This window comes from Amblyomma americanum, chromosome 2 (genome assembly GCF_052857255.1).
Source record: "Amblyomma americanum isolate KBUSLIRL-KWMA chromosome 2, ASM5285725v1, whole genome shotgun sequence".
NCBI classification, from domain to species: Eukaryota; Metazoa; Arthropoda; class Arachnida; order Ixodida; family Ixodidae; genus Amblyomma; species Amblyomma americanum.
Genome location: NC_135498.1, coordinates 106,326,265 through 106,386,214, shown reverse-complemented (window position 1 = coordinate 106,386,214; position 59,950 = coordinate 106,326,265). Strand labels below are relative to the sequence as shown.

The following is a 59,950-nucleotide window of genomic DNA, read 5'->3' as shown; positions in this document are numbered from 1 at the left end:
CAACTGGTTGCCAGCGGTGGGATCCCGACAACGGAGGCCAGCAGCGAAGATATGCGGTCAACTGTATGCTGAGCAGCTCAACGACCATCCGGGAGCAGTGCATCGAGCCCTGTGTGATGACTGGTTGCCTGCAGCGGAACGACTGCGCTGAATTCTTGGCTGCGAGGTTTGGTGAGTGCGGGACTTTCTTCTTCTGAGTTTTGCCAGGCTTTTGTTAGTGTCAGAAACAGAGCTGGTAATTGTGTTGTCGTTGCTGCCGGGTTAGTTTGCGGCAAGACAATAGTAGGCAGTAGAGAAAGCAGCATTCGGAGCAGCCATGGATTTGAAGTCGTTGCGCAAACCGAAATTGCTGGAGCTTGCAAGAGAGTTGGGTCTGGATGTCTCAGACAAACTCAGAAAACCAGAACTGCTAAGGGCTATTCTTGAGTTGGAGGCTGAGGATGACGAGCTGTCAGAATGCCTTGAGACGATTGAGGAGAGGGAACAAAAAGAAAAAGAGAAAAACGAGCGCGAACGTAAAGAACAAAAAGAGAAAGAGGAGCGCGAACGTAAAGAGCAAAAAGATAAAGAGAAAGAAGAGCGCGACCGTCAACACGCTTTGGAAATGAAGCGTCTCGAGGTAGAGATGGAACGCGCTCGTAATGGAAGTCAGGCACACGGTGCAGGAGAACGGGTATCGTTCAAAATGACTGACCTGATGCGGCCGTTTAAGCTTGGAGAGGACATTGGTTTGTTCCTGGTTAACTTTGAGCGAACGTGCGAGAAGCAGGGGTTCTCTCGGGAAACGTGGCCACAGCGCTTGCTCACTTTGTTACCCGGCGAGGCGGCCGACGTAGTCGCTCGCTTGAAGAGAGAGGAGGCAGAGGATTTCGACCAAGTGAAATCGAGTCTGCTAAAAAAGTACAGGCTGTCAGCGGAGGCGTTCCGTCGGAAGTTTCGGGAAAATGAAAAAGGCAGAAATGAGTCATATACAGAGTTTGCCTACAGGCTTATGTCAAACATGCAGGAGTGGCTCAAAGAAGAGAAAGCGTTTGGTGACCACGAGAAAATTCTGCAGTGTTTCGGGCTGGAACAGTTTTATAGTCGGTTACCTGAGAACGTGCGGTACTGGGTCTTGGATAGGCCAGACGTTAGTACAGTGGCTAAAGCCGCCGAGCTAGCCGAGGAGTTTGTGACGCGTCGGGCTCGCGGAGCTAAGGACGGTCAAAAGGGTGAATTTGGCTCCAAGTCTGAGAGGCCGAAGTTCACACCCATGAGAGCAAGGGGGGACACGCGTAGTGCGGATGCGAGTGAAAGCAGTCCGACCGAACGTAAGGAGACGGCGGCAGCCGAAGCCGAACGCAGAAAGCGGTTCGAGGCGAGGCAAGCGCGCGTGTGTTATACGTGCCTGAAGCCGGGTCACTTTTCGGCGCAGTGTCCAGAAACAAAAAGAGAAGTCGTGTGTTTGTCATTATGTAGCACTGACGAGAACATGAAGCTTCTCGAGCCTTACATGCGAGACTTCCTCGTGAACGGGAAAGAGTGCCGAGTGCTTCGTGATTCCGCAGCTACAATGGATGTAGTTCACCCCTCTTACGTAGAACCCGATATGTTCACGGGCGAGTGCGCATGGATCAAGCAAGCCTTGGAAGCTCATAGCGTGTGTCTGCCCGTAGCAAAAGTGCTTATTGAAGGACCTTTCGGAGCACTTGAGACGGAGGCCGTAGTGTCATCTAGGCTGCCCCCCCAGTACCCGTATCTTTTTTCGAACAGGTCCGATCACCTCCTGCGCGAGAAGGGGCTTTTGTTTGGTGAGGCTAGCGTTCAGGCCTTAACCAGACCGGGAGTTCGGGAGCTCGCTGCAAAGGCGGTAGTTGCGGGGCCGACGTTGTCGAACAATGCAAAAGGGTCGGAGGCGCAGCAAGCTGATATTCCGAGCACGTCAGAACTGGATAAAATTGAGCCTGTAGCGTTGAAGGCACCAGGTACTGGAGATGAAATGCACGACACGGGAAAGTTAGAAGAGCTTCCGGTCGAGCTTCCGGGACTAGGCTCAGTTACGAACAGGGAAGACACTGATCAGGTCATTAGTGACTTACTCAGTAAAGCACCGCTGTCGCCTGAGCAGAAAACCGAACTACACCAACTCTTACAAGAGTTTCAAGGTCAGTTCTCTGAGAGGCCTGGTAGGACTTCTGTCCTTACTCATGACATAGAACTTACCTCCCCAGAGCCAGTACGATCCAAGGCGTACCGGGTGTCACCCCGCCAGCGCGATATTATGGAGGCTGAGGTAAAGAAAATGCTACAGCTCGGTGTTATTGAGGCGGGTGAGAGTGATTATACCTCCCCTTTGATTTTAGTTGAGGTACCGGGCAAGGAACCTCGTCCTTGCGTCGACTACCGCAGGCTTAATTCCATTACTAAGGATCAAATTTATCCGATCCCTAACATCGAGGAGCGCCTTGAGAAAGTTAGTAGCGCTCAGTTTATTTCCACCCTAGATCTTGTCAGGGGTTATTGGCAGGTTCCACTTACAGAAGAGGCTAGTAGGTATGCGGCGTTCATTTCACCAATGGGAACATTCCGTCCTAAAGTTTTGAGTTTTGGTTTGAAGAACGCGCCATACTGCTTTTCAAGCCTCATGGACAAAGTGTTGCGAGGACAGGAAGAATTCGCTTTACCGTATTTAGACGACGTAGCGATATTCTCCGCATCCTGGTCTGAGCATATGGCACACTTGCGGGCAGTGCTAACCCGCCTGCGCGAAGCGGGCTTGACAGTCAAAGCTCCCAAGTGCCAATTAGCACAGGCCGAGGTTGTATACCTCGGTCACGTGATTGGACAGGGTCGTCGCCGCCCCTCTGAAATAAAGGTGGCCGCTGTGCGAGACTTCCCGCAACCGCGCACGAAGACCGATATTCAGTCGTTCTTAGGTGTCGCCGGCTACTATCAGAGGTACATCCCCAGGTACTCCGATATCGCGGCTCCCCTGACGGATGCTCTAAGAAAAACAGAGCCCCAAACAGTCGTCTGGGGCGAGACAAAGGAAAGAGCTTTTAGCGCCTTAAAGAGCGCCCTAACAAGCCAGCCTGTGCTACGATCGCCAGACTACACAAAAGGGTTCGTTGTTCAGTGCGATGCTAGTGAGCGAGGCATGGGCGTTGTACTGTGCCAAAGGGACAATGGAGAAGTGGAACACCCCGTCCTGTATGCTAGTCGTAAGCTGACCTGTCGTGAGCAGGCGTACAGCGCCACCGAGAAAGAGTGTGCGTGTCTCGTGTGGGCCGTTCAGAAATTGTCATGCTACCTAGCCGGCTCGAGGTTTATCATTGAGACGGATCACTGCCCTCTCCAATGGCTGCAGACCATATCTCCCAAAAATGGCCGCCTCCTGCGCTGGAGCCTCGCTTTGCAACAATATTCCTTTGAGGTGCGTTACAAAAAGGGGAGTCTCAACGGTAACGCCGATGGCTTAAGTCGAAGCCCCTAACGTAGGAATCCGCCTCAAAGTTGTTGGTTACTGATGTTTTCTTCCTGAGGCAGGATTTTTAACATATTGCTTTTGTTTAGTGTTTCAAAGTGATTATGTGCTTTCTAGTGCAATTTTCCAATTTGTGGACGCGTTCTGAGTGCTGCTTGACTACTGTAAGGAACTAGGCAGTAGTATAAAAGGGGAAAGAGCCTGGCAGAGCTTAGTGAGGGTTGTCTCGTGCTTGCTGACTGAGCGGTTGCGTTTCGGCGTAGTTCTAACGCTTGCTGGGAACGAGCACAAAAATGGCAACTCTCCCGAAGTGACTTTGCAGTGTCCTATGTGATCCTGAACCCGAGAACGAGGCCTTCTCTGTGCGCTGCGCTCAAGCAACGTCGAGGGACGATCGGTTTCGATTACGAGCATCATCGAGCGACATCCCTCTGGACAGCGGATGCAGTCCCCTGACCATCGGGATCTCCTTCTCCCGGCGGGGCGGTCTGTTACGTCTCGCCTACAACGCGCGGTATAGCCGGCGCGGATGCAACGGACGCCGCGGCTTCGTTCATCGCGGCCGCAACGCCTCCCGCCAAGCGTGTCCAGGCAGGTTTCAGTGCCACGTGTCGTCGTGCGTGCGTGTGTGTGTGTGTGCATGTTTTGCCCACGCTTGTCAAAGCGCGGCAGCCGGAGAGAGGAGCTCCCCAACTGGGAGGCGAGGAGGTCTGACCGGCGCCGGCCTGGCGGACGCGCCCGTCACGTCTGGACATGTCGAAGCGACGCCGTATCGGATGACTCTTCCCAACTCGTTCCCTCTTGCCCTCGACTCCGATGGTATAAAACGCCGCTGCCCCGGACGCCGAGGAGAGACTTCGATTTCTTCCTTCGAGTAACGTGGTCGCCCTGACCGGCTGCTCTTATGCGATGCCAGAATAAACAAGTTGTTCTGTTGCCAGTCGACTCATTTTTTTGCGGGACCTTCGGATGTTTCCAGCTTTGCCCCAGGCCGCCAGGCCAACGCTACCCTTGGGGCTTGCAACCCAAATGCAACAACACACTGCTCGGTCGTTCTAGAAGAGTTTTGCCACCGACGCAGGAAAACCGAATGATGAACATTCACCATTAATGCTACAATGTGCTTCCTGAACAGCGGGAGCACGGCCGAGCGCAGCCTCGCGCATATCCGCGCAATCTAACGCTCCCGCGGCCCGTTAGCACGCAAAGCAACGCTCTGCCGTATCAGCACGAGCCGGGATTGAGATAGTACAACGGGTCCCTTAATAATCAGCTAAGTGTGCCCTGAGGCAAAAGGTGTTGTGCTAAGTTAGCAGAAACTCCGGCCCTATCAAGGAAGCGCAAACGTAAACGTCTGTGTGCATTAGGAAAGTGCATCCCATTATACTGTCACACTCGCCCGCGCATAGGCGCACATTCACGCACATTTTCACTTGGTCATTCGGCGCTCCGTTGAGGTAGCAGAGTGCAGGTATTGCCCCACAATGTCGTTTTTCAGGCTACAACGCGAAAATAATTCGCTACACCCTCTTTCTAAAAACGGAAATGGGATGTTCTCCTCTTCCATCATACTCTTTCGTTAGCTGACACACGTTTCCGGCCAATAAACAACACTGAAACAACAAAACAAGCGCACGTGAGCTGCTGAACGCTGCCTTGCGCATGCTTGCTCGAGAGCCCCTTTCCAACCAAAGGTACCGGCGGAGCTTCTCGGTTTGCACGACAGGCGGCGCTCGCTTTTCCGCAAATGGTCAATTACTATGAATTTGTTGAGAGCTCAGCGAAGTTTTCTTTGCGAAGTTAGAATTGATGATGGAGTGTCATTTGTGTTTAATGCCACATTCAGAAGATGGTTTCATCATATGCCACACAGTTAACAATACAACACATGCAACACACATGTAATCCAACACATGTAGCAATACAGGCAACTTTAGGCCACTATAACATTGCTAAGCTCCTGCACATTTGTGCAAAGTATTCTAGTTAAATCAGGATATCGCGTAAAATCGTTGTTTGGGCAAGATGTTATATGTGAAATGGGAGCTTTATAAAATTGTTATCCTAAGTTCTTAAGGTGACGAAGACTTAATATTTATGGCCATGAAGTAACGGCAAAGTAACGTGCGGTACTTTTTTTCGGTAACGGTGACGATAACGCGTTACCTTTTTGTTGGTAACGTAGGGCGGTAACGCGTTCCTTTTCTTTAACGTAACGAGTAACGTATTTAGTTACTTTTTTTTCGGTAATGCCTACAACACTGATATTAAGGCGAAAGCCTTTAATTGCTCATGCTCGCGACCATGTCCGCCCGTGCGTCCTTCCGTTATACTCTTCTGCAACCCGATATGAAAACAAAACAAAACAAAAAACCTTGACGCACGATGGGATTTGAACCAAAACCGTTCCGTTCCGCAGCTGAGCGTGCTAACGACTAAGCTACTTCCTGCCAACGCATACGTAGTTCTTGTCTAGGACGCTGGGCAGTGTTTGCGGAAAGGCGTCCAATCAGACGGATGCCTCCCAAACGCCCTCCAGTGTCTCCAGCATTTAAGATTCAAAAACAATTGTGTACTTAATCAACATTTTAAGCACACATCAGTGACAAATACAGCAATACCGCGCTAAAGGCTTTCGCCTGACCGCACTATATGTCAACAAAGTGCCCTTCCTGAATTTTTGTGAACGCCGACAGTGCAGTACATCAACTGTTCACGGTGGTCAGTGTGGTGCATCCTAAACTCCTTTGTATTTCTCAGAAGGACTGCTTTCTGTTAGGGCCGAAGTCGCCTGCGCGGCGTCAGCACACAGAGCGATCTTCTTCAGTCGATGGGAAATATCACCGAGAAAAGGGATTACTTCAACTTTATTTCCTATTCTGGTTTTTGTTTCTTTACATCCTGCGATTTCATGGCTCTCATGATTAATATTTCTACTACAAATTGAATAAAGTCCTCCGCGTATGCAGCACATAAACGCGGGAAGTCAGCCTGCACTGTGAAGCTTGCGTGGATGCAGTGTTGACATGATTTTTTGAGAATTTTAGACATGCACGTATCCACTGCTCTCTCGATAAGTTAGGAGTACGCTGACAGGTATGGAAGCAATTGTATGATGCTTTTAGGCTCGGCGTCTAAGATTCGGGGCGCGGAAATGGTTTTAACTTCAATGAAACTTTTAATGCGTTTTATGGAAGTTTTCTAACGTATACTCTGTCCTGACACTTAAACTTTGCTCGCATGTGGTTATCGGGCCAGCTGCAATTCTGTCTGGCCAAGAGGAGTGGATCAGCGCGCCGCCTTTGTTTCTGCCATACATCGAGACCTCACAAGACACAGGAAGCTATCTGGCTTTGACCTCAATCATCTAACGCCATCTTCCTCAGTTCTCGCTCATCCTCACCTCATCCTCTCGTCGTCTTCACCAACACTGAATACTGGGTCACTCCATGTTCCCCATCCTTACCCAACCCTTAAATAGTGGGAGGCCGCCATAGTCAACGCAGGCCTGAGGGCGAAAAATGTCTTCTAAACAAGCTAAACAAGGCCAGCTTCGATCTATGTAATCCTGAAAAGGTACTCGAACTACGGGGTTCATACTCAATTCGGACTATGAACATTTGCGGAAACGACGATACCGTTGCTTTTATGCTTTCGTCTGCCACTGCTCTTGCCCATAACTCCCACTTGTTGAGAGCTATGGGCTCCGTGCGCTGCAGTTTGGCGCGCGCGAGTGGCGCCACCTGGTTAACAGCGGTGGCGAAAGGCGGACGCAGCCAACACAGCTCTCTGGTTCAGTTTGCAGAGAGCGAGGCGAGCGGTGAGGTGTTTCGTCCGAAGGCGAAAACAAACTTGGATAATTATGGGTGCTCTACCTACTGCTGTGTTTACCCAATGTCAGAACAGCTATAAAACACTGCAGTCAAGGTACCGAATGTATTTAAACGCTTTTCTTGGACATCGTGCATGCTAGGTCATGCACAGAGGGTATGCTGGAAAATGAGTGCACTGTGGAATTAAATTCATGAGAGTGAACTGGGAAAGGGTTTACATTGACTGGGGTGTTTCGAACGTGACATCATTGGTAGGAGCTGCTTTATGTCTTTATGTAGAGCGAAGGAATGCGCTCAGTCAGTCACAGGAAATGGTCTACGGTGAAGTTCTTGGAGCTAGCATCTGAAGTTTAAGTCTTCGTTTGTTATGCTCATCTGTGGTTCAGCGTGCCAATTTTGTTTCTAGTTTTTTTTTTCGTGCATGTTGTGTCCGTGACTCCCGTACGTAACACATGTGTGTATGCAGTGGGAGCGACGTCGTACTTCTGAGAGTGCTTATGTCGTTTTTCACATTATTTCACCTAAGCTTTTGTGTATTTATTTGCATCATTTTATTTCCTTCAGTGGTTTAAAATTTTGTATCCTTATTTGTTGCATTTATGAGATCTCGAATCCTGTTCTAGACGAATAAAAAGAAAAATAGAGAGTGGTTCAAATTTCTATATATATATATTTCTTGGATTTCACAACATCATCTAAACCCTTAATTTCGGGAATTAATCTTTTGATTTTAATTAGGTTTATCGTCCCAATGCAACGAAGACTATAAGGGGCGCCATAGTAGGACGTTCCAGATAATTGCAACCACTTGGAGTTCTTTAACGTGCATTGACATCGCGCAGTACGCGGGCCTCTATAATTTTCCCTTCACCGAAATGCGACCGCCGCAACCAGGATCGAACACGAGTCATTTGGGTCAGCAGCTAAGCACCATAACCACTGAGCTACCGCGGCGGCCTTTCTATAGTTAAGTATTTACCAAAAGAGAAATACGACCAAAATAATTCATGTAATTGGTGTCTTCATGAAATTCCTGAAATGAAAGTCCTGTGGAAGATACTTAGCAAGAAACCCATCGTCTTTTTGTATGCTTAGAGCTATGCTTCTCTGAGAGGAATACACAAAGCAAAGAAATGTCGATCCTGCAGGATGTAGAGCACTATCATCTGATATATATGTGTAGTAGTAAGTGATTATTTATTTAAAAAAAATAACAAAAGGAAGGTAAAAGATGTTTGCTCCCCCCGGCATCTGCCATCACTAATCGGTGGCACCTGAGCTGGGGTAGCAGGCAGTTTGAAGAAGTGAAACGAAAGAGGTGAGGGTATAGTAGGAAAGAGATAGGGGTGAGGGCATATATACACTATTTACAAATTATAATTCAATTGTTCAGGCTGCGCGCGTGCGCCAACGAACATTATATGTGTAGTAAGTTTGCGTTTTTCGCATTTCTAGCCGACGATTCACATAGTCGATGTCACAGTGGATGTAAATTACATAGCTGATTTTATTATTTGGGTCAAAGCCTTGTTTCTCAAACTGTAAAGGTACTTAATTAATCTAAATAAGCTCAACTGCGCTGCCAGATATTGCAGTGCCGTCGGGACTGCAACACAATCATGGTTGCTCGGAATCGGTGATCAGCCCAACCTGAAAGCAATTGATACGAAATGCAGCAGTGGTGGCATCAAGGCTTTCAATGCGTTGACTTTGAATGGCATCGCGGTCAGTGCGCGTCTGCTATGCGGCCGGGCTGGCGCGAACACATCGGGCATGTAGGAAGGCGCAGGGCCACCACGGCCAGTCTCGAGGGGGGCGCGCGCGCTCTCCCTTCGAGAGACCGGCCGTGACTGAGCGTCCGGTTAACGCGGCGAGTGCCACGAGGCGGCGCTGGCGATGTGGTCGCTGCTGGCGCCACCATACCAACGCACGGAGCCCATAGGCTCCGACGTGAGACGGCGACTCGGACGACGGCCGGAAGATGAATGTTTTCTCTCTATCCCTTCATCCTTCTTCGAAAATTGTGGGGTTAACGTTCGATGCGAAACATGGTCTATGAGAGGCGACGTAGAGGAGGGCTCCGAATTTATTTACAGCTAATTGCTTATATGCATTGCACTCGTTATTAACAAATTTCATTAATATAATGATGATGATTATTATTATGATGCTATGATGATGATTATTATTAGTTTTCACCGGAGCATTGATCGCGTATCAAGCTGAAGGTTTGGAATACCATTCCGTGGTCATTTTCGGAAGCCCTCCTGTTCTAGCAGGAATGGACACGATGATAAAGAAAAACATACCGGCGGCAGCGAAATGTTTTTTGCGAGTGCTCAAGCGTTTTGGGCACAGCTGTCCTCGACAGTACAGTTTAATGCGATTTGAAGGTGATTTCTGCAGTGCTAACCTGCTCGGATAAATTCTCTTACACGATTGATTTTCGGAAGAAGGCTGCAACAAATGGATGAGCTTAGCTAGCTGAAGGATTCCTCTATCCTGCACCATCATGCCTATCGCAGTGCAAGTGACCGCCACGCCGAAAAAAAGAGAAGAAATTTCGCACTGTTTCAGCTGAAACGAACGTGATAACCTTGAAACAACGCTAGACTGTATGAGCACCCGGCGTCAAAAGTTTACAGGGGACACGTGTAGCCGAAAAATGCTTTTTCCCTGTAGTTAGGCCAGAAAGCCTGAAAATGCAGGCGCTCTGCACACTTCCCGCACAGGTTTCAGGTTTTCACAAAAATTACGTTTATCGCAACTCGCTTGCCCCGTGAGCTTTTGACGCAGGGTGTACATACGCGTTGCCGAATTACTGTGGATTGCCTTGCTTTACGTTGTCCGGATGTCCATTTTCAAAGAAACTTGCAAAACTGACGCAGTATGAGAGCATGCTTCATTTTGTTTGCTTGCTTCATTGTGCGGGACCCACTTTGGATGGTAGGGCGTCTTTGTGTAGAAAATATGCGTCGTAGTTTCATGACGCTTGGCGGAATAGCAACGCTCTACATATCAGTTCAAGCGAAACGTTCTTAGTGGTGGGGTGAGAAGTATGTAAACAGTACTTGAACGCGGAAAGGGGTCGCGTTACGTCCGATAGCGTCCAGGAAGTCAAGCCGCGAGACAGCGCGTATTTCAAGATTTTGGAACATCACCAACTGTTGCGTTCCAGGGCGCAAGAGAGACAGTTGTCACTCAATGCTAGCTAGTGTATCAGCTGTGCATGCCAACATCAGAAGTGTTCTCAATAAACACTCTCTTTTATTATGCAATCTATATCTCCTGCGCGCGTATCATAACATTACCTGGAACTTGAATTTTATCACAAGTTCTGATAGAGAATATTTCATAAGCCGCAAGTTTTCACAATATATCGCCACGACTTACCCGTACAAGGCTTAGGTGCAACACCAGCTCGAAGACGAAAGGTCTGTGCGCTGTTGGGAGGTGGCATTCTTGTAGCCACTCTAAAATAAACATTCTATTGAAATGCGTTGGAGCTGGCGCGGAGACTGTGGCGCGTAGACGGCATAGATCATATTCGATTGGAAAGCCAATTGGACTAATTTTATGTTCACCCTCCATTATTTCATTCCCTTAAGCGGTCCCTCTCCACTCCCTTTCAGCCTTAACACTGCCTCTCTTAAACCAGCAGAAAAGAATATTATAGTCGATTATAAAATGAGCAATTTCTGGCTCGATAATTACCAATAAGCTGTAAATATTGAAATATACAAGTCCTTCTGTACAACCTGATTAGGATGTATGCGCGGCCAAAGTTCGCGAACTCAACCGACAAACAACTTCTACCCGGCTCCCGCCACGGAGGCAAGCACTTTAGAAACTTGCCTCATGCTTCGAGCAGCTCGCGGCCGTCATCTACGTAGCCAAGACCACAACCCAAGCCGCCCGCCAGACACACGCATGTTCACATGCGCGCCTTAGCATCGAGCTCTGCTAGCACTCAATAAGGAAACCAACCATGGCGTTTAATTTATGCCTAAGGGCGAATTCCCGCAGCAAACAAAAAAAAAAGACCTTGATTCTCAGTGGCACCAATGTTTCTAGGCCCGAAAACTTCGAAGAAACCCGCATCCTCGGAACCGAAACAAATTGCCAAAAAAGGCTCCTTCTCCTTTACCCTTCCCTTACGGCGCGGTTCAGGTGTCCAACGATATATGAGACAGATACTGCGCCATTTCCTTTCCCCCCCAAAACCAATTATTATTATTATTAATCCTGGCATATCCAAACCACCCCGAACAACATCAACCGCACAAAAGGAAACCTGCCCCAAGTATATGCCCAGGTACTTCGCTCTTCAACTCAACAAAAAAAAGTCACCATTGACCGCCTCCCCACAGTGCGACAACGTGACTAACAGCCTTAACCCCCCCCCCCCCCCCCCAAGCCTTTCGCATCACAGCTTTCGTTCCTTTGAACGAACCCTTCCTCCCCTCGATACTTAAAGACGCTGGCTATTGCCCTCAGTAACCCCTGATGAAGGAGCCGAGTCGGCTTCGAATCGTTGGGTGAAAATTGCATGCATGCATGAGTTTGAATGCTTGAGTCTTTGGTTGGAGACGTGAAGTTTATTATGAAGCCCCTTAGTACTGTTGTGCCAGAGCTTTTCAGCAAAAGTTCCTTCCACTGGAATCCATCTGAAGGTAAGGGCCGGGCTAATCGGCGCGACGGAAGCTCACCTAGCTGTCCTTCGCCCCGGCGGCAACTCGTTTGGGCGCGACCGGATTGCCCGGGGCCAGCGTAAATTACCGTGATGCTGTCAGGTGAGTCACCCACCCGGCGAAGCGGGTCTCGTGGGTAAAAAGAAAAAATGAGGCCAGATGGAGAGCCGAGAGATGCAGCGATCATGTCTCAGTGGTTCGAGTGAAACCATCTCGAGAAGCCGTTATTCTGTCGGCCCCCTCGTCGAACTTCTGTTCTGTCATGCAAGTATTGTATGTAAAAGATTCTTTCGTTTGCTCCGCAGTCGACATTTTTCGGCTGACCTTCCCTGGTGGGGACGCCGCGCCGATTGACGGGAAAACTCGGGCACTGTACCGTGACGACCACATGTCACAACAGTATAGGTGCACCCGGAGAGACGTAGACCTGTTTCGCCGAGGACTTAAAGGGACATGGACCCCTAACTTTTGGGCGCGCGTTTTTTCCTTTGTAATGATGCGTAAGGCATCATTATACTTGCATTACCATGTGGTGTTCTCCTACGAGCGCTAAATTATTTATAATGAATTTTATTCGAGTGCTGTTTGGTTTCAACAGATGAACAGTGACTGTGACGACAGAGTGTGGTTATAAGTGACGAGGGGCATGAAAAAACTGCAATATAATCGCTGCTTCTGAATTCATTGTCATTTCGGCTGTTGAGGAAGGCTGGCTTCAGCACTGTAGTAAATTAAAACGATAAAACAGCGATTATATCAATTTTTCTATGTTTCAGGTGACATATAACCAATTTTTGACGTCACAGCCATCGTTAGGCTGTTGAAACCGAAACCAAAACATCATGACAAAAAATGTGATTATAAATTATTCAGCGGTCGAGGCGAATATCACATGGCGAGTCACGCATAATAATGTCTTCCGCATCACTGTAGAGAAGAAAGCTTGCAACAAAAATTTTGGTGCCTATCCTCCTTTACCTATATTTTGCGTGACCATAAACACTAGTAGCACGTGTTCAAGGTTAGAGGACCAACCTATAGTTTTTACGGAGATCTAATGGTGTCTTCGACTGGACGCTCCTGCGATCTGGTTAGGCTCTGGCAGAGTGGGAGCCGCTCTCGCTCTGAGCGCATAGCGAGACTAGTCAAGCCGAATGGTCAGTGAGCTTTTAGGGCGGAAGCGCAGGAGGCAGGAGGGGGACGTAACTTCAGGAACCACTACGCGGCACCGCTACTGATGTCAGCAGTAGCCGCACGTAAGGTCCCTTGATTACCTTTAGCCGCACGTCGCCGCACACAGTTTGCATCGCGGTCACCGCTTAGCCTGCATCGATCGCTACACCGGCTTTTCGTCCCACGGTACGCTCATTTTTCGAACATCGCCTTCTGGATAGCACTGCCGTCCTCGTCTGAGCTGCTGCTGGAATCGCTGTTGTCTTGCGACAGCAACACATACCGCGTTCCTAGCGTATATGCTTATCCGGCGTTTCTTGAACATTAGAGAGTTATAGCATATCGTTACCGTGTTTACGTTACCGTCTACCGTGTTACCGGACGCCGGACATTCCGGTTAGCGCGGCGCACTCCAGAAGATGTTTTAGCCTACCGTCTCTCCCGTAACGAGTTACCGTAAGGCTAGAACGACTGATAATGACGGCAGATGCCCATCTTTTATTGCAAACAAAAATACGGATGCATTGCAATCATTTCTATGAAGTGGTACGCTACATGCACATTAATAATGTTTTTCTCTGCATATATAGACGTACCGACTGCACTTCAGCTAACAGCCGACTCAGCGGCTTTTCAAATGTGCCCGTGAAGCTAGACACCTTTGTTTGCCCTGGCCGGTTGACAATTTCACTACATAGACCTCAGTAAGCTTGCATACGCAGCGCACGTTGCGTTGCGAGTGCTGTAAAAAAGAGCAACTCGACACCTGTTTGCCGTGCCGCATCGTCGCTTCTTTGTGTGTTTGGATGTAAACTGTGGCGCCATCTAGTGACAGTGAGTTAAAGCTCGCCAACTCCGGGCTGGAGAAACTTTTTTATTTTCTGCAATTACTGATGAATATAGCAATGGAATTACCAGTCTTTTTTTCTAGGAAAAATCATGAAAATAAAGAAAAATGTTAAATCAGGCACAAAACTGAAGAGCTGCAGTGTAGTCGTTGCTATTTGGCTATGTGCACGACATATAGTTAGGCTTAACTGCTCAAAAAGCGGAAAATTATTTCAATAATATGGCCTATTTGTTACTCAAACCTCGACGTATGGGTGAGAGTCTGCAAATTAAAAGCGAATGCCTTCACTTATAGCGAGAAATGGCGCCGATGAACCCGGCGGTGGTGCTGTATTGGGTCCGAAGCAGCCGTGCAGGGCGCCGCCATGTTTGTTTAAGAGCGAACGCTAACCTCAACGCTGGAGAGTTATAGCATATCGTTACCGTGTTTACGTTACCGTTTACCGGGCCCGGCAAGCGACGTCTGCGCATGCGCCGCCACTTACCGGTCCGCAAACATTTTACGGAATCCCTTTTAGCGTTGCGGAGAGTTAGCGTTCGCTTGTAAACAAACATGACGGCGCCCTGCACGGCCGCTTCGGACCAAATACAGCCCCGCCGCCGCGTTCTTCGGCGCCATTGCTCACTATACATGAAGGCATTCGCTTTTAATTTGCTAACTCTCACTCATATGTTGAGGTTTGAGTAACAACTAGGCCATGTTTCTGAGATTATTTGCCAATTTTTGAGCAGTTAAGCCTGACTATATGTCGTGTACATAGCCAAATAGCAACGACTACACTGCAGCTCTTCAGTTTCGTGCCCGATTTAACATTTTTCTATATTTTCATGATTTTTTTCCTCGAAAAAGAAAAGACTGGTTATTCTCTATGCATATTCATCAGTAATTTTAGAAAATAAAAAAAAGTTTCTCCAGCCCGGTGTTGGCGCACTTTAACTCACTGTCACTAGATGGCGCCAGAGTGTTCACATCCAAACACATAAAGAAGCGACGTTGCGGCACGGCGAACAGGTGTCGTGCTTTTTTTTACAGCGCTCGCAACGTAACGTGCGCTGTGTATGCAAGCTTACTGAGGTCTACGTAGTGAAATTGTCTACTGGCCAGGGTAGGCAAAGTGTCTAGCTTCACGGGCACATTTGAAAAGCCGCTGAGTCGGCTGTTAGCTGAAGTGTAGTCGGTACGTCTTTATATGCAGATAAAAGGATTATTAAAGTGTAGCATTTCACTTCATAGAAATGATTGCAATGCATCCGTTTTTTAATCATTAAAAGCTGGGCATCTGCCATCATCATCACTCGTTTTAGCCCTACAGTAACTTGTTACAGGCGAGACGGTACGCTAAAACGTCTTCTGGCATGCGCCGCGCTAACCGGAAAATCCGGCGTCCGGTAACACGGTAAACGGTAACGTAAACACAGTAACGATATGCTATAACTCTCGATTAAGAGATTCCGTGAAGTGCTAGCGGACCGGTAAGTGGCGGCGCATGAGCAGATGTCGCTAGCCGGTCCCGGTAAACGGTAACGTAAACACGGTAACGATATGCTATAACTCTATATTTTGCCTCACACAGCGCGACACCCGCAAAACGCAACGCAGCAAGCGTGACTGCGTCAAAAGCCTACGCTTGCTTCGGCCTACGCGTAGGGAACGCCGAGGCCTCGCACCGTTTCCGTGAAATGGCGGAAGTGGCTCTGTCACGTGGACTCATCTCGGAGTCGCTCCGACTATTTTCTAGGAACGCGTCGGAGCACTCTGAGCTGGAGGCGAGCGCTCGTAAAGAACCAGCCGAATGTAGTCAGAGCGGCCGGTTTCGACCAGCCGAATGTGCGGTCGCCTCTCAGAGCTCTCTAGAGTGATCTAAAGCGACCAGTCGAAGACACCGTAATAGTATCTGCTAATATAGTGCCGAGGACCTGAGTATGAGATGCCGAACTTCACCGAACGAAAGAATTCCATCTCCATTGAAGGAACTCGATGCCACATATTACAACGCGAGTCCCTAAGGAATCGCTGTGCGACGAGTTACAAGTAGCGCAAGTTACGTCGAGCTGCTTATGCATGAACAAGAATTCCTGACGAGTTCGTTTAATCCTTAGCGTCTTTGGTCCGGAAAAAATCCCCGTGATTTTCAGAGATGTCGTAGAGCGCAAATTTAAAGTATAATAGAGAGTTATAGCATATCGTTACCGTGTTTACGTTACCGTTTACCGGGCCCGGCTAGCGACACCTGCGCATGCGCTGCCACTTACCGGTCCGCTAGCACTTCACGGAATCTCTTTTAGCGCTGAGAAGAGTTAGCGTTCGCTCGTAAACAAACATGGCGGCGCCCTGCACTGCCGCTTCGGACCAAATACAGCACCGCCGCCGCGTTCTTCGGCGCCATTTCTCGCTATAAATGAAGGCATCCACTTTTAATTTGCAGACTCTCACCCAGACGTCGAGGTTTGAGTAACAACTAGGTCATATTTTTGAGATAATTTGCCGATTTTTGAGCAGTTGGGCCTAACTATATGTCGTGTACGTTGCCAAATAGCAATAATTATACTGCAGCTCTTCAGTTTTGTGCCCGATTTAATATTTTTCTTTATTTTCATGATTTTTTCCTAGAAAAAAAAAAGACTGGTAGCTTCATTGCTGTATTCATTAGTAATTGCAGAAAATAAAGTTTCTCCAGCCCGTAGTTGGCGCGTTTTAACTCACTGTCACCAGATGGCGCCACAGTGTTCACATACAAACACACAAAGAAGCGACGATGCGGCACGGCAAACAGGTGTCGAGTTGCTCTTTTTTACAGCACTCGCAACGCAACGTGCGCTGCGTATGCAAGCTTACTGAGGTCTATGTAGTGAAATTGTCAACCGGCCAGGGCAAACAAAGGTGTCTAGCTTCAGGGGCACATTTGAAAAGCCGCTGAGTCGGCTGTTAGCTGAAGTGCAGTCGGTACGTCTTTATATGCAGAAAAAAAAAAAGATTATTAATGTGCATGTAGCGTACCACTTCATAGAAATGATTGCAATGCATCCGTATTTTTGCTTGCAATAAAAGATGGGCATCTGGCATCATCATCAGTCGTTTTAGCTTTACGGTAACTCGTTACGGGAGAGACGGTAGGCTAAAACGTCTTCTGGCGTGCGCCGCGCTAACCGGAATGTCCGGCGTCCGGTAACAGGGTAAACGGTAACGTGAACACGCTAACGATATGCTATAACTCTCTAATGTAGAACTCTTCCGCACATGTGTCTGCTGATGCGTGTGCATCAAGGACCGGGTACTGCAACTCACACACACACAGAAGCGCATGTTATTGGGCGCCGCATGGGTGTTGGCTAGTCAAATGAAAGCAAAAGGGTCCCCATCCAAACGCTACGTGTAACCGTGAGCCATGTTCATGCATGACACATTTTTTGACTGTGGCGAAGGGAAAGGCTCGCCGTCTGTCACTACACAGTTCCGTCGTATTGGTGTGCAACTGCGTTTCCAGTTATGAAGACTTAGCGAACTTGGTTTTTCCAATATACATTACATATATCTATATACTCAGAAGCGTAACGCAGTAGACACCGGTAAAAGCTGCACGCAATTTCGGCCCTAAAACACAACACCCTCCAGCGTTCGTCCCCTTCCCGAAATATTCTGCTATCCTTTACACTTTGGACGTCCTCGCAGCTCGCTGCTAACGATCGGAGCAGAGTGGAAGGAGGCGGAGAAAGAGGCAGACAGGGGGATAAAATGATGGGAAAGCCGCGGGAGCAACAGGACCAATAACAAAGTATCTGAGAGATCCCCCAAAGCCTAGTGGCGTCCCGAAAGGACATGTGTAACCAAAATCTCAGCATTTATACAGTCGGATACAATTCGAGAACGACGCGTCTTTTCCTCCTTCAGCCAGTGGTGTCAGCCGATTCTCATGACCCTGCTAGAGTGGCTGTGCAGAGAGGGGACTGTCCCCGAGCTATGAAGGGAGGCGACTGTCACCTCTCACCTGCCACTCCCTTCAACAATGGTTTGTCAGTGTTTTTACAACACGGGAACTATCGCCCTTAGAGAGATGAACGCAATGTACAACTGGCTGACCACTTCTAACCCCCCCACCCCCCACCCCCTCACCACCCTTGTTCAAGGAGGTGTGAACAGCTTTATTAAAAATTCAGAGAGGTGATTTCTTCGAAGTCCTAGGTGAAGTCCTTAGTCTAGGATCCAAGTGGCGTTGGCGATCAGATGTGCACTCGTGATAAGTTCTTGCTATTTTTCGAGAGCCGTGCTGATCAGACGAGCCTTGTGTGGGCTCAGCAAGGCATGGAGCACTGTCCAGTGGGTGCGGGCTTGCCCAGAGGAGCTTTTCCATTGAGGGCTCCCTGACCATGGCCATATTCCTCGCTGGGCTGTTGTGTGTATTGTTCCTACATATGCTCCCACATACACGAACACTAGTTGTGTGCACCCCGCTTTAGCGTGATGGAAGCGGCAGCGGAACCAGTGGGCAGCAACCCAGAGAGCGGGCGCCTCAACATCCTGATCGCCCGATGGAAAGGTGGGTTGCTCTCCACATGCGGGAGAGGTAGCGAGTGCCGGCTGGGGTGGGGGGGGGGGGGGGGGGATCGTGTGCCAAAGGTGCAGTTTGGGGTAAGAATCTGTCTGCACCATTCGCCACTCATTACGTTTGCGACGAGGGGGGGGGGGTGCAACGGTTATCGCCTTATAGACGTAACACGTTCTTTCTGGAGAGGTATTCGGAAAAGTTTGCGCAAAACGTGCCGGCTGGCCTGGGTTTTTCATATATTGCATCGTGGCACGTCGAAAGAGCAGCCGGGATAACGCGTTAGCGCGCTTCCGTGGAGAGATGCATGACCTCAGAGGCCCAAACGGTGCGTATTTACGATGTCAGGAGGAGGGGGGGGGGGAAGAGAGCGTGAGATGAGATGGGTGCGAGCGTGCGCTCAGAGCAGGGGTCTACGCGACCATGCAAGAAGGCTCTTGCAGGCTCGTTGCGTGACCGTCACGGTCGCTGTTTCTCTCTGCTCTCAGTCATGGTATGAGGGAATACGGAACAAGTGTACTGTCGAAATTGATAATCCAATATAGCTGCCCCTTAGGGAATCGTGCAGCCGCCTCGGTGTCGGTCTGTGTATCTCAGCTCTGCTTTGAATGTTTTTGTTCGCGATGCTTGTGCAGCTCAGGAAGCAGTTTGAGCTTGGCTGCATCATGTCCCCCTGGAGGGAGAGAGTTGCAAATTCGTCGACTTTTGCAGAACGCGAAGAAATGGTAAAGGCTGGCCACACGATACGCTGCGTGGTGACAGCGTTGACATTGTCGTCGTGCGCTGTGCAAGAGCTGTGCATTCAGGCATCAGATGTGGTGCAAGAACCGTGCACATGCTGATCATTGTGCCAATGCTGTATTCTGTTCTGCCTTTTAGAGCGCAGCAAAGGCGACCGTTCCTGCGTTCCGCGTCGCCGTCGGCGTTCAGGTGGCGTGTTACGCCAACAATCCAGGTGTCAACACGCCACCTTTCAGGTGGATCGCTGCCCACCTGTCATGTGGCATGTTGGCAGGTAGGAGCAGAGCGAAACGCCACTCGCCACGAACAGATCGGAGGAATGGACAACTGGAGCGTGGCTTCTACGACAAGCTCCCAGAGGCGGCTAGGAGCGTAACACGCCACGTGCCAGCGGTGGCAGGTGGCATGTGAAGAGCTGCGTTCCAATTTCGCGTCACCGACTATCTTAATCGTCTGTCAATTTTTTACCTAGTGCAGTACAGTCCCTGACGCACGTACACAGTATTTGCAGTGGAAGCAGCAAATTCTGACGGCAGATTGTGAAAGGAAAAAATGGGAGAGGTCATACGGTTTGGTTTATAGGGGTTTAATGTCCCAAAGCGACTCAGGCTATGAGAGACGCCGTAGTGAAGGGCTCCGGAAATTTCGACCTCCTGGGATTCTTTAACGTGCACTGACATCGCACAGTACACGGGCCTCTGGAATTTCGCCTCCATCGAAATTCGACCGCCGCGGCCAGGATCGAACCCGCGTCTTTCCGGCTAGCAGCCGAGCGCCGTAATCACTCTGCCACCGCGGCGGCTAATGGAGAGGTCATTTAAGCTCCACCTTAATAGTATGGCGCGATAGCGTTAATGGGTTCATGCCGATATATGCGGAATCGGTCATTCTCGAATTTACATTCTTAGATCGCTGGCAGCCCTCAGGCCACTAGTGGCGCATCGCTGGCCTGAGGAGCGCCACCAGTGTACAAATGCAAAGTCGAGAATGACCGGTTTCGCACAGATGGGCAAGCGTCGCGCCACTGCCCTGCGATGGCAGATGCTGCCACGAGTGGGGCCTGTGCGACCCAGGTTGCTCTTCCCGAGCGACCTCTGGTGACCAGTGATTAATTTGACCGCCACCTGCCACGGTGGTCAGTTTGATCAGAATGTTATGGGAAGGTTTTCTATGACGCCAGAAGGTCACGTGACCGAGGTGGCCCACCAGGTTGCTTTTTCGGGGATTTTTCGCTCGCATCGCCGACGAGGCTGACGACGACGACACCGGATTTCCTGTAAAGCGGGAGCCTTAACGATTCCGCGTTGAAACATTTACAGTGGGCGGTCCCCAGCATTCAGGAGCTTGCTGCTGGGTCTACATGTTAGTCTAGGTTGGGCGACATCTATACGCTCGAGCCAAAATACACCCGGCGCCAAAATTACGGCGCGGGGGTCTCGAAAGAATAAGTTTGCTCATTTCATCGTCGGTTCGCTGCAATCCATACTCTGGCTTGGGAAAAGCGAAGTGTTTCTCCCCGGGGGAACGGCTGAATGCTCAAGCTATTGACCAGTCTTTTGAGTCGCCGCCAGTGGTTTCAAAGAGAAAACTAGTTGCGTGAAAACATGACAAAAGCGCGGGTGCCGATCAGACATGGGAGTGGGCAGAGAGTAGAAAACAGGATTTAATTAACACATCGCTGGCGTGTGCTTCCAAAAGCAAAAAAAATTGCTCGGATGCGTGATTGGTCACGCTAGGCAAGAAGCGATGCAACCAGCCACTTCGTGATACAAGCCGCAACGTACTCCTCTTTTTCCTTTGTACAGTCACGTTGACGACCGCAACTCGCTCCTTTGGACGGCAGAGAAACGCCAACACCGAGAAGCTCTGAGAAGCTGCAGCAGCACAGAGAGGCGACCGGAGTGGAACGTGTTTCCTCTCAAAAGCCACCAGCGTGGCTTTAACCAAATTATGGGAGAAAGCCAGATCAAGTAAGTACGTTCACAGCTATGGACATCTCGTCTACCAGATAATTGTGAATGCCAGTCAATGCCAGCGAGGTTAAAATCCCCAAAAGGGATTTGCTATTGGGAGGTAGTCAGGAATCCATAAGCTTCGTAGCTTAACCAGTACGTCCACCGAAGCATTATGGCTCTGCAAACACTCCCAGTGAAGACTGCTTGGTGATCTAATTTGGTCATAAACCACAGTGCTTCGACGCCGTTTACACTTGGAAGAATAGAAAATGATATGTTATCCTTGATAACTATGGCAACTCCCCCACCTCTGTCTTCGCGATCCTTCTTACTATTTTATTGTTAGGAGGAGTAACATCAGCATCTAGTATATCCATATGAAGCCACGTTTCAGTGACCACTGTTCGGTGAGGATCATAATCAAGGATTATAGTTATCTTATTCGGCAAGTTTGTTTAGCATGCTTCGGTCGTTAACGTTTATGATTTTGAAAAAATTTTACCGAGGTTTCAGATGTCAATCACTATTCTCAGAAGGGTGTTGCATATATGTGACTCTGATTAGTTGTTTCGTTCCAGGCGTATAGGATTTTGTTAACCCTCATCTTATCGAATACCAGTTTTACCTTGGCTCCATTTTTCATTTCGTCTACAGTGGAATTCCAGAGGTTTTTCAGAATTTCTTGCATTCATTTAGAGTAATCCTCTGAAATGCTTATTTCACCATCCTTAAGCTATGAGCAGTTCTTCATTATCTTCATGTTTTCTCAGAAATCTCCTATTCTAATGACAACTCGGTGATGTTTATCCGGAGCCACTTTTCCTAGACGGTGAATTCTTTCCGTAGTACTTAGATTTTTTCAAAGTATTGCCCAAAAAACATCATTTACTTTTCTCAGCAATGTATCTTCGCTTAAATTCTCTTCTCGTATTCTTACAATCAAGCTGTTACGTCGGGACTGATTTATCAAACCATCAAGTCGCCTAGCTAGTACAGTGATTTCCGCCTGACAGTCGCTCACAGTAGTTTCAGATATATATATTCCATTTATTTCCATCAAAGATGGGGGAGGCGAGGCAAAAAGCTGCGATAGCAGCTTGACAAGTCCTCGTCCCCTACAAAGCAGCAGCAGTACACGCCGACAACCCGACATATCTTTCATCGAAGAAAAACATAATAATACATAATAAAGTACAGAATGCACTACTCGTACATGAAAAACATAATAATACATAATAAAGTATGGGATGTACTGCTCGTACAAAAAGTGAATACAAGTTTCTAAGTGGGAGGAAGATTAGATACTAATATCTAAGAAAAATGTAATGGTAAAAATGAGCGCACAAATGTAATACAGCAACATAAAGGCGACATTGTTTGATAGTTCATAACAAAGAAAGCATTCACAAATGTATGCATTCATGACAACTGAATTAGGCAAAGCTTAAGTATAAGTAAAAAATATATAGGACACACAAAGGTAACATTACAGGAATAAATATTTCAGTTCATGTGGCTTAAGATCAAGAATATGAATGTTATCCTTTAGGTATGTGTTTAGTATATTAGGAATTCGATATTTTAGTGTCTGAAATCCATAATTAGTCCGGAAGGAATGCACTTTCCAAAACTCGAGATGGCGTGTGGGGTAGCGTGATGGACCTTTTATGGCTAATTCGGCAAACCTTATTAAACTATTGCATTTAGCTTTCTTTTCCCTGATAAGCCCAAGGCACAGGTGATAATTGTACATGTTTTCAAAACGTATTATGCCAAGGTTTTGCATTACAGAGTATATATCACAATCGTATTGAGAGCGTGTAATAATTCTAAGAACCCTTCGCTGTAATATACTCAACTTGTTTATGTTAGTTAGGGTAGTAGTACCCCAGACCAGACTACAATATTGTAAATGAGAGACAAACAAGGAATTATATAGGAGTAACAAAATATTTTTAGGGAGGAAATCTCTATGTCTGTACAAAATGCCGTTAATCGAGGCGAGCTTACTTGAGATGTAATCGACGTGTCTGTCCCAGGACATATGTTCCGTGAAGATCACTCCCAACGTTTTAAATTCACTCACTATTTCTATCTCCGTATTATTTAAACTAAGCGTTAAATTAGGTGGAATCTGTCGTGTCTTAGGACGGAAAACAATCGCTTTTGTTTTAGGAATGCTGATTACCAAGCCATTTTCCTCTGCCCAAGCAGCTACCTTAGCGAGTACAGAGTTGGCTATCATAAACAATTCAGTGCTGTCATCGGAAGAAAACAATATGCTAGTATCATCGGCGTAAATTACAAACTTAGCTCGATCATCAAGACTGTCAATATCATTTAAGTATAGAATAAACAAAAGGGGGCCAAGAATACTCCCTTGAGGAACTCCAGTGTGAGTTTGTATTAAATGTGAAGGGTGACCATTGACCTCAACAAATTGACAACGATGAGAGAGGTATGATTTAATTAATTCCCATGCATTTCCGCGAATGCCATAAGATTCCAACTTTTCGAGGAGTAAGGTTCTGTTCAGGTAATCAAAAGCTTTAGTGAAATCAATGAACACACCCAACACAAGTTTTTTTGCTTCGATATTATGTAAAATATACTCCTTTTGATCAAGTAGAGCTAATTGGGTAGACCGATGTTTCCGAAACCCGTACTGTGCGCTCGACAATGCGTCTAATGTATCTAAAAAGGAAACGAGGCGAACCAGAAGAAGTTTTTCTAATCCTTTAGAGAACGCTGGCAGAATTGATATGGGACGGTAATTGCCGAGGTCATTGTGATCTCCTTTTTTATAAATTGGTTTCACTTTCGCTACTTGAAGCTGTTTCGGGAAGGTACCTGTCGTAAAACTCAGATTGAAAATGTGAGTTAGTACAGGTGCTATACAATCAATAACGTATTTTAATGGCTCGATTTGCATACCTTGAGTGTCACAGCTGCGTGAATTCTTGAGATTCAAGAATATAGAAGAAATTTCTTCGTCTGAAGTAGGTTTAAGAAATAAGCTGTAAGGGCAAGGAGGATTATTAGAGAGCTTTGTATGTCTAGATAGCTGAGGGGTTGGGAGGCTAGCGAAGTGATCATTAAATGCGTCGGCTAGGGAAGCCCCATTAACTATTATTCCATTTATCAAAAGTTCTTCCACTGGGCTAGTTCTTTGTGAGCGGCACAGAACTTCATTTAGTTTCCTCCATGTTGATTTGCTATTATTTTTAACTGCACTAAAAGACTTTTCTAGGTAATGTGCTTTAGCTTTCTTAATATCTTTATTTAGCTTATTCCGATACTTCTTGAATTCTCTCAGGAGGATGATATCTTTGGTCTGAATGAACCTGTGGAACATGTCGTTCTTTATTTTTATTCTTGCCATTAGATCGCCATTAATCCATGACTTTCTTATTTTTCTGGATAAATTAATAGTAACAAAAGGAAAACAAGATATATAAATGTCAGTGAACTTTTGAATGAAACAATCATAAGCAGAATTTACATCCGAGCTGTTAAAAACATCCGACCAGTCAACTCTCATGACATCCCTGCGAAATGCTTCCAGCTGGTTGGGCAAAATCCGTTGGAACGTAACTTTACGCTGTGCTAATTTTTCTTTATTTGGAGATTTGACACATAGAATAATCGGCAGGTGGTCGCTAATATCGTAAGCTAAGACACCAGATTTAAGCTCATTCGACTGGTAATTAGTTAGAAAAATATCAATTAGTGTAGATGACTGTAACGTGACTCTTGTTGGCAAACTGATCGTATTTCTAATATAGTACATTTCTAGCATTAGCTTAAAGTGTTTAACAGGACTAGACGAGTCAAGCAAGTTTATGTTAAAATCTCCTCCGCAAACGAGACTTAGGTCGTTGTCATTTGTGTATGAAAAAAGGGACTCCAGGAAGTTGAAGAATGTGTCAAGGTTGCCTGCAGGTGGGCGATATATCGTAACAAAAAGTTTACGGTGCGAGAGAACAGACAAAACTTCAAATTCGCTTGAAGAACGTGTATATACAGGTAGTCTTTCATACTTTATATCCTTTCTTATTAACATCATAACACCACCTCCTCGGCCGTACTCTCGATTGAGAGTACAAGAGTCATACTCGGGCAAGCAAAAAGGGTAATCTGCAGTGTCATACCATGTTTCTGTTAACATGAGTACATCAAACTGAACATTTATTTGACTCAAGAGGGATTCTAGAGAAGTGCTCTTATTTCTGGCGGACTGCAAATTTGCATGAAACACCTTGAAAGACGATTTAAAATCAGAACCAATGAACTTGATTGCCTCATTGGGCAAAATGTAACTGTGACGAGCCATAGTGCATAAGCGAAGAAACTAGAATACATCGCTAATGGGCCTTTTACTCTGTGGCAGATTCTATCATATGCAGGTCATTCTGAGACTTGATACGCAAAGCGCTGTCCCCCTCTTTCCGCCGGACGTAGATTTTTGCATTACGGTGCCAAACAAACTTGAAGTTGTGGTCTTTTGCCCATTTTTTTGTTGCCATGAGTAGTTCCCTGCACTGTTTGGTTATGTTTTCTTGAAGATAGACAGCAGTTTCAGCATCACGAAGAACCTTTCGCTTTTCAAACCAGACGTCTCTTGTTTCTTGCCTAGCAAAGCGGACTATGATGCCAGGAATCTTATCGGGTTTCGTCGGGAGGCGGTGAATAGCAAGTAGGTCATCTTTATCAAGTGCTGGTACCTTTAGCGTGTTCGCCACATCGTTTACTTTTTGCAATAAATTTTCTTGGTCCGTTTGTTCGATCCCATGGAATTCGAGATTTAGCTTTCGGTTGCGCCATTCTAGGTCATTTAGTTGTTCTTTCACCAAGTCCAGCCCTGTGTGATCTTGAAGCTCAAGTTTGTGCACTTTCTTTTTCAGCCCTTTAATTTCTTCTTCGTGGCGTGCCGTGTTAGCAAGGACTTTGTCATACTTCTCAGACATTAGTTGAATGGCCTGGTCAATGTTGTCAACAGTGTCCTTTAGACTTAGAAGGACTGAAAGTTTCGCCTGAATGTCTGCAAGTGCGATGGCAAATTTAGCCGTTTCCACACTACACTTGCCAGCTGTATTCGATGAAACATCCGATTTAGGCTTTTCTTTCTGCCCACCTCGAGTCTTACCGACACGGCACGTTTGGCAACGCCATGCTTTCTTAGTTGTTTCTCTCATAGAAGTAAACTGAGATTCGGGCATACCAGAGCATTTTCCTATATGATATCTGAAATTACATTCACTACAACTCAGATATATATCGCCGGCATCTATTTCAGATGCACAAACTAGACACTCTGAGACACCGTCACTGTCACTCATGTTCACTAGACACTCATTGGACACTCACTTGGCAGCAGCAAGGACAGTGGGTTACAAGCGAAATTGCAGAAATAATTTCCAAAGACTAACCTGCGAATTGAAACCAGAGGTTCAGAAGGAATGTCGACGTGTCCCCGCTGCTGCCAAAATGAGCGCCGCAGGATTTTCGTCTTGCTTTTATAGGCAGTCCGGCCACTCCAGCGCTGTAGTAAGTGACGTCACCAAGATAAGCGTCGTATGCCGCGGTGATTTCCTTGTAGTGGTGTTCACGTAGACGACTTGCTTGAACCGCACGTTCCCTGAAGATCGGTGCTATGGCGTGGTCCGATGTATCGTTGCCGCGGCACGAACAGGGAACTGCGAATTGAAACCAGAGGTTCAGAAGGAATGTCGACGTGTCCCCGCTGCTGCCAAAATGAGCGCCGCAGGATTTTCGTCTTGCTTTTATAGGCAGTCCGGCCACTCCAGCGCTGTAGTAAGTGACGTCACCAAGATAAGCGTCGTATGCCGCGGTGATTTCCTTGTAGTGGTGTTCACGTAGACGACTTGCTTGAACCGCACGTTCCCTGAAGATCGGTGCTATGGCGTGGTCCGATGTATCGTTGCCGCGGCACGAACAGGGAACTGCGAATTGAAACCAGAGGTTCAGAAGGAATGTCGACGTGTCCCCGCTGCTGCCAAAATGAGCGCCGCAGGATTTTCGTCTTGCTTTTATAGGCAGTCCGGCCACTCCAGCGCTGTAGTAAGTGACGTCACCAAGATAAGCGTCGTATGCCGCGGTGATTTCCTTGTAGTGGTGTTCACGTAGACGACTTGCTTGAACCGCACGTTCCCTGAAGATCGGTGCTATGGCGTGGTCCGATGTATCGTTGCCGCGGCACGAACAGGGAACTGCGAATTGAAACCAGAGGTTCAGAAGGAATGTCGACGTGTCCCCGCTGCTGCCAAAATGAGCGCCGCAGGATTTTCGTCTTGCTTTTATAGGCAGTCCGGCCACTCCAGCGCTGTAGTAAGTGACGTCACCAAGATAAGCGTCGTATGCCGCGGTGATTTCCTTGTAGTGGTGTTCACGTAGACGACTTGCTTGAACCGCACGTTCCCTGAAGATCGGTGCTATGGCGTGGTCCGATGTATCGTTGCCGCGGCACGAACAGGGAACTGCGAATTGAAACCAGAGGTTCAGAAGGAATGTCGACGTGTCCCCGCTGCTGCCAAAATGAGCGCCGCAGGATTTTCGTCTTGCTTTTATAGGCAGTCCGGCCACTCCAGCGCTGTAGTAAGTGACGTCACCAAGATAAGCGTCGTATGCCGCGGTGATTTCCTTGTAGTGGTGTTCACGTAGACGACTTGCTTGAACCGCACGTTCCCTGAAGATCGGTGCTATGGCGTGGTCCGATGTATCGTTGCCGCGGCACGAACAGGGAACTGCGAATTGAAACCAGAGGTTCAGAAGGAATGTCGACGTGTCCCCGCTGCTGCCTTTATCTGTGTCCCCGCTGCTGCCTTTATCTGTGTCCCCGCTGCTGCCTTTATCTGGGATTCAACCTGAACCATGAGCTTCGTTTCAATAGCTTAAAGTATAGTTTGCATAGTCATCATATCGGCCTCATATCATGCTTATTTTTCTGGAATATATTGCAACTTTAGCCAAAATGTATTTCTGCGTTTGGCAAATTTTGTTTAGGACAGATTCTGAATTAGGCCCAGTGTTTTCCTAAACGTCTCCTGAAAGCATCAGTAACAGAAATGCCACTGAAAAACAGTCGCTGATACAACTGAGCAGTACATGTGGACAGGGCAACACAACTAAACAGAGGTGATCGCTACGAAAATCATATCTTTATGTACTAACCAGCCTATACAGAGGCACATAAGGCGACGTCGTTACGGCAGGGTTGCCGGGTCCACTGAAGATCGGCGGTCGAAGGAGCAGATTTACAGCGGGCAGGCTTCATGACGTGTGGCTTTGACGTGGCTTCATTGTGCACATTGAAGTTGCACAGAGGATGTTATCCACGAGGCACTGATGTGTCTTTTTTGATGCAAGTTGAAGGGCATCGAAGGTGAATCCAGGAAGCTGCCACTGCGATGCGTCGCTCCAAGAATGGGAATCGAAGTTTTGCAGCCCAGCGTCGTCTTTAACTGGTGGTGTGCCCGAGACAAGAAGCAGAATCGATGCGCAAACCTACAAATACAGAGGCCATAAGGTGACATCCTCACGGCAGGGTTGCCTTTGTACACTACTGCTAGAGATGCGGCAATGTAGAGTGCATGGCAAGGGTGTAAAGTTGGGCGGGTCGGTATAGATCCATGAGAAAAGGAGCGCGAAAACAAGACAATGGACGAAGACAGCGCTCGTGCTGTGTGTTCTGTCTTCGTCCGTCGTCTTGTTTTCGCGCTGCTTTTCTCATAGTGCATGGCCTTTCTGGAAACGCACATGGAAGGAAGGAAGGAAGGCCTCAGACGTTGCTGGCACATACCCACTACGGGGGAGTGGCCAAGACACAGGCGGTTAATTACTGGATACAGAAAATTTTTGACGGGAAAAGCAGTGGAAATAGTATGTAGTCTGATAGATTGGAAGAGGGAAGGAAAGGGGTCCAGTTAACTTGGAGATCGAAGACGGGACAATTGCTTAATGTGCATAATAGTACACAATGCCTGTAATGTTGCAATGTCTTACTGACAGAGATCAGGAAAAAGAAATTAGAATGGGAGTCGCTGCGTTTCTTGAAGAAAATTTTGCACAGCAGAGCGCACACTCCTGTCGCTTCGTCCAAGCAAAGAAGCGCCAATGGAAAGAACAACCGCGGAAGACACAGGCAAGCCCAGTTGATGAAATGGAATTTGCAAAAGACGCTTCCTCAAATGAGAAAAGCGGCGGCAGAACAGCAGGAAGTGATCTATTGTCTCAGGTTCGGCACAAAAAGGGCACAGTGGGGAAGCTGCCGGGCCAGATCTGTGAAGGTAGAAATTTAGAAGGGGAACCCGGCAACGCAAGCGCGTGAAAGAGACCTCTAGTCTGCGTGAGCGCCAGTCTTTGCTACTCCAAGGATGCAGAAGATGCTGATATTCGGGAGACGATGTAAGAGCCGAGGCAGCAAATTCCTGAAATATTGTGTAGCTGCGAAACCTCACCGCAGCTGTATATGCACACGATGGTAGGACAGCAACAATTGGGCCGCTGAGAGAGGCTCTTGATAAGGAATCTGCAACCTCATTTAAGTGAAAGCCCATGTGACCTGGTACCCAAAGCAACCTTACCGAATTTAGATGCAGCGGAATCAGGAACTTAAAAGAGGCGTAATGGCCGAGAGTCAGTGGGCGAGGATAAGGAAGAGCAAATGGACAGAGAGTCTGTCATAACCACGACCTGGGAAACGGTAGATTCTAATTTTCGTAAGGCTAAGATTACTGCTAATAATTCAGCCAGAAAAATTGGAGTGAAGTCAGGAAGACGGAGAGAAAAAGACCAATCCAGTGAAGGTGAAAAAATTCCCACACCTGCCTTTTCGCGATCCTGCGAGGCATCGGTAGCAATAAGAACATGAGAGGGAAAGGACCTTAGGTGGTCCTGCAATAGACCCTGAAGAAGCGGGAAGGGTTGCAGCTTTGCATTCGATGGGAAAATGTCATCGAATTCAATCTGGACAGATGAGGAGTTGTTATATATTTGGCGGACATCGGTGAAATGAATATTTATGCGATCAAGGAGGGACTGCACGTAACATATCTGCGGGGTATGAAATCGAGACCAGGCAGCACTAAAAAAGGCGGAAGGTTGACTAAGAAATATTATACTGGAAGCGTGAAGAGGGGAGTCGCACAATTTTAAAAATGTTTGAACTGTTAAAAGGCGAAACCTAGCTGATAACGAAGGCATTCGCGCCTCAAGGTGCAGAACAGCATTGGCGACATATTTTGGAAGCCCCAGACAAAGGCGCAACGCCTCACGCTCCAAAAGCACAAGAGGGCGAAGTTTATAGGCAGGAGCTCCTGAGAATAAAACACACCCGAACTCCAAAATTGGGCGGACGTACATTTTATAAATCATCAGAAGCGTATGCCTTCTCATGCCTGACCTAGCACTACAAAGCCTGCGCAGGATGCCAATGGCCCGAACTCCTTTTGCAGAAACTTGCTCAATGTGTGGCCGCCAGGAGAGAGTAGAGTCGTATATTACACCGAGATACTTCACCGTCTGAAATTGAGGTATTATGTTATTTCTATAGACCAGGCAGATGCTTACAGGAACAGAAACTGGAAATACTAACAATGCGCATTTCTTCACATTAAGGGACAGATGAATTCTTCCTAGCCAGTTGTCAAGAACATTGAGGTAATTTTGCAGGGTTCGATAAAGAGTGTGAATGTCACCTGCTGATGCAAAAAATGCAATATCGTCGGCGTACACATAAGTTTTCACATTTTGAATGCATGGAATTGAGCTTAGAAAAATGTTAAAAAGAACAGGGGAGAGAACTGATCCTTGCGGAACACCTCTTGTCTGTGGAAATCTCCTTGAGGAAATACCATTTTGGCAGCAGTAAAATTCTCTATTTTCTAAAAAAACAGAAATCCAGGCTACAAAATAGCTTGGGAAGTTGAGTTCCTGTAATCTTAGTATTAGAGTCGAGTGCTCCACGCTGTCGTATGCTTTACTGATATCCAAGGTGACAAGCGCAGCAAACTGTTTTCTATTGCGAGCTAATTTAATACGACTCTCAAGATCAGTATGAGCACACCAAATTGAACAACCCGGCCTGAAACCAATTTGACATGGATTCAATACAGCATTTTCTGAAATGAATGACATGACACGGCCGAGAAGGACCCTTTCCACCAATTTCACTAGGTTCGATGTTAACGAAATAGGGCGTATATTGTCTAAAGTTAAGCCCTCCCCTTGCTTTTTAAGCAATGGAACTATTTCAGCAAGACGCCACTCATGCGGTATCCAAGGATCTTTAATAGAATGGTTAATTAGAGCCAACAGGTCTGCAGGAGATTCATTGAACAAAATTTTGATCATAGATGAAGTGACCTTATCGGGGCCAGGAGCCGCTGGGGATAAGCGCAGAACAATTTGCGACAGCTCAGGCATAGAGACCTCAGTGAAATCACTTGAGGTACATGTGAATATAGTAGGAGAAGGTAAAGCAGATGTAAAGCGAAGCTCTAGGCCACACGCAATATCTTCTAAGGCCTTTGCGATGTCAGCAGGGGACTGAACGAGGGATTCAACGTTGGCAGTCGGAGGAATCACCTTGTTTCGCCTCATGAAACTAAACAAGGCTCGTTTACTTCCCGATTGGGAAATGAAATCATAATGATTTGTATTATACTCCTGCTTTGCACGGGCGACAGTGCGCTTAAATGTTGCTGCAACATACTTATAATCCAGCCAATTTTTTGGGCATTGATTGATGAGAAGTTTCTTCCAAGCTGCTTTCCGTCGCCTATATGCACGCGTGCACTCAGAATTCCACCAATTGTTCGCGATTGCACCCTTTGTTCTCTTAACCAAAAATTCAGACTTTTGCCTTGCATGGTCCAGTACTGAACATAGATGTGCAGCCTTGCTTTCGGCACTTATCTGAGCGCGAGTGTCTGAAGTGATTTGGAGGGCTGATTTTAGAGTGTCTTTAAAGCAATTGTAATTTATTAACGTGCGCTGGGTAAGAAAGAAGAGGAGGATGAAGAGATAAGAGGCGAAAAAGAGGCTCCTGCATCGCGTGCCATCGTGCGCCCGCTCAAAACCAGCAGCCGTGCTCCGGGCTCAGTACCTCTGAGAGCGCCCTGAACACGACAGCCTGCCGGTCTACGCATTGGTTTCTACCTGGAGTACATCGCGTTAAAGGTTGCTACGATGGCTCCAAACAAGCACGTGGAGAAAGGGTCCAGCAAAAGCAAGGCAGCCGAATTAACATGGCGATCACTGGGCCGTGGCTCCTCTTACCAGGTCAGCGATTTGGACCTGGAACAGGCTCAGCAAGGCACCAACGTCATCAGGCATGGCGACTTCCAGCGGCTCACCTTCGGTTTCACTATTGTGGCCCAGATGGTCCTGCTCTGCCGCACCAACGTCCTGGCGCTCATCACCAACCCAGTGGACCACTGGTGCAAGCCGCTACCACAGTTCGCCAACATGTCAACTGCACTCTGGAAGAATGTCGGTATACCCGTGGATGAAGTGGGCCACTACAGCCAATGCCGAGTGTACGTCCGGCCCGGAGGCGGCCCCATCGACACGGAGACAGCCCTGTGCAAGGTGTGGGACTACGATCCCGACCAAGCACTGAGAAGTGCCCGGAGCTTCTGGAACCTCGTGTGCCATCGTACCTGGCTTCTGTATCTCGGCAAAGGCGTCTTTATGAGTGGCGCGCTATTCGTGGTCCCCTTCATGGGTTATCTCGCCGACACCGAGGGCCGCAAACCAGTCATCGTGGGCGCATCTTTCATTCTCTTGCTGACCGCTGTCGCCAGCTCCTTCACACAGGCGTTCCTGGTCTACCTGGCGCTGATATTCGTCAACTCCGCCTGTGCCAGCACCGTACACATTGTCACTGTGATCCTCCTCTTCGAAGTGGCCCCGCAGGAGTACCGCATGTTCTACATGAGCTTCGGTAGCTCCGTGGGCGCGTTCTTCGGCGAGCTGCTGTTTGCCGTCGTCACCGCCATCCGGCTTGACTGGTTCTTGCTCCAGCTCCTCGTCATGACACCCACGCTCCTGCTCCTCTCGGCCACGTTCGCCGAGCACAAGTCTCCGCTATGGCTGCTCACAATGTCCAAAGTGAAGGAGGCGGAGGAAGACATCTACGCGGCGGCCAAGATGAATGGCGTGTCGCTCATCCAGGCCAAGCAGGTGGCTCTCGACCGGATCAAGTTCGAGATGAACAAGGCGAGCGTGCCCTTCGCACCAGCGGGGCCTTCTTCTCTGCTGGGCCCCGGGTCGCAGCGCGCCAGGGATGCCTCTGTCTTCGCCACAACGTTTACCGTCATGCTCACGTACTACCCTGTCATATGGAACCCTAAGCTAGGCGGCAGCCTCTTGGCGAGGATTGTCTCGACGATCTCCCTGCCACCCCCCTATCTGGTAATGTACCTCGCTCTCAATATTCTGGGTCGCCTGCAGCTTATGCTCGTTCTCTTCGCTATGCTTGGAGAGGCCTCGACAATGTTCGGCGTCGTCACGTACTCCAAGCCTTCCGAGTTGTCCTATGCTCTGGGGATCGCGGCCAAGTGCGTGGCGAGCGCTCTGGTTCCGACGAACTACCTTTTTATGGCCGGGATATTCTCAAGCTCTGTTCGCAGCGCCGTCATATGCGGCGCCTACACGTGCGGCCGTGCGTGGCGAGCGCTCTGGTTCCGACGAACTACCTTTTTATGGCCGGGATATTCTCAAGCTCTGTTCGCAGCGCCGTCATATGCGGCGCCTACACGTGCGGCCGTATTGGAGCCGTGTTTGCTTCAGCGCTGTCCCTGTTACAGCAAGCTGGGCGAGAGGACGTCGCGTTCGCGGTCGTGGCCGTGATCGTTTTCGCCGGTCTGCCTGTCTTGATGAGCCTGCTCGAGACGAGCGTCGGACGTTCTACCGCGTTTTCGGCGTCGTCCGATGCCAAGGAAGCCAGGGACCTCCTGGACATGATGCAGAACACGCTACAGCCACGAAGGACAAAAACGAAGTGCCGCCAGAAGCCCACCAACTCTCCAGACGAGAAACGCAGGGTGAAAAAGCCAGACAGTCGTGTGCGCTCATTCCGGATGTGACATCATTGGTTTATTTGTAAGTTCTCGGTGAATTTACTGAGAAAATACTCCGGGACATGTACTCCATATGTAAATAGAAACGACTCAATGGCTTGACTGATTGACTCGGGCAAAAAATGTTTGGCTTGGTTTCCGTTTTATGGGTAATTAACGTAAGGTATATATACAAGTTTATTATTACGTTAGCACGTGCGCACTGTGCGCAACGGCAGAGATCTCATCAAAAGAGTTTCAAAATATCATGTAATGTTTTGTCCGTCCGTTGCAACGTTTTTGTACGCCCTGAACCGCTTCTTCTACGTGCTGGGAGCAGCCGTTAATCAGTTATGTGGTGATGGGGTGCGGAATAAACGTGGTGTGAAACGTTCGGGGGGGGGGGGGGGGGGGCACACACCTTGTCAGGAATCTTTCTGGCTGTGAAAGATGGTATTAAACAACTAGCACGACGCCTCATTGCTAACTTCAGCGTCTGGACTACACTAACTTCTGGGTTTATTTGTTCAAGGAATGTAAATGTGTCTTACCGAATTACCGCAGATCATATCAGAATTTCGAGTTCCCATCCTCGAACGAACTCGCAAATCTAGGCACTATTGTAGTGCATGCTTGGTTTTGTTTGCCTGTTTAGCAGTGTGGTTATCTACTTTGAATGTCAGGGCGTCATCGTATAACAAAGATAAGCCGTAGTTTACGCTGGTTTCAATCAGTTCGGGTGATATTTTTAGTTGAAGCTCGGGGATGTAAGCAGCACTTGAGTGCGGCAGGAGGCGCCGTTTTGTCCGATAGCGTTTAGGAAGTCCAGCCGCGAAGCATAGTGTAAGTCGAGATTTTCGCACATAACTGTAGACGTGTTGTTTCCTAGGCTAGAAAGAGTGGCGATAACCATTCATCGCTCTCTAGCGTATCAGCTGCGTACGCCAACACTAGAAGTGCTATGAATAAGCACTTGAATTACTGCGTGTGCATTTTGCCTGCGGGGTACAATCGTCGCATTGATAGCATCTTGAAAGACGTGCAAAAATGTCGTATACAAATCGTGCTGAGCCCAGAGCGTACCAAAAGCATTTTTCCAAAAGTATTTCTCATATCGTAAGTTTGCACATTACCAATCAACATATCCGCGGATCACGCTGGACGCTTGTAGTTTCCTGCCATTAATATTAAAAACTTCCCCTTTAGGTTTTCTATGGCAGTCTTAAGTGCTCTGTGCGACCGCAGGAAAAAAAAATTAATAGCAAAATTTCACTACACATGGGAAGGTCAGACTATTCCCATCAATATTTCCATAGCAGTATGCCGCAATATTCTACAGCTGCCTCACAAAGTAATGTGCAAGAAAGCTGGATTTGCGGCGATCTGCTTTTGTTGTGGACTGGCCCTGCGTCATTTTTGTAATTTAGCGAATAAATGTGCTACGTCAGGAGCATCGAAAGTTACCCGTTTCAAAGTATCCCATTCTGCAACATACGCTAAAGCTAGAATATATTTTCTTAACATATTTAATGAACACTATTTAGTTATTTATTCATTAGACACTTGCATCGCCTTTGCAGGAAATTACAGCAGGTGGGGTTCAGAGAGGCTAACAAAACACTGCACACAAAGTTCACACATTTTTTTTTCTTGGAGCAAGAAACGAAGCTTAAAAAGTGCATTAAGAGTATTCTAAACTCTTTGTTCCTTGTTGTTACTCTTTGTTTGTTTGAGCGTGTCCTGGCTGCAACGCTACGGTGCTTAGATTCTTGCCCTCTCAAAGAATTCAAGATTATGGATCCTTGGACTAAACCTTCCTCTCAGAGGACAGCTGTGAAGGCGCTCTTTAAGTTCTTGAAGGGCTCAATATTGAGTTCAACGTTGTAAACTTTCAGTGTGTGGCCTGTGTAACCTGTTAGTGATGGCTTACGGACAGGTGAAAAAGTGTTCTTCCATTCATCTCTCCCCTTCTATCTCTCCACCCGTTCTCCTTCCCACATGTAGGGTAGCTTACTGGGCATCGTCTAGTTAACCTCCCTGCCTTTCCGTTCATCTTTCGCTCTCTTTGTTGCTGTACTGCTGTATAGTTTGCGTACTTTCTCTGTGCTCACTTAGTTTGAATTGAGTGTTTACTAATGATTTTCATGATTTTGTATAATCTGCTCAGCAGTTGTATTGCCATTATTTGTCGTTCTCCAATGTTGGCGAGTCAAGTGATACCAACCTCCTTACTAGCTGTTTCTATCAGTGTGCATTTGTTGGCACTGGCAATAAAATCATCACGTCACCATCGTTATTCATAGCTTAACCAACTCAACCTTTGCTACAGCGTTTTGAAATCGATTGAGTACTCTATAGCCGATGACAGATTGCTTCAACTGATGACTAGAATTACTAGTTGAGTGCACATAAGTATTCCGCAAGGGTTAGTGCTCGAACTCTTTCTGTTCATCCATTTCCATCAATACTCTCGCATGAGTCGCCTCATGTGACGTTCACCTTTTTTTCGGACGATTTTGTTCTTTTCCGCGAAATAAAATCGCTTGACGATGGTATCAATTTTCAAGGTGACCTTTCTAACATATCTATGTAATGCAATGAATGGCGCGTGGAACTGAATGATTTTGAGATTAAATTATTGACACTCTACCTGTGTACTACCTAAGAACATTGGAGTAATGCGTATTCCAGATCTGATGTGGTGGAAGTGTCACGGTGCACTGGGATGTACGGCAGAATTAGATGCATGGGGTAGCGTCGTAACGACCACACCCCCAAACACATAGCTTTCAATACAAATGAAGAAAAACCCAAAGAGAAGTTTTCTTAACACATTGGGATTGTGTTCGGCAGGATACTCGGATCGAAAATGTAAGTCCAGACATGATTGCGCCAACATTACATGCGGTTATCAACAATGACACAATCAGTACAACAGTAAACGAAGATTAGCGAACTCCCGACCCCCACCTTCCACAACTATGGGCGCATAGAAAACAAGCAGAGATACAGAATATTCGGCACCCTGAAGACATTGACAGAAAGATAGCGGTCATTTGACTGACAGCTCAGGTACGCCGCGGTGGAAGCACGTGGCGCATAAGAGGTGGACTGACTAGTGCAATAGTTTGGGCACAAGAAAAGATAACAGACCCCTCTGGAAGGCTTTCAGAGGCATGGTAGAGGGGCGGCTTGAAAATGAGCAAAAGTACCATCCTTTACAAACTGGGTTAAGGGCGAACCTCGGTACAGAAACAGGATTGGCTACCGGCTAAGACATCCTACATGTGTCGCCTCATCGGCACTTGGTATGCACGGTGGTGGCTACGGACGTGGCGATAGCGTATGATAACTTGTCCCACGGGGAGATCTTTGAGAGCATGGAGGATCTGGGCATTCCTTTGCTGATTACACAAGTAGTAGACAACCTGTTTAAGGGCAAGACGTTCTGTATTTAACTTAATGGTAAACACATGGGTAAATACACCAGTGGAGTGCCACAAGGCTCAGCGTAGTCCCTCTGCTCTTTAATAAAGCTTTCATCGCACTGGCATGCAATATTGGGAGAAATGCTGCACATGCTATTCATGATTTATGCAGATCTAAAGATATTGTTGACTCAAACATATTGAGACGCAGAACATCTACAACAGACCTTAAACACACTGGAGGAGTACGTCCGCGAAGCGGGCTTGGAACTGTTGCCACAGAAGTCCAGCTACATTCACGTGACTAACATTAACGGAAGAAATAAATTGCAAGCTACAAGATCCACGCTTAAAATTGGTAACCAGACATTATAAGATGTGAATGGACTGAGAGTCCTTGATGGGAGCCAACCGTCACCGAAGCGAACGAGCTTAGGTGATGTTTTTAAGATTAATTTTTGGTATTTATCAGTGGGAGAATAATTGGGTACGTTTTTAAAGACAATTATCAGAAAGCATAAAAAACAACCAAACTCCGGCGGCGGGATCTGTACCCACGACCTCCGAATTTCGCGTCTGCTGCTTTATCGAAGCAGCCACTGCGACGGCTCTCCAATCTTCTTCTTTTGAGGGTATTTACGTGTTGTGACACCGAACCGTGAGAGTTTTCACCAGTGCCACCCTCGTCTATTGCGGCGTATGTAGAACCTCCTGCATCATCGTGAGTACCACTTAGGAACGTGGTGGAACGGTGAGGGCAGAAGCTGCGCGAGAACGCTCTTAGACTACGTACGGCATCAAGACTGCTAGAATCGAGGCCCCCGCCAAGTATTGAGCAGACAAAGGGAAGGAAAAGAGGTGCTCGTTATAACACACATTACGGAAGCCAACAGTCACCGAAACCAAAGAGCATAGGGGACTTTTTTTCATTGTTATTAATTTGTGGTGTTCAGCAATGGAAGAATAATTGGTTAGATATTTTTAAGATAATTGTTCAGAAAGCAGAACAGAAAACAACCACATGCCACTTGTGGGATCCGAACCCACGACCTTCGAATTTCGAGTCCGAAGGTCTACAAACTTAGCTACGGTGACAGCTGTCCAGTCTTCTGCTTTTGGGGGTATTTATGTGAGTGTAACCAAACTTTGAGACTGTTCACCAGCGCCACATACACCAGTCAGGCAAAATAACACAATGGCACTACAGGACAAAGGAATCAGCGACTACGCTGCATTTGCTCAAACGCATCTCGTCTAAAGGGGGAGGGGCATGGACCGAGATTACCAGTTTTCTTGTACGTTCAGTACTTCAACTGAGGATACTATACCAGGCTCAGTTCCAACGACTGCCACGTCGACCGCGGGCAGCACTAGAAACAATAAATAGCAACGCACTGAGGGGAATTGGCAAAACTTACACTCATCCCGATTGTCCGGGAATACGCACAACTGAACACGAACCGACTGAACTTATTGGACAGCGAGAGGCAACAAGAGACCTGAAAAGAAAGTATTTTACATTCGTTGCATCTTTATAGACTGAGGTGAGAGCCCGGTCACAGAAAAAGACCGACCCCCTCCGTGGGCAAACACTACAATAGCCACAAACAAGACGACCAAGTTCCATTGAAAAGCAAAGCCCACGAATCGAACGGTGGTTGATATAAGTTCATTAACGTGTATAGCCTATACGAACCCATAGGGCATAGAAAAGGGCGGAAGAACGGCTTCTACAAGCCCTACGCGTTCTGAGTTAATCAGACATCGGGATTACGTCTCCGACCACCCGAACCCGCTTGTGATGGAGCTCTACAGTATCCGTGATGCAATGGAGTCGGTTAAATACATAACGTCTGTAAGAGAAGCCCATAGCTACACGCACTCTTTGGCGGCTATTAAGCAACATAAATGAGTTGCAAAGACACTAGGAATCACGCGGGGGATACATGCTCTTAACACGAGAATAAACACATCCAGATACGCTGGACACAAGAAGATATTCAGATTGTTCTCCAGAGAAACGTAGACGTCATTACACACCTAACCCGAAGTACGAATGCCTCGCCCTCTAGCCTCCCTTTTGATCCCCGCTCCCCTTTTCACATCTTGTGGTTCTCTGTAAGTACACGTGCTTTGATTCCCCCGTGCACTTGCCCCTCCCTCATAACAAAATTGGAGGAGGAATCCCTTAGAAGGATAAGGGCTGGGGTGGCTCTTATCCAGTCGGTGACTTACCGATGTGGCTCTCAAGAAGATGCAGAGCTGAGCATAGGTCCAAAGTGTTCCGCGCCGGCCGCTGATAGGATTCTTCGATGCGCGCGTCCCCGCTTAGGGTGAAGTCAGCCTTTGAGCCCCTCGACGCCGCCTAAACCGGTTTTCGCGCGCTCCCTCCGCCATATGCGTTTCCCGGGTCGACCTCGCCGCTCTACTGTCGTGCGGGCGTCACTGCTGCGCGTCTGCGTTCGCGCGCCTTTCATCGCCGTGCAATGCCTGGATGTTGTGTTCCTCAGTGCTTCGAGAAATGGTTGGAGGATGTTCCACTTTCCAAGAGACCCAAAAAGTAGGCTTCTGTGGCTGGTCCAGAACAAGCGTGGCAAGTGGCAACCGACGAACTCCATGTGTCTGTAGCGTAAGTGCCGCATGTTGGTTCAATGCTGTTTTTGCTGAGATTCACCGCTTTTGCGTTTAGCCAGCTAAGTGTAGCACAACATTTTTATTGGTCAGATGTCAATTCCGCACTATCCTTTTTCCTCGGCGTAAAAAAAAAAGGCACGCTTCAGCGCCGAACAGGTCATTGCCTGTCACTTGCATGTTTGCATCCGAAATTGCATGTCACAATGTTTTCGCTCGTGATTGCGTACCAAACGTGCCTTCGCCGCTTCTGTCAATTACAAAATAATTGCCTTTACGAGGCACTTGTCAGCGAACCGCGGCCGGCACGAATCAAGGCACAGAGGACGAGAACAAGCGAGGGCCCATACGCTGTTGCAAAAACTGTGCATCTGGGTCGTCTTGGAGCCAATATGGATTAATTTACTTACGATTTTTTTATTTTTTGACACCTATGCTGCGTTGGGTGGCATGCGCTGACTGTTATCCCGATGCTTCGTCCAGCGACACCGCATTAGGTCAGTAAATGAGATTAACAGAATATATTATGTGCAGATTGAGGCGCTCATTAGAGTAATTCGACTTATATATTTGGACTACTTTGTTTTCTTGCGTGATTTGTTCATTGTTTTCATTCTCGTGCAGGAAATGTGGGGCTAATTCCAATAAAAAATTCATCTGCAGGCTCATTTCGAAGACAAGAGCTTCGAACAAAACCGCGCGGGCGGATGGAAGCTCAAGCCTAATGCTGTCCTAACGGTGTTCCCATTCAGAGGTCAGATACCTGTTAACCTTGGTGTTCGTTGCCATGTTGCTTATCGCCTCGTCATCTACATTTGAAAATGTTGAGTGAAGAAGTGATGGGTGTGCATGCATATTAAATTTTCTGGCGCGTCTTCTATGGACCCTTTTCAAAACTTTGGAGGTCAGCTTCTTGGCACAACAAAGTTCCTTCACCCTGGCCGCCAAACCAGCTTCGGGGTAAAAAAAGGTACAATGCTGCCGACATATATAGCCTGAACAATGCCGTGTCCCTTTCCTTTACACGACACGCTGTCGAAATAAAGGGATTGGCACCAGCTTTGCCTAGCCACTCCTTTGGTTGAAGGGGGTGAAAAACAGCTGCACGTGACGTTTAGGATGGGCCGCCATGGTGAAGGGTGCTTTTCAATGCAGAAAAGTTTACTTTGGAAGTTTTGCAAAAGGACAACTATTTTAAATATGTAATGTGCTATTTTCGCTTATTTATCTGCTTCCAGAACTTGCTAAAGAGCGAAGGCCACCAAGGGACCGAAGTGTGCATGTGCCTGCATTACTCAGTGATGACGCTGCCGCACAAGGTTCTTAATTCCCCAGAAGTGAAAAACGTCCTTCCCTTAAACACGCAAGGATATCTTCCAGCAGATTCATCGTCTGACGGAGTGATAAATGAGACATTGGTGGGTACAGCAAGCAGCAATTCTAGTGAGCAACTTACTTCGACCACCACGGATGTACGGCCTCAAGAAACTGCAGTGGTTTGTGCGACCCAACCTTTTGATTCTGAGGTAGCAGAGCTGAGGAAGGAGATAGTTGATCTCACAGCAGCCAATAATAAACTGAAACAACACCACAAAGGATCTAAGAACCATGTCAAAAAACTTAAGAAGCAGAATCGCAAGCTGCAGAAAGAGGCAGCTAATTTCTCACGAAATATGAAGTTTTTAAATCAAGACCAAATTCGTGCCCTTTCTCGGAACAACAATCGTGGCAATTCATGGTCAGCGCAAACAGTAAAGCAAGGCCTAAAAATTAAATTTGCTTGTGGAACCACTTGGTATGAAACGCTCAGAAAGATTTGCTACCCTCTCCCATCAAGGAGAACGTTAGCAAGAATTCAGAGCCTGAAGTTTCTGCCAGGTATCTTGCATGAAGTGATCGACCTAATGAGGTCGAAAGCAGAAGGTATGGAGGACGCGGAAAAAGTTTGTGTTCTCTTTCTAGATGAAATGGAGATAGCACCGGGATTTGAACTCGACTGTGGAGAAGACGTGCTTTTGGGAGGAACGACCTTGCCATCTAAGCCTGAATAGGCAGCCAACCATGCTTTGGTGTTTATGCTAGGTGGGGTAAAACAAAGATGGAAGCAAATGATAGCCTATGAATTTACTGGTAGGCACGTGGACGGCTCTGTACTAAAGACATATGTCCTGGAAATAGTCCAGATATGCAGCCGGATTTCTCTGAGTACGGGTAGTCACCTGTGACATGGGTGCAGCAGACCGCGCTATGTGGAGAGAATTTGGCTTTTCGAGTCACCGCTATTCTACAACTTCGTGCTCAATCCCCCACCCAACCTTAGACGGGAAGGAACTTTTTTTCATCTTTGACCCAGCACATGTACTTAAGAACCTGAAAGGATAGGTTCTAAGCTGTAAAGTTTTCAAGCTCAGTGATGATACAGTAAGCAAGTACGGATTGACTTCCTCGAAGGTGAAACTAGAGCATGCACAGGCCGTCTTGGACTATGACGCTTTCAATGAACTTAAGGTAGCATCAAATTTATCAGAAATCCACATTAGTGGTGGACACTTCACCAAGATGAAAGTCGGAGTCGGTGTCCAGCTTTTCCGGGAAGCCCCGCCAGCTATTCGGTTCCTAATAAAAGAAGGAGTGATTGAACCAGAGGCCGAAACAACAGCGTGGCTTATGGACCTCACTTCTAGGCTAACCTGAGAGGTAGGATCAATCGACCTCCCAGACCGTTCTTGGCAAAATGCAGAACGATCAACGTCCGGGGTTGAGAAGAACCGAGCGAAGCTAGTCGAGACCCTGGGCTACAAGGCGGTGACGCAGTGATCCTGGCCTGATGGGTGGACTATGTTAACGGAAATCAGCGTGGAGCCACCTGCGGCTGAACTCCGGATGAGAACTTGGAGGTGCCGGGCTTACGAGCGCGCCCCGCATTCGAGCCACGTGGAAGCATCTTCGTGTCGCATTGCCTGTCGCATTGTCTGCCAGAGCACGCATTCAGATTGCATCATCTGGAAACCAGCGCCTTGTGCCTGGCATCGCGCAAAGCAAGTCCTCTCGTGAAACAAGTCTTGGACAAGTCGCGGCTTGCAGAATGACTCAACCAGGCTCGCTCGGTGGGGCCGGCTCGAGACTCGACCGATGCTTCGCCGGCAGCTCTTTCCCAGCTGGAAACTTTGAAGGGCAGAGCACTCACGTCCATTCGTTCAGTTAAAACAGCTACGAGCGGCGTGTCCTGATTAGAGGGTTCGAACTACTGGCTGCTGCAGCGTTGCCGAGGGTATAAAAACCGAGCTGAGCTCAGTGGGAAGACGGAGACGGCAAGCGAAGAGAAACTTTTCCCGGGTCATCGCCGCGTATCTCTGTGGGAGCCCGTTGGGCTCTCGGCTTCTGTGCCGACTGTGTAACGCCGTAGTATGTACAGTATATACATGATTCGTTAACTCACCGTCGCCTTTACAGCTTCATTGCTAAGCTCTGCGCAGCAGTGACAGCAGGATGAGATGTACGAGAGCCAACAGGGGGGAGTTGTCGCCATACTGTCTCGGGCTACGCAATGATTGAGCCACCAGCTATAAGCACTATGCTACTCTCCTTCCTTCCTAACTTCCGGATTTTAACTCCCTTCTAACTTCCTTTCTCGCCATCGCCTCCAGACTTCCTAGCTGCCAGCTGTGCGCAGCTACTCCTGTCTGCACCTGTCTGACTTACTTTCTTATCACTGTCCATGTCAGCGCTGGCCCCACACACGTGGCTGGCGCTGGAATGTCCGCCAATGTGGCTACGGATGGCGGTGTCAGCCATTTTTGCTTCCAATTAACCAAGCTGTTCTTGAAGTTTGCGCTTCTCTTCTCTTTCTACCTGTAGCTCTCTTTCAACAGCATCCATACGCAACGCTATGTTTGGGTTCGCGTGGTCAGCTCTGTCCAGGCGTGCACTTGAAACGCACTATTTGCACATAAAATTCGTTCCTTAGGCCCCTCTACCGATTCGAACCGCGTTTCGTTCAAATTCATTGACGCCTCACACTCCTTGCATTTAACCTTCAGTTGCTTGACTATTTTAGCAGCACTCGATTATTGCTACCCGAAATCGCTATTGTATCTGAAGTCTAAAAAATAAAAACCACCCGCAAGCACGTGCTCAAATGAAATTCTTCCTACCTCAAAAGCCGATCACCTAGAAAACGAATAACTACCTTTGCGAAACAGTTAACTCAAAAATGAGGGTTGAAAATCTATAGCTGCCGGCCAGATCTAGACCCGGCAGTTAGGTCACTGACCCAAATTCTGCTCTTTAGCCTGCAGTTCACCTAACTAGTTAAATCTGTAAACTAGCCTAAATCTAAACTTTCAAAATATTAAAGAAAACAACTCATCTCTTTGACGGAGTCACAACGCTCTCGCAGTCATCAGTCCGTCCGTTCCTGGTCACCACGCGCAATCCCAGGAGCACCGAAACATGCGTCCGCACCGCACGGCTGTCTGCTAGAAGCATAAAACCACAACCAGTGCAGCGGGCGGCGATTAGCCAATCTGGGCTGGCAGAGCTCAATGCGTTGACTTCTGAAACATGCGCTGATAGGCGGCTGTGCACAATTCGTTCTATGAGCTTTACCAAATTGGATGTTAGAGCTATCGGCCAAATTTTATCAATATGGAAGCCTTTCTTTGTATCTTTTAAGAGCAATATTATTTTCGCTACCTTCCACGAGTGCGGCAAGCATGCAGTTTCCAATGATGTATTGACCAGATCGAGGAGGTCCTGAGTGAAGTCTTGCGCTAAGATTTTCAACGTACAGACCGTGGCACCATCCCAAACCGGAGCTGAGGATTGCATTAAAGAAACTGTAGATAGTAGCTCTGACTTGTCAACCGCAACATAGTCTGAGCAGGGGTCGGGGGCGAACAGAGGGACTCTACGCTGCTCCTGAAAACGTGATGCAAGCCCTTGTGCGATTCGCTCTAACTCATCTTTCGCCTCATGCGGCGAGAGCACAAGCGAGCTGGTGAACTGCATGGCGGAGGAGTTCACGTTGCTTTCCATAAAACGATACAAAGCCTTCCTATTTTTTGGGTTTGACAAATATGTGTTCAAATTTTCATTGCAGCCATCCTTTGCCTTTGCTATAGTTCGTTTAAACGAGGCCGATAAAAATTTGCGGTTGATCCAATTTGCCGGGCTCTGATTATGCGAAAGGCTCCTCCACGCTGCTTTCCTGCGGCGGAAAGCTGTCTCACAGCGTCATTCCACCATGCGGTTGGTGATTTATTTCAAATAGCAGAACGCACAGTGAACTGGGAGCTCTCCTTAGCCTTTAAAACTGAAGAAAACACACGCTGAGCCCTGTCCGTCCTGCATGAACAAGGATCAGATGTAATGGAGACGCGCAAAGATCATTTGTAGGCTGCAAGATTAACTAATTTTCGGGCAGAACCATGGCCTCGGAGGGGGCTCACCAATATGGTGAAAGTAATTGGCAGGTTGTCACTAGATGTGCCGCAGTCAATTGTGGACCACGCCCCTATACCTACTGCACCTGCTGCCAAGGACAAATCGAGAACTAAGCGCGAGTCTGCGGATGAAGGTTATGGTCCGAGAATTGCAGCACCGCACATCATTTGCTGACATCCATGCCCATAACATATGTCCGTGTGAATCAGTATAGAAACCCCAGGCGACGTAATGTGAGTTGAAGTCTCCTGCATTGATTACCCTGCTAGAATTTGCAAGTAAGCTTTCTATGTCTAGGTGGTCTGTTCTGCATACTCCAGTTGGGGAACCTTGGGGAACCTTTACACCCGCGATGATGCCTATTCGAGAATAGAGGCTGAAACAGCTACTTGTAGCATATTTGACTTGAAAGACACTCTAGAAGGCCCTTTTTTGTCTTGACCTTCGGAACGTAGGACTTAGAAGGAGAGGTGGAAGCACGACGCTTCTGCCTATGACAAGCCATTTCTACATCGATCATTAGTACAATCAGTGTTGCGAGAAAAAGTTACAGGGACGCTGTCGAGAGGCGGCACGTGAGACGGCACCTTGGGTGATGACGTGGCAATGAAAGTTTGAGCACAGGCTTGCCGTGATGCTGATGCTGGTGTAACTACAGGCTGAGGTTGAGAAACAGCCTGATTTGCAACTATATTAGACAACGCTTGCGTGGATCTGCTGAGCATGCGCTCGACCGCAACTGAGAGTGCTTTGTTTCGACGATTGACACTTCTGAGGCAGACAATGTGGCCTCGAGGTCAGGATTAGAGGAACGCACAAGGCTGGCGTAAGAATGTACTTCGCGGTTAAGGAGTGCATAAGCGTCTGCTCGTGAGTAGCGATTCTGCTCAATTAATTCAAATAAACTTTGCTCCTGTGACCGACTTTCACAAGTGGCATCATCGGCGCAGTGACTGTTACTGCATAGACAACAGCTTGGTTGTTCAGCGGCGCAGCTGCCGGAAGAGTGGCCTTCACCACACACCCGGCATCTGGTCGTCGACTTACAGGCTCTACCACTATGTTCTAATCTACAACATTTGGTGCATTGCAGGGGTCGAGGATGCAGCGGGTCCACGCGGTAGACAATTGGCCGAATTTTCTCACTCCGAGGGGCATGTGCGACCACCAAAAGTTATGACTGACTACATTGCAACACGCCCTCTAGCCATCTCGAGAGAGGAGCGGTATACAGAAATAATTCCCGCCCCGGCATCCTGGAACTCCTCTAAAATTTCTTGAATTGAAGATGACGGGTCCACTCCATGTACAATGCCCTTAGTGCACGCAAGCTGCTCAGAAATGAAGGCTTTAACCGGCAGAGAAGTGAAGGTATTACACCGGAGCAGATCCGACACACACTCAATGTTTGCTGGCTTACAAACAATGACATGCCTCCCGAATGGTCGCACTTCGGAGATGCAGAGATAGGGACTGGTTAGACTTTTCAGTTGTGGCTGTATTGTTTTCGGATTCTTCATTTTCAGAATTCCATCTCCTAAAAGCAGAAGCGCCACGGGAGTTGAATCAACATAATTTTTTTTAAATGAGTTCAAAAGCAAGCTTTCGACCGGCAGGCTGGCGAACCAGGCTGCCGAGCATCCTCCCGGGGTGGTGAAAGACATGCCTACAAACAGTGCGCCGACAACCTTACATCACCCGATTCAGCAGAGCTACCCTGAACCCTGGCCAAAATCCCATGAACGTGGAACGGCCCCACCAAAAGAAACGCCCGGCACCATCAGGAAACGAAGCAGGCAGGCGGTGACGAAGACAGCTGACGGAGCGGATGGATCGTTTCAGGCATGAAGTTGTTCTCAAGGCAGTGTTCCGATACAGAACTACTTCTTCCACCTCAGGATAGAAGTGCGATTGCAGAAGAAGCATGCGTAAGATTTGGCAATGCGAAATGCCTGACCGCGTTTCCCAGTGGCTGTAGACATGGCTGGGACACTAGGCCTGGCCCCAAGTTGTTTGTGTGTGCCAAAGAACTTCGCAGCATCCAAATTACACATCTGTTGGCTTGGTTGCCTGACTTGAAATTGAAGCGCGTTTTCTGTCCGCGTCTTCTGCTTGCCGTGCATGTACCCATGGTTCTTTGAGCGACAGCTTCGCCAATCGTGCGAGCTCGTCCGAGAGGTGCGTGTTCGTTAGGCCTACCACAAAGCAATACTTGACGAGACCCTCCTCGACCGCCGGAGAGCCGTATTTGCAGCGCTTAACGAAACGCATGAGCTAGCTAAGCATAAAATGCGGCGACGGACTCCCCCGGGTGCTGTATTCGACGGTGCAACTTGTTGGACTCGTATACTTCGTTCACTGGGTGTACAAAGTGGTCCGTAAACTGGCGCAAGACATCGGAACTGGGCACATCTGAGGTAAGCGAAAACGAATGCATGAGACGACTCGCCTCGGTACCCATGCAGCAAAAGGAGCAGGCGTACCTTGACATCCTCGGTTGTGGCGGAAATTCTAGAAGGGAAGGCGTAGTCCTCATATTGGGCTAGCCGGGAAGGCCCCAATTCCGCGTCGGAGAAGTCGAAAGTCTCAGGCTGGCGCAGAGCAACGCCGCTCCATGATGCCTCGCCATCACTGATAGTGGCGTTCAAGCTTGTCGCTATAGATGCTGCGTCCTTGCCGGAATCTCCCTCTCTAGCCATGGTGGAAGTCTGTGCCACTGGCTGGAGCACACTGCTCCCCGACGCCGTTACCTCACAACTTCTGACGCCATGTCGAGGCCCGGTTAGTTAGAACTAGTGGACTGGATGTGAGGAGGCTACAAGGAGACGACTCTCTGATCGAGTGACGGAAAACAAGTGAGTTTATTTGCACACTAGCACGATAACATACAGGATACACATAGAGGGCACTGCCCTATAGACCGGAGGTGGGAGGCCCTCAGCGACCTCTACGCACAGTACGAATGCTCCCGGGACGTTGATCGCAAATGCGCTGCACGGTAAAGATTATCGTGGTAGCGGCATTCAAAGCAATGCAGTTGAAATTTCAATGTGAAATAAATGTTTGTTGTTTACGCATGGAATATGTATGGCATCAAAGCTGCATTGCTGCTTCGTGCGTGAAATGAAGCATTACTAATTCTGTGCATGTAGCTAAATCATTATTTCACGATTTACCACTTTACGAAGAGGGTGCGGTAATTTCTCAAAATTAGCTGTAACCCCTTCGAATTCCGCGCGAGCCGCTGCCCGTGGGTCCACACCGTTTCCATACTCATAGTGCTTGTTTAAATACGTCTCGACTGAATGAACTGTAATGTTTCGCCAAAAACTGCTCAGAGTTCAGCCAGTAAGTTCATGTCGTGTCTTTCTCTTATTTCATATAAAATGCATTGCCGCTTTGAAAATTCAGGTGGCAAGAAGGAAGAGGAGGATGAAAAAATAAGAAGCGAAAAAGAGGCTCGGGTGTATCGCGTGCACTCATGCGTACGATCGAAACCAGCACCCGCGCCCCGAGCTCCGCAGCTCTGAGAGCGCCCTGAACACGACGACCTGCCAGTTCACGCATTGTTTTCCATCTGGACGACAGACATGGCGTTAAAGGTGACTACGACGGCGCCGGACAAGCGCGTGGAGAAGGAGCGCAGCAAAAGCAAGGCCGCCGATTCAACATGGCGATCACTGGGCAGTGGCTCCTTGTACCAGGTCAGCGATTTGGACCGGGAAGAGGCTCAGCAGGGCACCAACGCTATCGGGCACGGTGACTTTCAGCGGCTCATCTTTGGCTTCACCATCGTGGCCCAGATGGTCCTGCTCTGCCACACCAACGTACTGGCGCTCATCACCAACCCAGTCGATCACTGGTGTAGGCCGCCACCAGAGTTCGCCGACATGCCAACTGTGCTCTGGAAGAACGTCGGTATACCCGTCGACGCATTGGGCCGCTACAGCCAGTGCAGAATGTACGTCCGGCCCGGAGGCGGCCCCAACGACACGGAGACCATCCCGTGCAACACTTGGGACTACAATCTGGACCAAGAGCTGAAAAGCGCCCGAAGCTTCTGGAATCTAGTGTGCCATCGTACCTGGCTCCTGTATCTCGGCAAAGGGGTCTTCATGAGTGGTGCGCTTCTCGTGGTCCCCTTCATGGGTTATCTCGCCGACACCGAGGGGCGCAGACCAGTTATCGTGGGCGCATCTTTCCTTCTGTTGCTGTCCGCTGTCGCCAGCTGCTTCACCGAGGCCTTCCCTGTCTACCTGGCGCTGAAATTCATCAACTCAGCCTGTGCCAGCACCGTACACATTGTCACCGTGATCCTCCTCTTCGAAGTGGCGCCGCAGGAGTACCGCACGTTCTACACGGGCTTCGGCAGCTCCGTAGGTGCATTCTTCGGCGAGCTGCTGTTTGCAGTCGTTACCGCCATCCGGCTTGACTGGTTCCTGCTCCAGCTCTTCGTCATGGCGCCCACGCTCCTGCTCCTCTCGGCCACGTTCGCTGTGCACGAGTCGCCGCTATGGCTGCTCACAATGTCCAAACTGAAGGAGGCGGAGGAAGTCATCTACGCGGCGGCCAAGATGAACGGCGTGTCGCGCATCCAGGCCAAGCAGGCCCTCGAGCGGATCAAGTTCGAGATGAACAAGGCAAACGTGCCCTTCGCACCGGCGGGGCCTTCCTCATTACTGGGCCCCGGGTCGCTGCGCGGCAGGGCTGCCGCCGTCTTCGCCACTACGTTTACCGTCATGCTCACGTACTACTCTGTGATATGGAACCCTAAGGTAGGCGGCAGCCTCCTGGTGAGGATTATCTCGACGATCCTTCTGCCGCCCACCTATCTGGTGATGTACCTCGCTCTTAACACTCTGGGTCGCCTGCAGCTCATGCTCGTTCTCTTCGCTATGCTTGGCGGGGCCTCGGCAATGTTCGGCATCGTCACCTATGCCAAGCCTTCCGAGTTGTCCTACGCTTTGGGGATTGCGGCCAAGTGTGTGGCGAGCGCTCTGGTTCCGACGAACTACCTTTTTATGGCCGAGATGTTCTCAAGCTCTGTGCGCAGCGCCGTCATATGCTCCGCCTACACGTGCGGCCGTATTGGGGCCGTGTTTGCGGCGGCGCTGTCCCTGTTACAGCAAGCTGGGCGTGAGGACGTCGCGTTCGCGGTCGTGGCCGTGATCGTCTTCGCCGGTCTGCCTGTCTTGATGAGCCTGCCCGAGACGAGCGTCGGACGTTCTACCGCGTTTTCGGCGTCTTCCGATGCCAAGGAAGCCAGGGACCTCCTGGACATGATGCAGAACACGCTACAGCCGCGAAGGACAAAAGCGAAGCGCCGCCAGAAGCCCACCAACGCCCCGCAAGAGAAGCGCCGCCGGAAGTCCACCAACGCCCCAGAAGAGAAGCACAAGGAGAAAAAGCAGAACAGTCGGGCGCGCTCGTCTCGGATATGACAATGGTTTATTTGCAAGTTGTCGGTGAACCTACCTATAAAATATTCTGAGACAGGTGCTGCTTATGTAAATATATACATTTTAGCGGTTGAGTAATTGATGCTTGAAAAATATGTATGGGTCGGTTCCTGGTTTACGAGTAATTAATGTAAGGCATACATACAGGTTTAGTTTTAGGATAGAACGTGTGCATTTTGTGCAACGGCTGAGTGCTCAGCCCAAGGTTTACAAAATATCATGGTGCTCCTATTGCCCGTCCAATGTAACATTCTTTTCGTCCTGTGGAGCCATTCCTGCGTGTTCAAAATAGCAGTGCTCTTTTATGTGATAACCGGGTGCGGAACGCACGTGTTGTGAAGTGGTCTTGTGGCAAACGTTTAAAGGAACCTTTCTGACTTTACCAGATGTTTGTGTTAAACAGCGTGACACCGGTGCGCTTATATCAGGTCTGGACTGCACTAGCTGTTCATTTTCTAGGCTCATGGAATGTATGTGCTTTATCAATTTACTGTGGATCGTCTTGTTCTCAGCCGCGCAAGTTGAGATCTTCGAATGAACTGGCAAACCAAGGAACTATTGTAATGCATGCTTGGTTTTGTTTGCCTGCCTCGTAGTGCGGTTATCTACTTTGGATGGCAGGGCGTCATTGTGTAACAAATATAAGCTGTAGTTTACTCCGCTTCCGATGAATTCGCGGCACATTTTTAGTGGTGGGGTGCGAGGGACGCAAACTGTAATTGAGTGCGGAAATAGCTCGCGTCTCGTCCGATAGCGTTCAGGAAGTATAGCCGCGAGGCAGAGTGTAAGCTGAGATCTTGGCCCATCATTTTACGCGTTGTTTCCTATGAATGCAAGAGTAGCATTTTCCATTCACCATGCTATAGCTTATTAGCTGTGTATGCCTTCACCAGAAGTATTATGAATAAACACTTGGACTAATGTGTTTTCTCTTTGCTTGCGTGCTGGCAATGACCCATATCCTAAAGGACTTGCAATGTTAAGTCGCATACAATACCTCCTCATCCAAAAGCTAACCCACAAATACTGCGCATGAGAATTTTTCCATCGAGAAGTTGTTTACTAACGCAATTATTTCTCATATCGTAAGAATGCACCATAACAATCAGTATATCCGCAGTATTGATATTCAAAACATTCCCCCTTAGGTTTTCTATGGCAGCCTTGACTGCTTTGTGTGAGCGCAGGGCAAACTTTAAAATCAAGATTTTGTAACTAATCAAAAGATTGGAACATTCCCACGCATATTTTAGTAAGAGTAACGTAAAATTATCCATAGCTGCCTCACAAAGAGATGTCCAAGAAATATGGGTTTGCGACAACCTGTTTTCATCTAGTGGCCTCCGACCTTGAAAACTTTGTTTTTTTTTTCGGATTCACCCTTCGTCATTTTTGTCACTCGATGTTTACGAGGAAATGCGCTACTTCTCGAGTTAACAAAAAGTTATTCGTTTTAGTGCATCCTATTGTGCAACGAAATATGGTAAAGTTAGGTTACATGTCAATATTCTCAAAATATTTAATGAAGACCATTTATTGGCCTATAAGATGCTTGCATCGCCTTTGAATGCATAAAGCAGGTAGTGCTCAGAGAGTTTAACAAAGAAAATCAACACAAATTTCACACATTTTGTTTCTGGTGCACAAACGAAGCCTAAAAAATGTCTTAACATTATTGTATACTGTTTGTTAGAGGTTGAGGTCGTTGCAAGCCACTCGTAGGGTTAGCCTTGTGGATTCTGCCAGAAATTACTCCGCCGTAGCGACACTTAAATGCTAAACAAGGCCCACAAATTAGGCACATACCTCAGACCTGACTGATCTACATAGCTCTAAATATAATAATCTATAATAGTCAATAGTTAAGTCCTGCTGTCACTATGTGGAGTCCAAATCAGAGTCGTGGAGGAACTTTAAAAGAAGGCGTGAAGCTTCCTTTCTAGACGACAGTATTCCGCGCGGGTAGACAATGTCCTGAAGGAAACTTTGAGGGGCTGCTATATTCTTGAGGGAAGCAAACAACCCACACCCTTCCGCTATGGACACTGGACAGCACATAAGATAATGTTGTATATCACCGCACTCGCCACTTGTGAAATACAGCGGAGGAGATGTCAGACCCGTCTTGTACATCAACGCAGGGGTATGAGCAGAGCCCGGGCGAATGCGATGTAGCAATGTGACCTGGGATTTTTTTATTCCTTTGGTCACACACGGCTTATTGGGCGAACTCCCCAGGATACTTAAATGGCTGAACGCCGTTTCTCTGAAGAGTCTCTTGGCATCCATATTTGAACAGCGCAATAAAACAACGGGACACAACGAAGAAAGGACACCACAAGCGCTGACTCACAATTTCACCAGCGCTGCGACTAGGAACAAGAACAGAGAGGGAAGACAAGGACAAGCGCTTGTCCTTGTCTTCCCTCTCTGTTCTTGTTCCTAGTCGCAGCGCTGGTGAAATTTTGAATATGTACCAACTAGCTCAAACCACCATTTTGCTAAAGCGCTGACTCGCAACTAGATTTTTAATTCACGTCCAAGCATCTTAAATACTGAGAACGCCAAACACAAACAAGAGGGAAAAAACCAAAACAAAAACGACACAAAGCTGCTAATCATGCCCACAAAGGTGACAATCAGCACGAGCGCGAGACTACACATCTTGGCCGGATAAAAACATCATCTCTTTATCAGTTAGTGTGACAGAAGGATCACTAATGCAGCTATCAGGTTCCAAGCGGATGTGAAAAGCCTCCAAAATTTCCCGCGTTAGGCTGTCATTATGTTTTCCTAGGATGACGGTGTTAGACAACAGAGGAATGCAAGTACCTTCTCTCCAGTGGCGGGCAAGGTTACAAGAAGACCCATTATCTCGGGACCTGTGGTGCTCACTAAGACGAGCGTTGATGCAACGTCCTGTCTGGCCAATATAACTCAACCCGCAAGTGCACGGCATTTTGAAAGACTTTTGTTGATGGTTTACCTGACAGCACTTTATGGGCGGACTGCCCGCCACCTCGTTGCCTATGACACTTATATGTGAGAGCACATATTGGAATCGTATGGCTAAGCCTCTGCTATTCAGATTATGCACCATGCGTAGAGAGCTAAAACACAAGGCATAAATAGGAAACCCGCGCTCTAACCTTTAAAGTGCAGATTTTGAATCCGTCAGGATCACAACAAGTTGAGGCGGACAAGACCTTAGGTTCCGTAAAGCCGCCTTAATTGCAACGCTTCCGGCCAATGTGGAGGGCACGACTTCATTAAAGCGTACAAACCAGGGAGTATTCAAAGAAGGAATGTTAAAAGCTGCTGTGCTAGCTCCTCTGGCCTTATCCACAGAACCATTAGTGAAAACATGAAGATGATGGGCATACTTTGTTTCTAAATGTTCGAGTACGAGCGAACGCGTCGCCGCGAAAAGAGAACTGCGCTTAGCCCGCACGTTATCAATAGAGACCGCACAGTCGGGACTAGCAAATGACCAGGGTGGTTTCAATTGCTTGCTTTGTCTTTGAACGTCAAGGCTTAGGGAACTAAGAATATTAAGTGTCAAGTAGGTTCATGTCTCAGATCTCTTTCGAAGCAGCTGCAGAAAGGCACGCCCAGCTACCATCGCTACAAGGAGGTCAGGTTACATTAATAACCTTTGTCAAGCTATACGGACAAGAGGTTTCGATAGTGACTCATGAAGAACTGCGCTGTTTGCTACCGCCTGCTGAACTCCAAAGGCTCTTAAGGCCCTTTCTACGCAAAATTTTGAGGTGGTCAAGCTGTGGTACCGAGGAGGAAATGAAAAGCAGTTGGTACATTATACGACTAATCACCAGTGCTTCGTGAAGTGTGACCATTGAGGAAGGGTGGTTTCCAATGGAGTCCACAGCTCGTCGCCACTGTGGCCGGGAGTCAATAATGACGCCAAAAAACGCATGTGGCTGAACTGCTGAATGCAAGAGTGACCCAGGTCTATCTTCAACTGTGCATAACGTCTCACTGTACCTGGAAACAGGACGAGCCCGGATTTTTCTACTGATAGAGACAATCCCACACCTTGAAGGTAATCTTGTACCGAAGGTTGGCCTGTCTAGATTTCACGGCTAATCGCTTGTGTTTGTATACCCGGTAAATCAAAGACAAATGACGTCTGCATATATGAATATACGCACATGCCTGCAATTTTTCTGCACTGAATCAGGGAGACCAGCCATTACAACGTTAAAAGCGTGGAGGAAAGAACGCTTCCCTGTAGCACATCTTGCCATAAAGCCCTTTCGGTGCTGATGGTACGTCTTAACCGCAGCCGAATTGCACGATCACAGACAAATGAATGAATGAATCGGATCAGGCGGCCCTGTACGCCTATGTCTTGAAAACTTTTCTGTATTGAGCATTGAAGAACATATAACCCATTGCGACGATAAGAAAAATGGCTAATGTGAAAAGGCCGAAAGCAGTATGATGTGCAATGTGGCTTATCAAGTCGAAGACGCTATCCTGCTCACTTAAACCTCGGCAGAAACCATTCATACATGACGGTAGTGTCCTGCTGTCCTCGATCCACGACGATAACCGTTTACTTGCAAGCTTCTCCACCAGCTTAGCCACACAGGACGTCAGTGACGCAGGACGGTACGAAGCCAGCTCCGTCGTCTCTTTGGCAGGCTTCAGCACTGGAACATGACAAGCCACCTTTCATGATGAAGGAACGTCGCTAGTGTCCCAAAGTCAATTAAGTAGTTTAAGAGTGCCTTCCTGTGTTCCAGAGGCAAGTTCTGCAGCATTTGGTTGGTGATGCCATCGGGACCTGGTGTGCATCTGCGGCGCAGGCCGCTGAGCACTGCCTGGAGCTCTCTAAGCGTGAACGGAGAGTCCATGGCCTATTGCAGGAAGCAGGTGATAACAGATGTCAATTCCAGAATTTTAACGTGCTAACACATCTGCAAATCCTTCAGCCAAGCACGCAAGAGGTTCCTGGTTGCGTATTGCAAGATTTTCGGAAGGTTTCCAAGGGCGGCATTATCCAGTAAGACTGCCAATGATTCGCCATATTCTCGTCATCGGTGCGAATACAGTCAAATTAGCACACAAGGAGGCCCATTGCGACCTGCAGAGCTTGACTGTGTGTCGTCGAATGCCAGAATTCAGCGTACTAAAGGCAGTCTTCAAGGTTCTGTCCTTTTTTTCGCATGAGTTGTCGCTCCATCCTTCTGCTTGCTGCGTTGCTGCGCAAAGGTTCTTAAGTTTTAAATCCGGGGCTGGAAAATAATCAGGCAACTCGACCACCAAAGTTGGGGCCATTTTACTAGAAATAATTTGGTCAATAACAACGCCAGATATACATGCTAGATGCTCTCTGCAGTGACCCAATTTGACATGACAGATTCTAGAGTCACCCATATGGAAGTCGGCCGCAAACACAAAACTCTGGTAATGGCGAGATCCTATGCAGTTAGGTGCAGTTGACCACTTCACCAGGACGTCAGGTGAGTCATAGAATGTAGAGACTGCATGAATCGGAAGAAAGCAACCATTTCAACGCCAGAGAGGTAGTACCCTCATGTCGGAAAAAAATTGTCCGGTGTCGGCGTCAGCGGTGGCGTCGACCGTTTGAAGCCTCGCGGCCGGAGCGCTCGGAGGTGTGGTAGACCAACTATATCACGTGACCCTGTGGCGACATCACAACCTGCTCACCGGATTGTGAGCAAACTGACGACCATGGCAGGAGGCAGTAAATTAATGATTGGCTGTGAGAGGTTCTCCTGTGAGAGGGTAGGGTCTCACAAACCTCACCGGTGGCAGCACCAGCCATCGCAGGTCACTGGCGCATCTATTGCGCCAGGAGTGATACGAGGACTCCCAGCGATCTATGAATGTTAAGTAGAAAGTTACCAATTCTGCATCATCATCATCATCATCAGCCTGGCTACACCCACTGCAGGGCAAAGGCCTCTCCCATGTCTCTCCAATTAACCCTGTTCTTTGCCAGCTGCGTTCATCCTATGCCTGCAAACTTCCTAATCTCATCTGCCCACCAAACCTTCTGTCGCCCCCTGCTAAATGTCCCCTCGAGCTTTTTTATCCTTATTTTCAATGGTGGACGAAATATTTCTTGTATATCATTTCGAAATTTTTTGCGATTGTTAGCAATAATCATTAATATGTTTTCTAAACCCGAGACGTAGAAAAATACAAAGTATGCACCATGCACTGCAGAAATTACAGAAGAAAAGGGAAAACCCGTGCCCTCACACCGCGAGTAAGTTCACAGCTTGCTGCTCAGCTCAAAGGCTACACAACAACGAGCGCACTGGCAGAGCGTAGGGATCGTTTTAGTCAGGTCTGTGACTTAAGCTCAGCAAACGACCTTCCAAAATTATTTATCATCCTGATATAAACCGATGCGTAAAACAGACTGCCAGTCACTTTCTCTCTCTCTGTATGCTCGAATTCTAGAGAGCTCCCTCCGATAGAGCTAGACGTCGAGCACTCTTTGCAGCCTACGCAGTTGGTTTTAACTAACGATGAGAATTACTAGTTTAGTGAAGTTTACTAAAGTACTCCACAACGGTTAGTGCTCGAACCCTTTCTGCTCATTCACTTCGATCAACACTCTCGCATGAGTCGTATCATGTGACGTTCACTTGTTTTTGCAGATGATTGCGTTCTTTTCGCCAAATAAAATCGCTGAGCGATGTTATCAATTTTCAAGGTGGCCTTCCAACATATTTATATAAAGAAACAAATGGTGCGTGAAAGTAAATGATTACGCGCGTATCTAGATGTGCTAGCACTCTGCCTGTATACTTTGTCAGTTACATTACAACTTGAGTTGTCGCTACGTAAAAATACCTGCGTTTCAGATGCCGTCTAACTTCACTTGGACGCGCGTGTCAAGTGATGCATTGACACGGCTAACCGTGTGCTGAGCTACATACGCGCATTTACGGTATTTATGTACTCCTTTAAAGTATATTTTGTGAAAATTTATCAGGTTACTTTCTATAACCGAGCACGCTGCCCCCATATAGGATTCTTGCATCGAAATATTCCTTCACTGGAACTAGAACAGTAGAACGGTGCTCCTTTTATGCTATCCAATTTAGCCCGTGCGTAACAACGGAAGTTACCTTTCTCTCCATTTATATCCCACCGAAAAAAAAATCCATAATGCAGGAATGCATTTAATTAAGGGGGCACTGAAGAGAGCGCCACGAAATGTTTGCTCGCAATAAATATTGTTTCTTTGCCTCTTTCTGGCTTTGCTGACGCTTGTGGGCTAGAAAAATACGCGCTTTTTGTCGAGAAAATTTGGTTTAATATCGTCCCACCAGTGGATTCAAATTCATGGCGTCCTTACCCAAACTGACGGGTTGCCACCGGTTTGAAGTGAATGGCGCTGTAACCTAGCCTCCGGTATAGGCGCTTGAAAAGCCGGTGTTCACGTACGCATTTTACTTGCAAATTCAGCTGGTGATGGCGACATCTGAATGTTAGTTTTGGCATTTTAAAAGTGATAAGATAGCCAATTTTCAGTGATAGTGGTCTTTTTAGTGATTAGATCACGCTACTTCACCGGTACAGGCCAAATTCAGTCAGCCCTGAGTGTCCTTTGTCTTCATTTGCAGATCTCGAGTATGTCACATCGTGGCTTTCTGTCAGTGCTTAAACATTTACAGGGTCTACATAGGACCTGAAAAAGAACGAGGAGACAGAATACGATGCCAATCAGGTGGTTTCGGACGACCTATAATAGAAAGAAAAGGCATTTAAATAGAAAGAAACAGAACACACGGGCTGTTATTGAAGCTCCATTAAGAATTCGACTCCATCCCTGCAGTGTATTTTAAATGATAACTGGCACATTTTGCACAGAATATATGGCACTGTCAACGGATATTATGGAAGAGAAACAATGCGTAAAATTTTACCAACGCTGATGTTCATGAACGTACCCCGAAGGAAGATTTGAAAGAAAGAATATGACCAATATTAACACAATATAACAATATTATTAGTAACAATAATAACGACAACACCAATTGGTAGCTCATTTTTGCTTGGTTGGGGGAGGGGTTGTCATGAAAGTATTATTTGTACTGCTCACACAGAATTATAATGGCCCAATAACGTATTTCATGATAGAAACGTAGTTATTTTTTTGAGCGGAAGGAAAATGCAATCGAAACAACAAATATGTAACTTTTTGCACAAGGCAACTTATGCCTAATATTTTCTTCAGACACATGTGACAAGATATTACTCCAGTAATTTGAGAGCACGAAATAAAACAAAAATATGATGGCTGATTGGCCTAGTTAGGCCAAATGCAAATTAGGCGCGCTAGCAGTTCGGTTTTGACTTCGGTTCTGATGTTCAGATCCAGTGTTCACGGATGGCAGTTTTATGGCTAGCTATAATAGTTTAATAGTCAATCGTGCGGAATTGGTCATTGTCTATCGCACAGCACACGGGCGCCTTAGCGGTTTTTCCTCCATAAAAACGCAGCAGCCGCGGTCGGGTTCCGCGGCGGCTGCGTTTTTATGGAGGAAAAACGCTAAGGCGCCCGTGTGCTGTGCGATGTCAGTGCACGATAAAGATCCCCAGGTAATCGAAATTATTCCTGAGCCCTCCACTACGGCACCTCCTTCTTCCC

General features: G+C 47.8%; 2 protein-coding genes across 7 annotated transcripts; both read left to right on the top strand.

Annotated features, from left to right (window-relative positions):
• The first annotated feature begins 21,113 nt into the window (after nucleotides 1–21,113).
• On the top strand, nucleotides 21,114–51,781 carry LOC144121726 (organic anion transporter 3-like). 6 transcript variants are annotated; one of them, XM_077655087.1, is made up of 5 exons: nucleotides 21,114–21,261; nucleotides 40,267–40,385; nucleotides 41,051–41,141; nucleotides 41,626–48,687; nucleotides 49,244–51,781. In XM_077655087.1, exon 5 carries the CDS (start codon nucleotides 49,423–49,425, stop codon nucleotides 51,271–51,273), a length of 1,851 nt encoding a protein of 616 aa, XP_077511213.1. In that variant the 5' UTR covers nucleotides 21,114–21,261; nucleotides 40,267–40,385; nucleotides 41,051–41,141; nucleotides 41,626–48,687; nucleotides 49,244–49,422; the 3' UTR covers nucleotides 51,274–51,781. The 6 variants fall into 6 exon arrangements, with proteins under 6 accessions (XP_077511213.1, XP_077511214.1, XP_077511211.1 ...); XM_077655088.1 differs by lacking the exon at nucleotides 21,114–21,261 and having other exon boundaries at nucleotides 40,061–40,385; nucleotides 41,626–41,883; nucleotides 43,128–48,687; XM_077655085.1 differs by lacking the exon at nucleotides 21,114–21,261 and having other exon boundaries at nucleotides 40,061–40,385.
• Nucleotides 32,358–34,559, top strand: LOC144118929 (organic cation transporter protein-like). The gene is made up of 2 exons (XM_077651695.1): nucleotides 32,358–33,923; nucleotides 34,004–34,559. The coding sequence occupies exons 1-2, from the start codon at nucleotides 32,455–32,457 to the stop codon at nucleotides 34,353–34,355; spliced, it is 1,821 nt and encodes a 606-aa protein (XP_077507821.1). The 5' UTR covers nucleotides 32,358–32,454; the 3' UTR covers nucleotides 34,356–34,559.
• Nucleotides 51,782–59,950: the final 8,169 nt, after the last annotated feature.

Excerpts from the sequence above, each read along its gene's own strand:
- LOC144118929 (XM_077651695.1), top strand. The coding sequence starts at position 32,455 with ATGGCTCCAAACAAGCACGTGGAGAAAGGGTCCAGCAAAAGCAAGGCA. Across the intron at positions 33,924-34,003 it reads GTCATATGCGGCGCCTACAC|CGCCGTCATATGCGGCGCCT; the intron begins GTGCGGCCGTGC and ends CTCTGTTCGCAG.
- LOC144121726 (XM_077655087.1), top strand. The coding sequence starts at position 49,423 with ATGGCGTTAAAGGTGACTACGACGGCGCCGGACAAGCGCGTGGAGAAG.